The sequence below is a fragment of the Cryptomeria japonica genome, chromosome 7 (genome assembly GCF_030272615.1).
Source record: "Cryptomeria japonica chromosome 7, Sugi_1.0, whole genome shotgun sequence".
Lineage (NCBI taxonomy): Eukaryota > Viridiplantae > Streptophyta > Pinopsida > Cupressales > Cupressaceae > Cryptomeria > Cryptomeria japonica.
The window spans coordinates 761,393,246-761,465,334 of record NC_081411.1 but is presented as its reverse complement, the minus strand read 5'-3'; positions in this window follow the sequence as shown (position 1 = coordinate 761,465,334).

Genomic DNA, 72,089 nt, shown 5'->3' with positions numbered 1-72,089 from the left:
CATCATGACAGAATATAAAGGAACTCAGATCTTCATTGATTCATAATAATGTCAGTACAATGACAATGACCATACTAACTCCTTCTCCATGACCAAGGACTCGCTAATATATAAAGGTGACCGGTCAGTTACCCGGTGTCAACTATCGACAACTGACGGGTTAACTGCCGTCATTAACTCTAATTACATTAAATGTCTTATTGCTTAATTACCCGACAACATCATCCCCCCAAAAAAGAAATGTCGTCTCCGGACGACAGACAACAAAATGGGAATGATATGCCTACAACAGATAACAACTACACACAGACTACTGAGGGGGTAAGGGAGGCGTCCTTGATGGTGGAGGGGCTAGGGCTGCTACTGCCAACTGCTCCCGAAGCTGTACCACCTGGTCGGTCCGGTATCGGAGGTCTTGCTCAACCTGCAACTGCCGCTCCCGGGAACTCCTCACTCGAAACACTGCCTCCATCAATTCCTGATGCTTCGCCTCCAACTCGGCTGCCAGGGTAGCAACTCTCGATTCTGCTGAGGCTCTCTCATTTGACTGCACTGCCAACTCTGCCCTCACGGCACTCAATTCTCCTCTCACGGTGGCAAGGATCTCATCTGTACTCCTAGCATGGGTGCGCTGCTGCTCTAACTCTGTCTCCAATGCAGGGATGCGAGTGGCCAACTCCTTCTGAGCCCTATCCGCCCTGAGCTGAGTCTCTCGAAGCTCGAGATACCTATCTCGTACAGCCTGCTCAATCTGTCTGACCACAGACTGTGTCTGACTCCCTCCGGCCACCTCCTGGCTCTGCCACTCCGCTCGCATCTCTGGAAGATCAAGCGTCGGCCATCCATGCTGCTCAAAACACTGCTGAAATGCCACTACTACTCCAGACGTAGCAAACGCAAGGAGTCTCCGCAAAGTGAGCTGTCCGACAGACTCCTCTACTGTCGAGGCAACTAGTAACTGAACCTCCTCCTCCATCCTGGCTAAGAACTGCACCATGGCAGTAGGTCTCCCCTCTCCAATCCGTCCAACCTGATGCTGCTGCTGCGGTGATACCGCCCCCTCCTCCACTAGCGGTGTCTCTCTATCGCCCTGCTTTCTAGTGCCACTGTCCAAGTCGATAACCCCTGGAGGTGAAGGAATACAAGGGTAGGAAGGTGTGGGTGGTGCCTGCCTGCGTGGGGATGAAGGTAGAGCCGCATATCTGTCTAGCCATGAATCGACATCGTCACCCGCCGACCTCTCCTCGACCATCCTCTGGGCCTCCTGTGTCCTAGGTTCCGTCAGGATGATGGGCATGCGTACTGGTGCACTCGCTGGTGTCGTCATCTTGGCTGTGATTGGCGATGGCTGGATTGGACCCTCGCCATCAAGAGGATCTCGCTACTGGTGGAGGCCGAGGATGCATTTGACCAAACCCAGGTATGGGGATGGTAGAGATGGTACCCAATGTGACTCCAGATGATGCCAATGGTCCTCCCTCTCCTCCGACGGTCAGGAGTACTGGAGTAAATACCACCTGGCCGGTCCTGCCAGCTCCCCCTCCAGGAATTCCACGATGCCCCCTCGGTACACTTGCCAACGATACTATCTGAGTGGTGGGGGTCTCCTGCGGCGGTACTGGCTGCTTGGTCTGTGAAAACCTGAAGGTGCTATCTTCCTCTGAATCATCGGACCCCTCACTTTCCTCCTCACTAGTGCCATGTCGTCCTGAATCCGTGTCACTGGCCGACACCACTACGTGGACCTGTCTCCTCCTCTTCCTGCTAGTCTATCCCTCGGCGGTAGTCAAAATATCCAGCTCTGACCAATAAAATATAGCTGGCTTAAGGGAGTCGATGCTATCCTGCGGCTGCCATCCTCTACGGTGTGGTGGCACCTGTACCCGCACGGATCTAAAAATAATCTGATAGCGTGATGTGACATATAAAATACTTTATGTTTCAGCATCATATAGTCGTGGGCTCTGTCTGACAGTAGACTAGCCCAATCATACACCGTGCCCTTTCTGAGTCCTGCCATCAATGCGATCATAGGTATTGCCGCGTCCGACGCTCTGCTGGCGCCAGTCAACCTGCTCTGTACTACGTCAAGTAAACATTGCCAGATGCCAGATTTTAAAAATGTCTTCTTCAGACCTCTTCCCTTCGGATCCAGGATGCGACTCCATTCTTTTGTAGTCAAGTTGTCCCTACACATTTCTTTTAATAGCTGGGTTCTTCTTTCCTCAGACAACTTTGTTACCTTTTTGTCAATCTTTTTACCCTTGTCAGGAACGCCAAATACTCTCTCAAAATCATCAGAGTTAAATGAAACAATGATGTCAGTGTGCTGGAAATTGAATGACGATGTGCGAAGTTCAGGATCATATGTTTTAATCATTTGTCGTAGGCAGGGTTCGAATTCCTAATATTAAAAATGGGCATCTGAATAGCATCATGGACCCTAGCTCTTGCTAATTCAATTTTTACCTCAATATCTGACGGGCTCGTGGCATTTTCCCACCATTGCCTGCACACCGTTCCAGCCAAACCCTCGAATAGAATTGTATCTGTGGTGACTTGCGTAACTCTTCCCTTTCCTGCATCCTGTGCAATTGCTTTGCCCTTGTCTTGGTCGCCCATTGCTACAACAGGTTTCTTTTTGGCTTCCTTCTTGGTTTGCTCTTCTCTTTCTTGCAATTTCTTCCTCCAGTCTAGCTTTTTCAATCCCCTAGGTTCAGTCGCCATTAATCAAAATAAAATAAAAATTCCTTGTCTGGGGTTCGATTTGTAACTGTTTCGAGCCTTAACTGTCTTTCATTTTGTACGGATTTGCATTGCTAATGTGGTACGGCTGATTTGATTGTACAGCTATCACCCGACAATTTTCTAATTGGCAAGTAGCTGATTTGTCCATACGGACGTCTTTATAACCCGACAATTTTCTAACTTGGCAATTTCCTGAGTATTCATGCCATATAAAACACTTAATGACAAAAAAAAAAAAAACTTTAACTTTTTTCCTTTTTTAAATAAAAAACTCAATCCCGTACGTTCGTACAGTTTTTTTAAAACCTCAATTCCGCACGTCAGTACGGATTTAATTTTTTTTTTTTGATTTTTTAAAAAAAAAATTCAGTACCGTACGGCTGTACGAACCTACTGTACCGTTATTTCCGTACGACAACATTTTTATATTTTTTAATTTTCCGTTTTTTTTCCTATGGCACCGTACGGGGTCGTACAGACCTACCGTACAGTCATTTCCATATGATCGCACTTAGCTGTCCGCCTGGGCGGACCTCGTCTCTTGCCTTCGTTGGTGATAGATTTTCAACTTGGAGCCATTTACAGCATCAGGCACCTCCATCCCGTCCATCGTCCACAGCTTGATGGCTCCGTTCGCGCCAACTTCGCTAATCTTAAAGGGACCTAGCCATTTTACCCTGAACTTGCCTGGCTTAATTTCATTTCGACCATTAAACTTCAATACCAATTGCCTCGGGGTGAACTGCATCCTTCTTAAATGTTTGTCGTGCCAGGCTTTCCGTCGTTGCTGAGTTGTCTCCATTGCCCACTGTGCCATCGTCCGTCTTTCATCCAACTTATTCAGGGCGTATAGTCTGCCTAGTGGTTACCTTGTAAGTTGTTCGGTACGGCCAAAGTACCGACGGTAGACGCTCCTCCCAGTCTTCCTTCTCAACCCCGCAGGACTTATAAATTACTGACACCATGATTTTGTTGGTCGCCTCAGCCTGGTTGTTTGCCCGAGGATAGTACGGACTTGATAGAGAATGGAAAATTTTGAATTCGATTGTCAACAGCCGGATAATGTGGTTTACAAAGTGCCCTCCTCTATCACTTGTCAACTGTATAGGTATTCCGTACCGGGTGATAATTTGTTCATAAATGAATCTCGCCGTACTAACGGCGGAGTTGTCTGCCAAGGCCCTCGCTTCGACCCATTTGGTCAAGTATTCGGTCGCCACGACAATGTATCTACATCGTCGGGCCCGGCTTGGTTTCAACGGACCAATGAAGTCTAACCCCCATCTTTCGAACAGCTCTTGAGCATTTGACGGGTTGAGTGGCATAAAAATCCCTCTTTAACGGTCGTCTAGCGCGTTGACATGTATCACAACTTGTCACCCATTCTGTGGCGTCATTATGCACTGTCGGCCACCATAAGCCTGCTAGTAAGACTTTCCTTGCCGTCGTGTCCGGTCCCATGTGTCCTCCTGCGACCCCTTCATGTGCTTCTCTCAGGACTCCTGGGATTTCCTCTTCCAAGACGCATCGTCGTAGGATCTAGTCAGGTCCCATCTTGTAGAGAAGGCCATTTATAAGTTGGAACGTTCTGCTTCTTAGTACAAGTTTTCGTCTTTCGCCTGACGACATTTCCTTAGGAAATTTTGAAGTTGATAGGTATTCGCCCACACTCGTGTACCAGGCAGGAAGGATGGCAATGCGGAAGAGATGGGCGTCCGGAAAATCCTTGTTAACACCTTCGGCCGGCACTCCAGACTTGATCCGTGATAGCTGGTCGGCGATGACATGGCTCTTGCCAGGTCTGACAATGATGTTAAATTCTTGTAACAGCAACAGCCATTGACTAATCCGCCCCTGGATGATTGGCTTGTTCACCATGTACATCAACGCCTGGTGATCCACATAAAATGTGAATGGTGTCGCCAATAGGTAATGTCGAAATTTCTGGACGGAGTATACCATCTCGAGGGCTTCTCTCTCCGTCGTGCTGTAATTCTTCTCTGCTTTTGACAAGAGTCGGCTTGCAAAATACACTGGGTGGTCCAGCCCGTGGCTGCCAACTGGCGGTAGTGTGGCCCCTATGGCAAAGTTGGATGCGTCGACATGTACATGGAACTCTTTGTCCCAGTCTGGATATGTCAGGATTGGCGCACCTACCAACCGTGACTTTAACTCCTGGAAAGCCTCTTCTTGGGCCGTCCCCCAGATGTACGGCTCCCCCCTTCGTGTTAGCATATCAAGTGGGTATGATACTTGGGCAAAGTTCTTAATAAACTGCCTATAATACCCAATGTGTCCAAGAAATGACTTGACGCCAGTGACATCGTCGAGTGCCTCCATCTCCACAATGACCCGTACCTTGTCAGGGTTAGTCTTCAGTTCGGCCCTGCAGACGATGTGCCCTAGTAACTTGCCTTGAGGCACCATAAATCTGCATTTCTTGGGATTTAGGGCGAGGCGGGCTCGTCGGCATCTTTCCATGCATTCGCCAAGTGTGGCGAGATGTGCCTCTTCCGTGCTGTAAATGGACCAGTCGTCCAAGAATGCTTTGAAGTTTCCTACGGACATTTTGTCGAAAATATGGAGGATTACCCGTTGGAAGGTAGCTGGCGCGTTGCACAACCCGAATGGCATCCGGTTGTATGCATAGACGCCATCTTCTACGACAAAGGTGGTCTTCAATTTGTCCTCCTCTGCAATGGAAATTTGATTATATCCAGAGAATCCATCCATAAATGAATAAATTTCATGGCCCGCTACTTCCTCGAGGATGGTGTCTATGAATGGTATGGGAAATGGATCTTTAATTGTGACATCATTCAAACACCTGAAGTCTACACAGATTCTTATCTGATCGGCCTCCTTTTTCAAGGATATCACAATGGGTGATACCCACTCGCTGGTCTGGACCTTGAAGATGATTCCTACTTCGAGCATGCGGTCAATTTCGTCATTTACCCTAGCGGCATAATTTTTGTTCATCTTGTATGGCCGCTTCCGTATAGGCACGGCTCCGAGAACCAGAGGGATCCGGTGTACACAAAGTTCTTGTGGTACCCCTTTGAGGTCTTTATACGTCCAGGCGAACACATCCTTGTACTCTGTGAAAATTTTGAATGCCGCCGTCTTCAAGACCGGATTCCAGTTGTTGCCGACCAGAATATTTTTCTTTTCTGAAGTTTCTCCAAGATTTGTAATTTTAAGTGCGGATTCCTCGTACCTTATGGGCTTACTCTTGTCGAACTGGTGTGCTGGTGCGTCATCCACAGGGGCATCCCCTTCCTTGTATTGTCCGTACTCTGGCGGGAACTCGTTCTCGTCAGGTTCTTCTTCGATCTCCAACACATTGCACTCGTACAATAATTCATAGTCTTCCATTTGCCAATGGAAGAGTCCTCTCAAAGAATCCGTCTCGTCCTCAGAACAGGCTTGAATTCCTAAGATGCCTTCATCATTTGGTTCCCTGCCATCCTTCCCTTTGTCCGTACCGTCGTCCCCGTCGGACTCTGACTCTGATGCCAACTCTTCACTGACTAGTTGGGTTTTGAGGTCAATGATATATCTTTTGCCGGCCTTTTCCATGGACAAGGTGTTCTTTTTCCAATTGTGGTTTGCTTTTGCCGCCACCAGCCAGCCTCTGCCAAGGATGGCATCTTATCCCTTCTTCTTCAATGGGATGACCACAAAGTTCAAGACGAACGGTTGTGTTCCGATTGTTACTGGCTGCGCCATGAGTGTGCCAAGCGGCTTGATGTCGTGTTGGTCTGCTCCCAATAAATTAAAGGTGGACGGCCAGAGAGTAGGTTTGCCCAATTTTTTCCATGTTTCCTTTGGCAAGACATTTACTCCCGACCTGCCGTCGACAATGGTGTCGGTCAAGATGGTGCCTAGTATACCCATTTCCACCACTGTTGGGTGTCTACCATTGTTGATCGTCAGGGCTAATGGATCTGCCGCCGTCTCGCCAAGGTTGTCCCTTCCATGTGTTGGTCGGCCGACTGGGGTTATCAGTACGGATTGCAGAAGTGCTGTCCGCAAGTGTGGCATACTTTCCAGGAGATCCTTCATTTTGACGGGTATCTCGACCTGTAGTAGTTGGTTTATAATATTTGTTTCTGCTTCAGAGCGAGAAGTACCTGCAAGCCCGTGTGCGTCCTTGTTCTCGACATCTCCTTCTCCAGTTCCGCTCGTGCTTCCAGTGCCTTTCGTTTTTCCGTACAAGGATCTGGGTAAGTGGCCGCTTTCATCTTGGGTCTTGTTATGGGGAGCACATCCTCCGTTTCTACATTCAACAAATTAACTCCAGATTTCGGATAGTTGCCATCGTCATGGTCCCCCGGACCGCACCACTTGCAAAGTTTTTGTGGCACTTCCTCCGCCGTACAGTCCCTGGCAAAATGCCCCCATTGGTTGCAAGCCCGACATTGTATCATCGGCCGCCCTCCGTGCACCATAAATCCCCTTCGTCGGCTCTGCTTGTGCTTCCTTTGGTTGCCTTCATCTCTCTCATCATTTGCTCCATATCTTTCTGGAGAGCCCGTACCTTGCGATTAGACTCGTCATCATTGTTACTGCTTTTGTCAGAAGAGGAATCATCGTCTGACGAGGATTTATTTTTCTTTTTCTTGGACTTCTTCTGCTCGCTTTCTAAATCCATTGCCCTATTATAGGCGTCGATATATGAAGAGGGAGGTACGATCTTCATTTTCCGTCTAAGAGACGTCTTCAGACCTTCCACGAACCACTGTTTTTTCAGTCCATCTGCGGGCTGGTTCTCCATTTTTCCTAGCAGCTCTTTGAGCCGCCGGCTGTAGGTTCGAACCGTCTCGTTCTTCCTCTATTTCGTGCCGTAAATTTCGGCTACGATCTCATTATCGTCTCCTAGGAGACAAAACTCTGCTTGAAATTCCTTCTTCAAGTCAGGCCATGTGCTAATTTTAGCCTTCTCCGTATCGGATAAACAGTCGATGGCCACGCCCCTTAGGGTTGTGGGAAACTGTGTTACCCACTCGTCCTGATCGGTAACACCATTCGCTCCCCAAATTGTTTCACAAGTGCAATAGTGGTGGACAGGGTCTTCTTTCCCGTCCCCATGGAACTTTGGAAGTTTTTGTTTTTGTGCCATGCCTTGTCTTTTTACTACTGGTGGTTGTTGTCCTACTTCGGATGGGTTAGATCCTGTAAGAGGTGCTTGACTGTCGTGCCCCGGTGTCCCTCCGACACTCCTGGCAGCCCCGGTGTCTTCTCCCTCCCTTGCCTCCTCCCCACTCCGTGGAGTTTTCCTAGCCTCTGGTGTGCGTGACAAGTCCCTCGAGTCCCTCAACTGAGTTTTAGTACACACTCTATCCTGTAGCGGGTTTCTGCAAGTAACTCCTCCCGACTCCGTGGGTGGCCGTCGGCCTCACCGTCCCCTTCGGAGTGTTCCTCCTCCCTTCGCTTATACCTCCGTCGCCTTTCCGCTTGCTGTTCAAGGATCAAGGCACGTTGGGCTACTGCACATTCATCTATATACTCTTGCTTATTTTTGTCTTTATTTAATATATTGGGCATTAATTCCCGTACGACTTTATAAATAATGACGACATATAAAAGTAGAACACTTTTATTCATTCATCCTGTGGGATACAAGTCTATGTCAACAATATGACATAATTATTACAATGAGTGTTCTTTATTCCGCCCCGTACGGCTCAAGGTTCAAGTGTCCCGTCGCATGCCATCCTGTTGTGCTTCCCAACGACGGTTGTTTTCTTCATACTGTAGGAGGATCTGTTGGCGTCGTTCTTCGCAAGCAATTTCCTCCAGGCGAGCCCGCTGTGCGAGTGAAGCCTGTGCGAGCAATTGGGGGAGGTGGTTCATCAACTGATTCACCGCAGGGCTAACTTCCAGTGCGGTCCACACGGCACTTGTTGGAACTTCCGCCTTCGTGGCCTCTCTTCGGACGTAGGTTTTGGTGGCCACCTGAAGTAGGATTGAAAATTCCCTCGTTGTAGTATCTTCTCCGTCGTAGAGCTTTGTTAGTGCGTCGTCCGCCTTAGGGTTAATCTTGCTCGCAGGTAGGCCCATCACGTCCGTACGCCATTCGCTCCTTTTCCCGAGTTTGTCTAGGTAACGACGCCAAATGTTTTGCCAATAAAGTGTAATTCAATGCATTGTAGAAATAATAGACATGACAGAATACATCATGATAGAATATAAAGGAACTCAAATCTTCATTGATTCATAATAATGTCAGTACAATGACAATGACCATACTAACTCCGTCTCCATGACCAAGGACTCGCTAATATATAAAGGTGACTGGTCAGTTACCTGGTGTCAATTGTCGACAACCGACGGGTTAACTGCTGTCATTAACTCTAATTACATTAAATGTCTTATTGCTTAATTACCCGACAACAAGGTTTCTCCCAAAAGGAGGGAATTGATTATGAAGAAACATTTGCTCCAGTTGCTCGATATACCTCCGTTAGGGCTGTGATTGCTATTGCCGCATCAAAGGGATAGAAGATTCACCAAATGGATGTGAAGATCGCTTTTCTTAATGACATAATAGAAGAGGAAGTATACTTAGAGCAACCTAAAGGATTTGTGGTACATGGTGATGGTTCTCATGTTTGCAAACTAAAGAAGGCTCTATATGGTCTTAAACAGGCTCCTTGAGCCTGGTATGAAAGGATAGATAACTATCTCTTAGGATTAGGTTTCTCCAAGCATGATGCAGATCCGCACTTATACTTCAAGGTAATAAATGGCGACATGTTGATTCTTATCCTTTATGTTGATGACTTATTGATTACAGGAGAGGACCATCTCATTGCCAAATGTAAACAAGATCTAGCATCTGAATTTGACATGAAGGACTCTGGTCTTCTACACCATTTCCTTGGTTTAGAAGTATGGCAGCAGGCTGATGGTATCACTCTAAATCAAGGAAAGTACACTATTGATATTCTAAAAAGGTTCGAAATGATGGATTGTAAACCAATGTCTACACCCATGGAGACAAATCTACATAAGTTAAAAGAAGTAGCAGCAAACTCAGAATTAGCAGATTCCACTCTCTTCTGATAGATGATTGGGTCCTTAATGTACTTGGTCAACACTAGACCAGATATTTGTTATGCAACAAATGCACTCAGTCAGTTCATGTGTGAACCAAGGCAGTTACACTTAGTTGCAGCGAAACATATTCTGAGATACCTGCGTGGCACAATTGGATATGGATTAAGATATAATAATGTAGACCTAAATCTAAATGGATATACTGACTCTGATTGGGCTGGAAGTGTGGTTGATCATAAGAGTACTTTGGGGTGTTGTTTCAGCTTAGGATCAGCCATGATTTCCTGGATTAGCAGGAAGCAATCTTCAATGGCACAAAGTTCCACCGAAGCCGAGTAAATTGCTGCATCTATGGGAGCTCGAGAAGCTGTGTGGTTAAGAAAACTTCTTGTAGGATTGTTTTGACAATCTCTAGATCCCACGATCATCCACTGTGATAACCAGAGTTGTATAAAGCTTTCAGTGAATCCAGTATTCCATGACAGATCAAAGCACATTGAGATCCCTTACCATTATGTTAGAGACATGGTGGAGAGAAATGTTATCCAGTTGAGATATATTAGTACAGATGAACAAACAACAGACATTCTCACCAAGCCTCTCTCCAAAACAAAGGTGGAATACTTTAGAGGTAAGCTTGGTATGGTAGAACTTTAGAGGTAAGCTTGGTATGGTAGAAATATAATGTTATTTGAGATTGAGTCTCAACTATATAAATTTATTGTACTAATATATTTTAAAGATGTTTGATGCGTAAACTCTTTTTGGTCAAGTGTGACCTCATGAGCTCCTGTGAACATCTTGAAAGATGACGATCTTTCAATGATGTACATCTATTATTCAAGGTACTGTTGTAAGGTGACGACTTTATAACAGTTTAACCTTCCTATCATGATGGATATCATGTGACTTGGTATCCGTGGACATGTCATGATAGTTGATATCTCTTAAGTAATATTAAGATGTGGATAATCACAATGAGTTATATTACTGAGATATCCCATGGTGGATATTATGTGACTTAATATCCGTGGATATGCCATGAGTTGATATCCTTATGATAGGCATCATGTGACTTGATCCCAGTGCACATATCATAATGGATGTCATGAGTATGGTAAATATCATGTGACTTGATATTCCTGGACATGCCATTACTCCTGATATTACATTGAGGTGATATCTCTCTCACAATACATATGGATCTATTGTGTTTATTTCAGGACAGCAATCATCCTCCCTAGCTAAGAGGGAATGTTAATGATTTGTAGCTTTGGTCGGATTATTCTCATCGATGTATACTGTCATGATTATGACTATCACAATGCATGATTGAAATTCAGAATCATGTATATATATATATATATATATATATATATATATATATATGATCATTAATTATGCCATTCATGTTGTTGATATTAGTCATGTTATTGTTGATATTGATAATGCTGATTTACACTAATATTAATGTTGATACCACATTATAACATATATTGATTTTGTGAAGTATCGATATTTAATATCGAATCCTTTATACAAACTGATTATGTATGTCAACCGTGGTTTTTGCCTATATTATGAATCGATAGTGAATATCGATTAATAAGCATTCATTAGTGTATCACGTCGGTCTAACTAACATGTCTCACGTAGAGACATGTCTCTACGGGAGATATGTTCCTTCAGCATCGTATATCATGATCGACCCAAATTCTTGTGAGACACAGAAAACATAAGTGCCAAGCAAGATATATAGAATATACATAAGCTGAAATCATTCCAGAAAATATCAGCGAACATATATACAGTTCAAATCAATATTAGAATTGCATTATCTCTAAGCATTATTGAATTGACATTGAAAACAAGATAATAGCAGATCAATATATGTTCAGATTGAAATTACATATATTTGGAGAGCAGTGATTATAATTTTAAAAGTATACTATAAACCACTAAATCTGATCAACATTAACAGGACGAAGGTACCCTTGGCAGAATATACATGTCTTATCAATCTATGTCTTGGAGATGTTGTTCATGAGGTTATTAAGGTGGCTGGCTCATTGGGGACTTCAATGTAATTGAACGTCATTCATGCAAGCCTTGCTTAGTTTTAAAAATGGCCTTGCATGTATCCTCTAATGTACTGAGGTGCATAAATATTCATCCATGGGAAGACATTTCTTTGTTGGTGCTGTGTGGCCTACTAGAATGCACATTTGAGTATTTGTATTTCCTGATTTTAGGTGTGCAGTAGCTTCGTTATGCTCTCTGTCACTATAACTCCATCATCATTCTCATTTTTTTATAAACTTGTCAGTTTTCTGATTGCATTTAATGTGGATATGCTCATTCATTGCTCATTTATCGTTTCCATATCTATATATTTATATATATGTTTGCTTTCATTAACTTTTAAATACAGAAGAAATCTGAACTTAAATAGTTTTTTGATTACTGTCATATGGTGCCTGACATTTGTGTCTGGATGGCTAATGCCACTCCTTATAACTGGTAGTTGCCTGCTAGCCCTGACATCTGATTTGAAGATGCTAAAATGCAACTCAGTCTTCAGTATCTCCTGTTCATCTGATTCCAAAAAAGTATTTCTCCTTCAAAAATGCTGAAAGCTGCGTCAAGTGAGGATGCCTAAGCAATCTTGATCTCAAACCGGATTCCTTCAGTGCCTGGGACCTTAAAATGGTAGTTGTAGGGTTTCTGGATTTCAGAACTCTCTTGTTGCAGTTTGATGGAAGTGTTGCTTGTGTAGGTGGATTGTCAAGTTGCAGTTTACTCTTGAGCTTGAGAAAGGTCAAATCTCAGTAATACAAAAATCTAAATATATAAGGTAAATGGATAATATATGTTCTTGTATTAATAATCATAAAGCCTTATATGGTGAATGGAGGGATTTGAGGTCAAATATTACAATATAAGGAGTACAAAATTTTGAATTTGTAAGGTAAATGGAAAGATATGAGGTCAAGGGAACACAATTCTTTTTGGGGTTGAAGGTTGGAAGATCCTTGTGCAGCCAAGGGGGCAATAAACGTGAATTTTCTTGAAGGCAATAAAGACAGATATCAACACTACTGCCAATTTCTGGCACAATACCACCTTTTCTAAGCAATGTTTCTTTGAGTTTTGGGCATGGGGTTTCGGGGATGACAAACGAATCTCAGATTTTTGGGATAATGGGATGATGGCAAATTTATTAATGTATATAAATTAATATTTTAATCTTTAATTAACAAACAAATAAATAAAACCTAAAAATAGCTTAGATAGATTAAACGAAGTTGAGTTTTTTAAAAAGTGAAGATATAAATAATAAATATATCCACAAAAATATAAACATGAGCATACTATTCAATTATGATGTCAGCATATTTACTCGCACAGTTAAGTTTGAAGAGTCCAATATATTTCCTCTGGAAAGCATAGGCATATTCATTTGAATATTATCATAAATTCTTGATATTTAATAGTTACTAATATCAGTTTATGGCTATGTTACTCCAAGTTTCCGGGATGGGGGGACGGGTTTATGGGATGGATTTTTTTTTTGCCATATTTGGGGATGGAGGGGACAGCTATTTAAAAAATAGGGGAAATCTAAAATATATTCATATGATAGAAATGTAACATTGATAAATCTAAAATATAAAACATTCATCATAGACATTATACATAGCAATTGAGTTGAAACTTGAAATGAAAGTTCAAATGAGAGTTGAAATTCATAAATATAATTTCTTGAATCTGGAATCACTGTCAATGTGCATGTAATTACATGAATATGTAAATGCCCAAAGGCTGCAAGTTTCAACAAAATGAAAAATATCATACATCATATATGTCAAAGTCTCAAGGCTGGGTACAGGTTTTTTCTTTAGTCATTGACATAGGCAATCTTTGCATATATGATCTTGCCATCTTGCAGATATTTGCTTTATCATTGACTGAGCTTGGATGCTTAATAAGTCTGAGTCCAAATGAGTCGTGTGAATTCTTCCATGACCCTCTGAAGGGCAAAAAGTAAAGGAATTCCAATAAGATCTGTGGATCCTGTTGTGACATTTGGAATCAAAAGATTCTCTGACATATGAACTCTTTTTACAGAAATAAATATTAATCAGATTGATTGATCCTGTCATGATATTTGGAATCAAAAGATTCTATACCATATGAACTTGTAATACAGAAATAATTACTAGTTTCCAAATAGTTTTCTCTCAATTTGCTTCCTTCAACTCATTAATTTTGTCTTATTGGATAGCAGTTTCATATCAATAGATTAATCTAGTTTAATTATCTAGATTGTTCATCTCCAAGGTTATAACTGTCATCAGTATTTGTATGATTCACAGTGGTTCAGGTAAAATATAGAAAGTCCTGCAGCTGACACCATTTCCAAATGCCTCAGGTTGTTTTGCCCATTTAGGGTGAGCTGGAAGGTGCGGGGGCCACTCAACAATACATGAGTCCCTTTTTTTTCAAAGCTGGGCGAGTTTTTTTTTTTTTTTAAAGTTTAAATTGGGAGGGATGAATGACAGTCCTCAGGACGGTTGGGGGATGTCTGAGATGTCCCCAGGACGGCCAGCTGCCCCCCCCTGAACAGGAAACGTCCCCACAATTTTTTTGGGTTTGGAAACGGCAAAGAAACGTCCCCTGCTGTCCCCCCATCCCTGGACCAGTTTCCGGTTCCGAAACAGCTAGAATTTTGCCAGAAACATGTCCCTGGGTTTCACTGGTTTATGGTGATTAATATTGTTTACAGGTGTAAAACCAGGAATATCCCAATAAGGGACATCACATTTCCATGACATAGATCTCAGGTCAAGTTCATGTTACCAGTTTTTTAAATTGGGGAGATTCTTTACAGTATTAACTCTTGGATTATCCAATGTGTTAGCCCTGGATATTTTCCCTGATGAGCATTCTCAAATTCTGTATTGGTCCTCCCATAGTGTTTGATGATTACTATTGTTGGCTCCTCCAAGACGTCCTTGAACCTTGACACTTGAAAATTTCCTTTCCCCCTTTGGGTGGTTGTCAAATGTTTTTACTGCTTTGCAGGCTCTTCCCCCTTTGTACTTATAATTTTACTATTCTGGGGTTTACTTTTTTTATGTTAATTCCCATGCATATATGTTTTTCTAGTTTTTCGCGTTTGCTTTGTGTCTATGGCCTCTTTTGCCTAGTCCTTTTCTATTGGACATGCTGTATGTTTCAGTCCCTCTGATCTTTTTCCATTCATGTACGTTAAGTATATTTTCTTTCTTTCTTTTTTTTAGACTTACTGAGTTTATAGGCTTGTTGGGGCTTGCAAACCCTGTGGGCCAAACTTTCCTGCATAAAAATCCATCAAAATTAAATAAAAAAATTCTAAACCCTAGAAGTCCAAAAAACACAGTTAGGGTATAATCACCGCTCTAACTGCTCTATGACTTTGCAATTTGCATTTTTTAAAGGGTTGGAGTCTAGACTCTTATAGCTTGGATAAAAGAGAAAATTATGGAAAATAGGATGTGTCCTGAAGGTCCATGTGGCCTAAAGGAATTAATTTGGATTTGGTGGTGGGAGTTTTGCCCTTGTGTGATCTTGTGGGGGCTGGCATTGTAATGTACTCAACCAAAAATATTAGAATAGTTTCAGATGTTAAAATTAGATTCACAAATATTATGCCAATTTCATTGAAAACACCAAACTTGTAACATGCTGAAATGAAATAAAACATTTAAAACATCAACTTTGCAACTTTAAAACATAAGGAAAGAAACACTATATATATATATATATATATTTTTCCGAAACAATCAAATAACTGCAATGAAACTAGATCTTAACTGAAACTTGCATTAAACAATGATCTATGCTATAAGCAAGAATAATAGATACGAATGTACCTTTAATCATTTCAATTTAAATGAAAGGAAAGGGTTTAGAAAGTACATTTCTCCAAATGCTAACATTCTGAACTTTCATAACTTTATCAACAAACCAATGAGGAGGGAAAGTATCACCAGCACGCTTTTCCGCCCAACCACGAACTTTCTAGTCTCTCGTGCCATATCCGACTAGATTGGCCCGACCCTTCACAGGGAGGTAATAGGAAGCTGAACTCATGTCATCTGAGACTTGGTGTTAAGGACCTACACAAATTAGTCAGTCATATGCTATGGGTAACCCCCAACTAGTATGACACTTCTAACTAGAGGTGTATCTGGTTCTAGTGATCTGACGATAGGTTGCATTATGCAACACCACCTTGGCCAAGGTTTTAAAATTGCAAACACATTAAACGTGTTGTCAATAATCACCACCCTTCTCGGCATAGGTTTAGAAACAAGTAGGCTTAACTTATAATGGACCATATTTGTACTCTCATAGAGACTCTTGGCCATACAATGGTTTTACATTTTTTTTTGTGTTATCAGCACTATTTCTTGTCACAGGTTTTTTGATTAATCTTTCTCATAAATCATTGCATAAATTATCAGAGTATACAACTAAACCCCTAGTTTAGGAGAGGTAGATGGCCTAAGAGCCGCCAGCTGCCCATATGAGTTTTAAATTTGGAATGATCATCTTGTATGAAATGTCTTTGCTGTCATGGCAATGTTTGAATGTATTTTCTTGTAATAGAAATGCTAACTGCATTTTGGTTCTGCTGTTTGCTCTTTTATCCATTTCCTCTCCTAAACTAGGGTTTTAAATTTTCAACACGTGCTAGAGAAAGTAAATCTCAAACTGAATGATCAGCCTCACTGCTGTTATATTTTTTAGATTTGAATAATTCTAAGACAGCTCAAATTAAGAAGGTAATTTCTTCATAATACAGGTCTTATTGGAATGCAAACCCTCTAATCTGAGCGGTATTAATCTGCATATCCTTACAGCTACACTCATTCCCATTTTCAGGCTATAACTCTCTCTCTCACACACACACACACATATATATATATTGGGTATGATTATGTAATTATGAAAAATACATTATAGCTTAACTCTGCTGTTGGTTATTTTATTCCAACCATTTAAAACTAAAGGTTTGCCATACCGTGGAAGAACAGCCATGCTGTAAGTACACAACCATACTGTACTTACTCAGTATGTAAGACTTGTCTTCTGATAAATGTTACTCTCAGCTGTTTACTACAAACAAAGAGTTGTATATGTTTCTAACTATCAAGAATTCCTCATAATCGTACAATATTAGGCCGTGGGTTTTATAATTCACATCTGTCAATATTGCACTCACAGCCGTACTGTGATGCTACACAGCACATATAAGTTCCTTTGGCAGAAGAAAGAAAACATGGCCATACATTTCAAGGTTCTACACATACGTATTCATTTTCTAGTCCAGAAAATTCATTTCTCAGCCATTCAAAGTATGCACAGTGCACAGCCTTGCTGTGTATTATCATTTTGTGCAAATAAATATAATTCTTCATATAAGAAACTCAACTTGTTAACCGAAGGCAAAGTTGCATGGATACGGATATGGATACAAATACGGATATGGAAACGACCATTTTTCAAGACCCCCAATATGGATACGACTGGATACGTCACTCATAAAAAACACATACACATATATTTAACACAATTTTTAAAGTTATTCGAGGAGATTTTCATAACTTCAAAAGCAATATAGACACATAATTGCTACATAAATAATGATAATCTGATTTAACATCTTACAATATGCAAAAATAGTAGAGTTGCATTGGAAGATTGCCCAAAAATTGGGTCACTGAAATAGAAAAACATTTCATTTGTCTTTCTCATTTGGTGCAGGTTTTGTTTATACCAATTTTTTTTTAAAAAAATTTTTGAAATTAAATTTAGAAGATTTACGTCAATTTAAAAAAAAAAATCAAATCACATAGTATCTAGCATGGTTGGAAATCAAGGTTTTTTGGGCACGTGTGAGTACAGTAAACGACGTGTATCCAGACTATATTGGATATGTATTCGTTTCGGATACGGGGATATGCGTGCCTAGGAAGGGACAAAGGAGTTTCGGGCTACTCTAAAGGAAGGGTTTCTTTATCATTAACCCTTTTGAAAACTCTACAAATTACATCAAATCATAAGACAAATGCAGATTACAAAGAATAATGTTTCTTCCTTCACAAATTTATGGTGATTAAGGCAAGAACAAAGAACATAAATTATTCCTTTCAGCTGGAAATGAAGCACATGACCTGGTAATAGAGAGCATTGAGTTGCTGCACCTTCCCTTGCAGATTGAACACTGCCAAACAGGTTTCCACAAAGCCTAGCCGCCAGTAAGGAAGAAAAACACAGATCAAAATTCCCCAAGGAAGAATAATGCAGAGCTAAAAATTCTCCAAAATCCCCGTGAATAATGTATCGCCCTTGCCCAAAACAGAAAGACTATATGCTTCACAAAAATAATCAGGCGTTTCATTTCTTTTTTCGCCCTAAAGAAATCACGCCAAACACGTTTTCACAGCCCTCACAAAAATCCTCTTCCAAATCCTTGTCTTCCGGGAGAAGCAACTGTTAAATTTGTGCCCTAGTTCAGTAATCAGATTTGTAACATCTAATTATGCCCTAGTTTATTAATCAGATTTGTAAAATTTTAGTAAACCATAATCAAGTAAACTCAAGAATGAAACAAGGAAACAAGAGACAAACACAAATACCCTTTGAAAACCTCCAAGGAGGAAAAACCCAGCTTTAAAGACCCACAGGTCAGATTATATATTCTCTCTTAATTGCACAAATACAATACTTAGCTTGCTTCTCCAGATCTGATCCTTTTTGTATATCAGATCTGCCCTTCTAAATGCTTCAAGTCTGCACCCAAAAAAAAAAGCCCTATATCCTCTTGGACAAGTTCCCACAATTCTCTTTAGTAATTTCGCACCTTTAGTTGCAGAGCTAGTTCGCTGATTGCATGAATGATGTAGTGAGTTATTGTGTTTGCAATTTATCTTTATTTATATGGGTCTTTAACCCATATATCCTAGGCCGGCCTTAATCCTTTTGGCGCCAATTTACTTTATTGTGGCATGGGGCTTTTAGTGTAGCGTGGAGGATGGGGCCGGACTTGTCTTGGGGGCACGCTACCCCTTTAAGATAGGACCCAGTCCTAAATGGGTTCAGATGTTGCCTTAAGGCAATCCGAACCCATCTTCCCTAGTTATAAACAACACTCCCTCTTAACTAGGGAAGAAGAGAATACATAATTTGAACCTTTAGAGTTCCATCTAGCACACAAGCATAGAATTACATCTTCCACCTAGTACACAAGCATAGGATGGTTCTAGCACACAAGCATAGAAAGTGTAATACACAAGTGGGTCTTTACATAATTACAATTTTCCATCTAGCACACAAGCATAGATTGAATACTTTTCATTCTTGCACACAAGCAAAAAATGATCAAAGCACAGCAGATAGAGTCACTGAGATTGGAGCTCCCTCTCAATCAGGGTTTGGTAAGGATAAGGGTTTGGTAAGGATATCCGCAACCTGTTCATCTGTGCTAATATACTTTAGTCGAATGGCGCCTCTTTGCATCATATCCCGAATGAAGTGATAGTGCGTTTCCACATGTTTGGACCGGTCATGGAACACAGGATTTACTGACATCTTTATAAAGCTTTGATTATCACATGGTAGGACCACTAGCTTGACCAAACAATCCAACAAGGAGTTTGCGAAGCCACACTGCTTCTCTGGATGCAATAGATGCTGCAATGTACTCAGCTTCTGCAGTGCTTAATGCTACGGAAGATTGCTTTCTACATGCCCAAGAGATCACTGCAGAGCCCAAATTGAAGTAGATACCTGAAGTACTTTTCTTGTCCTTGACACTTCATGACCAATCTGAATCTGAATAGCCTTCCAAGAAGATTGAGGTATTAAATGAATACTTCAGCCCATAACCAATAGTGCCACGCAGGTATCTTAGAATGTGCTTGGCAGCCACCAGGTGAACAAGTTTAGGCAAGTTCATGACCTGACTGAGGGCATTCACAGCATAATAGATATCTGGCCTTGTATTGACTAGATACATCAAGGCTCCAATCAACTGCCTATACTCAGATGGATCTGCAAAATCAGAGTTAGCTGCAGAAACACTTAACTTCTTTAAGTTAGATTCCATAGGAGTATGCATGGTTTTACAATCCATCATTCTGAATCTTTTCAGAATATCAATAGTGTAATTTCCTTGACTTAGAAAAATTTCATTGGATTTTTGCCATACTTCTAACCCTAGGAAGTAATGCATTAGTCCTAAATCCTTCATTTCAAATTCTGAGGCTAATTCTTTCTTACATCTTATGATTAGTTTATTTTCACCAGTGAGAAATAAATCATCCACATACAAAACCAAAATAAGCATATCATCATTATAAATCTTTAAGTAAATGTTAGCATCAGCATCATTCTTACGAAATCCTAAGCTTAGTAAGTAGTTATCAATTCTTTCATACCAAGCACGAGGAGCCTGTTTGAGCCCATATAAGGCTTTCTTCAACCCGCAAATATGAGAATCTCTTTTATGGATTACATAACCTTCTGGTTGCTCAATATAGACTTCCTCCTCAATGATACCATTGAGGAAGGCTGTCTTAACGTCCATTTGATGCAGTTCCCAACCTTTGGCTGCAACAACAGCTATTATAGATCTAATAGAAGTATATCTAGCAACAAGAGCAAAAGTTTCTTCATAATCTATTCCTTCCTTTTGAGAAAAACCACGAGCTACAAACCTAGCTTTGTATTTTTCAATACTACCATCAACATTATGCTTAATTTTAAACAACCATTTAGAAGAAACAACAGACTTACCTTTGGGTCTGGGTACAATGTCCCAGACATCATTCTTGATGATAGACCCATACTCTTCATCCATGGCTGATTTCCAAGCATGACGGGACATAGCTTCTTCGACATTGTGAGGTTCAGACTCAATGATATTACATATTACAGAAATGTAGTTGGCGTGATTTTGGAATCTCTTGCTATCTCTAAAGGTTCCTCTGGGAGCAGCAAAACCTTCAGCATCTTGAATCGTGTTTCTAACCCAAAGTGGTCTCTTCTTGCAGACCACAATATCCTGTGGTATATCGGTAGAGTCCATGGGTTCTGTTGGGTAATTCTGAACTTCCTGATCCGGAAGGTCAGTGGACTCCTCCTGTATCTCAGGGTTAGCATCAACTATTGAATCTTGATTTTCAATCACCATATCATTATTGTCAGATAATCAACCTTTAGATCTTTTGAAAGCAATATCTTCTTCAAAAGTTACATCTCTACTTACTTCAACATACCTTTGACCTGAAATGTAGATCCTGAAGGCTTTGGAAGATACACTGTATCCCACTAAGATGCCTTTCTTTCCAGAGGGATCCAACTTTGTTCGTTTTTCTTTAGGCACATGAACATACACCGAGCTCCCGAATATCCTTAGGTGGGTGATGTCAGGTTTGATTTCTGTAAGGCTTCTTCAGGAGTTACATCCTTTAGAGCACGATGAGGACATCTATTCTGAATGTAAACTGTTGTTTTGGATGCTTCCGCCCATAGAAAACGTTGCAGGTCTTGATCATGAATCATGGCTCTTGCAGCTTCAACAATGGTCTTGTTCTTTCTTTCAGCAACTCCATTTTGCTGAGGATTGTAGGGAACACAGAACTCCCTCTTAATTCCTGCCTTAACACAAAAGTTATAGAAACTACCTGAGGTGTACTCACCTCCATTGTCAGACCTTAAACATTTAATTCGATTTCTTGTAGAGTTTTCAACTAAGGCTTTGAATTCTTTAAATCTGTTTAGGACTTCTTCAGACTCTTTAGATTTAAGAAAGTAAATCCATGTTTTCCTAGAGAAATCATCTATGAAGATAACATAATACAAGAAACCGCTAGGAGATGCTACAGACATAGGACCACATAAATCTGAATGAATAAGTTCTAACTTTTCTTTAGCCCTACTATCGCTTTTATGAAAAGGATTCTTTATATTCTTACCCATTGCACAACCTTTACAAGCATCATCATGAGATAAACTAAGTTTAGGCATACCTTTAACCATTTTACCGAGAGTGGGAAGAGCTTGAGAGTGTAGATGTCCAAGTTTTCTATGCCATAGCTCGCATGATTCAGGGGCCTCATGGATGAGAGCTTGAATTGGATTAGCTGCAAGCTTATATAAACTATCACATCTATTTCCAATAACACGAGCAGTTTTGAAACTAGATTTCTTAGACCAAGCAAGTACTTTCCCTTCAGAAAATGCTATTTGCAAACCCTTATCTTCTAAGGCAGAAATGGAAATATGATTTCTTTTAATACCAGGTACAAAAAGAATATCACAGAGTTGTAAGGAAATACCAGAATCTAGTTTTAAAGAGGTAGTACTAGAACCTTTTACCGAGTATCGAGCATCATCACCGATTACCACATGAAGGTTGGTGTCTTTTTCAATCAGATCTGGAAGATGCTCACGAAAACCTGAGATGTGTCTGGATGTAATGGACACCCCATAATGCCCAAAAACCATACCAATTGCTGCTAGGAATTTTATCAAACAGTTTGCATCCAACTCTATATTTCTCCGTTTAATGTTTTAAATTCCTTTATGGCTCCGGAAATGAAATGTTGGTTTGTTTTACATGGAATTGAAATCATAGAATATGGACAAGAATGAAACTACAATAATATGCAAACTGAAAATTGAACTACTGCTGATCAGATGTTATTTTCAGATTTTTAATAAAATCAAATACATGGCAGATTATCAACTCACTAATTATTCCAGCATTATTGACATAATACTCCAGCAATCATTTTCAATCTTGCTGCTACAGTGACATGAATAGTACCCGCGTGAATAGTAACCGCGTGAATAGTATTGCAGCAATATTAATTTGTCTTCAACAGGTCCAATATCTTCATAAAATCATCTCCTCAAAATGGCATAAGCATCGGACAAGTAGGGAAGAAGATATGAACAAACATTAAATCTGCCTGTAGCTGGAAATGCACCCAATCTGCTTGATAATGAAGCTGATAGCAATGGATTCCAAAGGCCAAACCCCAAAGGAATGACGTCTAGAATGTCACAAGAGAGGATAGACGTCCTCTAATGCCAAGAACGGATCTGCAATTCACACATACCAATTCTTCTCATAGTCAACATATCTAATGAAGCCACAAACGCTTTCTTTTATTCTTTTTCCAAGGGTCCCTCAACTCTCATGGGCAATGTGGGATAAAAGATGAGCAATATAAAACATATATTAAAATATTCACTTATGTCTCCCTTGGGTACAAATCCCCATAAAATAAATATTAGAGTAACACTTTAATATTTTACAATTAAATTAAATGTTACTTTAATAAAACTTCAGGCATTAAAATGTATTAGCAATCGGACTCCGAATAATGCAAGTGATAGCTCATTGGAAAGCTCTCACCGAGGAGTATCAAATCCAAACACCAAAACTGGCCTCCACTATGTCCTGTTGACTTACTAAAAATAGTAAGTATGTCTGAAACTGAGTAAATCAACTTCGTTTTGGCCCAAACTGGAAATGACTAGGCCAAAACACTCTAGGATCCCCTTAAACCATTCGTTAGCCCTCGGGACCATGTAGAACAAGGCTAACGCACACACACTTGGTCAACTGCTAAAGTGGGGACGTTACAGTCCGCCCCCCTTGAAATTGCTTGTCCTCAAGCAATCTCAGTCCAGCCTGTTGAATAACCTGCTCACTCTCCCATGTAGAATCCTCCTCCGGCAGGTCTCTCCATCTGACCAAATACTTCTTCACTATCTTGTTTTTAAGCTTCCTCTCTCTGGTGTCCAGAATAGCCTCAGGTACTAACACAAGCTTCCCCTCCTCATCCAAAGGGGGTAAATCTGCAGAAGGCACTACACTCTGACCAATGGCTTTCTTAAGCCTAGACACATGAAACACATTGTGCACCCGACTGCCCTTTGGAAGCTCAAGCTCATAGGCGACTTCGCCCACTCTGCGAATCACCCTGTAGGGACCATAAAATCTAGGCTTCAACTTTTCAGCTCCACTCTTCTTGAGCGATGACTGTCTATATGGTTGTAGCCTCAAGTAAACCATATCCCCTACCTCGAAACTGCGCTCTATTCGGTGCTGATCAGCGTACAATTTCTGTTGATTCTGGGCCTGCTGTATATTCTCTTTGAGCACTTTCAGGATGTCCTGACTATCCTGCAATAAGTTTTTGGCTTTGGGCACTCTGCTGTCCCCCAAAACTAAATCCATGAAGCTAGGTGCGTCATAACCATAGAGTGCCATGAAAGGAGTCATCCTGATGGACATATGATAAGTGGTGTTATAACAATACTCTCCCATATGCAACCATCTGACCCAAGCCTTTTGTTGTGTAGTTACATAGTTCCTCAAATATCCCTCCACCCATTTATTCACAATCTCTGTTTGCCCATCTGTCTGCGGATGATAACTAGTGCTAGGTGTAAGATCTGTACCACACAACCTAAACAACTCCTGCCAAAAAACACTCATAAACTTACTATCCCGATCACTGACAATGAATCTAGGCAACCCATGTAACCTGAATATCTCTCTAAAGAAAAGATCTGCCACCTGTGCTGCTGTGTAAATGGACGGAATAGCAAAGAAGTGAGCGAACTTCGTCAAGCGGTCCACCACCACATAGATGCAATCCCTTCCCTGCACTCGTGGTAAACCGGTGAAGAAGTCCATCGAAATACTTTCCCATTTCCTATCAGGAATGGGCAAGGGCTGTAATAAACCTGTAGGAAATGTGTGCTCTCCCTTATTCTGTTGACAAACCGCACACTCCCTGACATACCTCTGACCATCATCCTTGAGCCCTCTCCATGAGAACCGCTCTCAGATCTGCCTGTAGGTCTTGAAGATCTCGGGATGCCCAGTTGTGGGTGCATCATGAAATGCCTTCAGTATCACCTCTCTCAAATGTGATGACGGAATCAAATAAACCCTGTTCTGAACTCTGATCAATCCATCTATCACCTCATAGCGATCATCCTGTATAGTACCTGAAATCAATCCAGAAGCCCAAGCATCTCCGACATACTATGCTATAATCCGATCTCTCCAATCTCCTGAAATCTCTGCCAGAGCACACATAAGTGAGGTCTCCGAGATAAGGCATCAGCCACCACGTTTTTCTTACCCTTGACAAACTCTATGTCAAAGTCATAAGCCTGCAATTTAGTAACCCATTTTTGTTGCCGGTCATTAAGATCACGCTGGTTCATGAAGTATTTAATACTGTTGTGATCAGTTTTGATCACAAAACGCCTACCTACCAACTATGATCGGAATTTGGCCAATGCATGCATTATGGCCAACATCTCCCGGTCATAGACAGAATAACTCCTCTCAACTCCCCGGAGCTTCCTACTCTCGAATGCAATGGGATGCTTCTCCTGCATCAGTACTGCTCCAATCCCATCACCCGATGCATCACAATGAAGCTCAAAAGGCTTCGTGAAATCTGGTAGAGCTAGAACTAGACATGAAGACATTACCTGCTTGAAATGCTCAAAACACCTCTGTGCTGCCCCTGTCCACACGAAGGCCCCCTTCTTGGTGAGATCTGTCAAAGGCGCTGCCGTCTGTGAAAAACCCTTAACAAACCTTCTGTAAAATCCGCAAAGACCAAAGAATCCCTTAAGCTGTGTGAGGTTCGTAGGAGTAGGCCAATCAACTATAGCTCTAATCTTTTCAGGGTCTACTCGAACTCCATCTGCACTAATAATATGCCCAAGGTATAGTAATTCTGTCATACCAAACTCACACTTAGACTCCTTGGCATACAAAGACTCTCTCTCTAGGATAGATAATACCTCCTCCAAATGCTGTGAATGTTCCTCCCAGGTCTTACTGAAGACCAAGATGTCCTCAAAGAAGATCAAGACAAATCTCCTCAACTGCTCCCTGAATACCTGGTTCATACAACTCTGAAATGTAGCGGGTGCATTGGTTAGTCCAAATGGCATAACCATAAACTCAAAGTGGCCATAGTGACATCGGAAGGCAGTTTTCTCAATGTCCTCTGCCCTCATCCTGATCTGATGGTATCCAGACTGTAAGTCTATTTTGGTGAAAAAGCATGCTCCATGCAATTCATCAATCAACTCATCAATCCGAGGAATGGGATATCTGTTTTTTATTGTTTTCTTATTCAATGCCCTATAATCGATGCACGTGCGCATTGTCCCATCCTTCTTCTTTACCAGAACTACAGCTGAAGCAAAGGGGCTTTTGCTAGGCCTGATGTGCCCCATTTCCAACAACTCCTTAATTGCCTTCTCTATCTCATCTTTATGTTTCTTAGGATGACGATAGGGAGTGATCATCACTGGTTTGGCTCCCTCCTCGAGCTCAATAACATGCTCTGCACCCCTATCAGGAGGAACCCCGTGAGGAATATCACTGAATACCTTGGCATGTCTGTCAAGAATCTCCTGTATATCTGGTGGATGACTCTTCACCCGAGGCTCCAGTGAAGTTGGCATAACTAAGCACTCTGTTGCCCACTCTATGTCATTATGCCGAAAAAGTCTCTCCATTCTCCTCAAAGAGACTACCCTGCAACTCCCATCTGAAAGTCCCCTGAGAACAACAGTCCTACCCTCATGCTGAAACCTCATTTCCAACTTCGCTAGGTTGAAAGTGAGCTCAACCAGTGATGCCATCCATGTCATACCGAGGATGACGTCGTAATCTCCCATGTCCACAACATAGAAATCATCCTCCAACTCATAACCATCTCCAAATCTAATGTGAAGATTTGAAACCTTCTGAGTACATAATAGCTTTTGGCCATTAGCCACCATGACTCTAAAAGCATCATGCTCCTTTGTCTGTAAGCCTCTCCTGGCTACCAACTGTGTATCTATAAAGTTATGTGTAGCCCCAGTGTCAATGAGAGATATCACTTTCTGGCCCTGGATAGTACCCCTAACCTTAAATGTGATTGCCTTTTGGGCCCCTGTCAAGCGTGCCAACAATCTATCATCCTTAGGAATGCTGCTCTCCTCTATCGTGTTACCCTCATCTGAATCGGAGTGCTGATTCTCCCCCTCTGACTCTGACTCCTCTGCTGAAAAATACTCCATTTGATTTGCCTTAGCCTTGAGAGGGCATTTATGAGATAAGTCCCAAGGCTCTCTACACTGGAAGCACAGTTTCTTCTTTTGAAGTTCATTCAAGGTTTCACTGTCTAGTCCTTTTGATCCTTCTTTGGGTTTGTTATACTCTTTCTGAAATGGTTTTTTGTCTTTGTCCTTGCGGTAGGAAGAATCTGTTGAATGGTATTTTCCTTTGTATACCAAAGGGGCTAAATATTGTGCCTTTTTAGTTGCTTCTGCTAAGGTGAGTGGATCATGTCCCTTCACCCAACCACATAATGGATCAGCAAGCCCATCACAAAATAACACCACCAATCTCCTAGGAGAGATATCAATAACAAGTACAGACAAACATTGAAACTCGGCGATGTAAGCATCCACAGAACCTGACTGTTTTAACTGTGCTAGCTCCTTGAAATGTAACTCGGGATCCCTAGTGTCAAATCTCTCAATCAATCTTTTTGTGAATTCCTCATAGGATGTAATCTGATTATGCCCTAGAGTCACCATGCCATGATGCCACCATTCATGCGCAACGCCGTCCAAATGCATAGCCGCATACTTGATAGCCTCCTCCTCAGGCATAGGATTTAGCTGCAAGTATGTATCTACCTTCTACACCCAAACTCGTGCGGTGATCTTCCCTGAAGCATCATAATAAGGCAAGGAAAGTTTTCCAACTTTCTTTCTCAGCTCAAAATTCTGATTCCTCCCTCCTGCTCTAGGCATATGTCTCATCCTCAAGTCCATGTAATCTCTGAGGGAAATATCTGCCTGAAACTCGGGTCCACTGGCCTCCCAGTCTCTCCTGAACTGACCCTGTAACTCAGTAATCTGCGGTTCGTTCATTGGTTGAACCGGATCCCTAGGTGGGAAGGTGGGTAGAAAAGGTCTCGAGCTCGCTGTTTGAGCTGGGCGTGCAACGTGTCTAAAGTTATCCGCCTCATTCCCATTGTTGCCATGTCCATTATTACCATTAATGTTATTCTCAGGGCCAATGTTGTTGCCTCGGCCTCCATTATTATCATTGCCCCTATTGTTATCGTTTCCCCCATTGTTATTGTTTCCATTGTTGGCATCACCTGGATTAATATTGACGCCCATTTGTCTAGCCATAAGCTGCAACGTCATGTCCATTCGCCTATTCTGCTCCTGCTGCATACGTTGCCCTTGCTCTAACGTACCCAGTAACTGTCTGAACATTACCTCCCCCTGATCTGGACCGGTATTCCTATCATCTCGGTCACCCATACTGCTGTCCTGATCAAAGAATATCTCCTCTATGTTTGTATGACTGGATTCTATGTCCACCTGTACGGATGAACTAGACTACTCGCTCTGTGAGTTCAAATTTCTGTTTTGTCTTGCTTGGGTATGGCGGAAGTTATAAGGCCCTTGTTGCATGCTTAAACATACATGCTTAGCATGTTTTTTAATTCATTAATTTCTGATTTTAGTCTTTTGATATTTCGTCAAACACTTTTCCCTCTATCCGGCTGTTCCAAAGTCTCTGTAAGACCTCCATAGGATGGCAGGACTTATAGCTCTGATACCACTGTAATGGACACCCTGGAATGCCCAAAAACCATACCAATTGCTGCTAGGAATTTTATCAAACAGTTTGCATGCAACTCCTTATTTCTTCGTTTAATGTTTTAAATTCCCTTATGGCTCCGGAAATGAAATGTTGGTTTGTTTTACATGGAATTGAAATCACAAAATATGGACAAGAATGAAACTATAATAATATGCAAACTGAAAATTGAACTACTGCTGATTAGATGTTATTTTCAGATTTTTAATAAAATCAAATACATGGCAGATTATCAACTCGCTAATTATTCCAGCATTATTGACATAATACTTTAGCAATCATTTTCAATCTTGCTGCTACAGTGACATGAATAGTAACCGCGTGAATAGTATTGCAGCAATATTAATTTGTCTTCAACAGGTCCAATATCTTCATAAAATCATCTCCTGAAAATGGCATAAGCATCGGACAAGTAGGGAAGAAGATATGAACAAACATTAAATCTGCCTGTAGCTGGAAATGCACCCAATCTGCCTGATAATGAAGCTGATAGCAATGGATTCCAAAGGCCAAACCCCAGGGGAATGACGTCTAGAATGTCACAAGAGAGGATAGACGTCCTCTAATGCCAAGAACGGATCTGCAACTCACACATACCAATTCTTCTCATATTCAACATATCTAATGAAGCCACAAACGCTTTCTTTTATTCAAGGGTCCCTCAACTCTCATGGGCAATGTGGGATAAAAGATGAGCAATATAAAACATATATTAAAATATTCACTTATGTCTCCCTTGGGTACAAATCCCTATAAAATAAATATTAGAGTAACACTTTAATATTTTACAATTAAATTAAATGTTACTTTAATAAAACTTCAGGCATTAAAATGTATTAGCAATCGGACTCCGAATAATGCGAGTGATAGCTCATCGGAAAGCTCTCACTGAGGAGTATCAAATCCAAACACCAAAACTGGCCTCCACTATGTCCTGCTGACTTACTAAAAATAGTAAGTATGCCTAAAACTGAGTAAATCAACTTCGTTTTGGCCCAAACTGGAAATGACTAGGCCAAAACACTCTAGGATCCCCTTAAACCCTTCGTTAGCCCTCGGGACCATGTAGAACAAGGCTAACACACACACACTTGGTCAACTGCTAAAGTGGGGACATTACACTGGAGGCACCACTGTCAATTATCCAAGTATTACTGTCTGTAGGAACATTGCTGGATAGAGCAGAGATAAGAAGATAATCCTCACTTTGTTCGGCAACTTCATTTAAATTGACTTCCCTTTCCTTGGGATCATTTTGACAATCTCTGGCATAGTGACCATACTTATCGCATCTGAAGCACCGAATGTGAGAGGAATCTCTTGACTTCTTCCTTGGATCATAGGAGGAGGATCTAAAATCTTTGTTTCTCTTTTCTTTCTTCCAATGTCCACCTTTCCTAGATTTAGCTAAGAGAACATGATTATCATCTTTGTGAGAGTTCTTGAGTTTTTCTCTAACCTCAATTTGAGATTCCTCTTCAATGCAATCAGATTGAAGACGCTCAAAGTTAGGACGATCGGCTCTTCCACCAATGCTACAAATGAATGGTTCCCATTCATCAGGTAGACCATTTAATGCAATCATAACAAGATCTTTATCTGAAATTTGGCAATCAAGAGTACTTAGCGTGTCCTTTAGTTCATTGATCTTCATGAAGTAGGCTATGATTGAGTCTTCTTCTTTCATTTTCATGTGAAGAAGCTGCTGCCTTATAGCAAGAGCCCTGCTGAGGTTGTTGACTTCATACATCCCTTCCAAGTGTTTGATCATTTCCTTGGCAGACGCAAATTTTGATATGACAGTGACAAGATGATTCTTGACGGATTCAATTATGATCTTCCTAGCCTTGAGGGAGTCTTTCTTGAACTGCTTCAGCTCTTCAACATCTTTTGGAGGGGGCAGCCTTTCTTCTTCTACGAATTTCAGCAGATCATTCTCTTCAAGGATCAATAGAATATGGACTTTCCAAGCAGCAAAATCAAGGGCTCCATCAAGTCTATCTTCAGCCCTCAAACCTGACATTTTAATCTGAAAACAAATAGCAACTATATGCAATAAATGATTTACTAAAATCTGGAGTTAGTGACACCTTGGCTCTGATACCATGTTAAATTTGTGCCCTAGTTTAGTAATCAGATTTGTAACATTTAATTATGCCCTAGTTTATTAATCAGATTTGTAACATTTTAGTAAACCATAATCAAGTAAACTCAAGAATGAAACAAGGAAACAAGAGACAAACACAAATGCCCTCTGAAAACCTCCAAGGAGGAAAAACCCAGCATTAAAGACCCACAGGTCAGATTATATATTCTCTCTTAATTGCACAAATACAATACTTAGCTTGCTTCTCTAGATTTGATCCTTTTTGTATATCAGACTTGCCCTTCTAAATACTTCAAGTCTGCACCAAAAAAAAAGAGCCCTATATCCTCTTGGACAAGTTCGCACAATCCTCTTTAGTAATTTCGCACCTTTAGTTGCAGAGCTAGTTCGCTGATTGCATGAATGATGTAGTGAGTTATTGTGTTTGCAATTTATCTTTGTTTATATGGGTCTTTAACCCATATATCCTAGGTCGGCCTTAATCCTTTTGGCGCCAATTTACTTTATTGTGGCGTGGGGCTTTTAGTGTAGCGTGGAGGATGGGGCCGGACTTGTCTTGGGGGCACGCTACCCCTTTAAGATAGGACCCAGTCCTAAATGGGTTCAGATGTTGCCTTAAGGCAATCCGAACCCATCTTCCCTAGTTATAAACAACAACAACTGCTCACGCCAAATGGCCTTCCTGCCATTTGAAGCTTGTAAATCACATAATTCATTTTCCTTTTGTTGAATCCCTTAAAGAAATAAAAAAAATACATGGCGTGAAAAGTTTATTCGCACATATTACTCCATATTATGTTCGATGAGTTTTTGGGTTCTCCATTATTTCTAATTATATATATATATATCACCATCGATACATTTTGCCTTATACCAATATGAGCTTTAGTGGCTCAAACATTATTAAAGTTGGTCTAATTAAATATGAAAGCCTTCCCCCCTTTTCATACTTTAGCTTTATTAAAATTGCCAAAATAGAGTTGGCTTAAGTATGTTAAAAATGAACCTTACATTGCGAGAATATTAATATAATATATTCATATATTTATATATATGAATCTATATATCTTATGTATACATGTCTATGGGAGCACGTATACGGACGTATATACGTACTCTCATATATATATATATAGATATATATATACGTTATCAAACATGAGCCACTGCAAATTTTAATTTAATTATAAGAATAATAATAATAAATAAGTTAATAATAACAAATTAACGTGGAAACCAAACAAATGACTTATGGTCATGAAACCCTAAAACCTCTAAACAGACTACTAAAGGTTACTCGACGCGACAGGCTTACGGAAATAACATGGTCTATAGTGAGACGACCTGACTTAGGGTTAAGATTTCCAGATGGCATGAGTTTTCCCTCTCCTTACCTCTCGACCAGATGATACTTCCCCTCCCTTCTAGGAGGACGACGAACTCCTGCACACACTTGGCTAGTTCAACCAGTTAGATCAAAATCTTGTCATACTCTGACATTTCAAAATATCATAAACAAAAGTAAAACATCTTCATGTCATAATGTTAACTATCAAATCATCAAACTAACAATTATGAGTCATCAATTCATTGTTCTAAGCACAATTAACATCATTCAGTTATGCATAAACATCTAGGGCATCATCATTCAATTTAAAACATGAACATCTAGGGCACGTTCATTCAATTTAAAACATGATATATCTAGGGCACAATTAAACATCTCGCAAATATAGCATAAACAACTAGGGCACACATATAACATGGCGTAATCACAACCTATAAACAACTAGGGCACAAGTGGGATGTAACAAAACTAGTCAGCTAGGCTTGTATATAAAGGACATCAAATTGAATGAAACTTAATAGAGTATCACGGAAATGAATTTTCTAATTCGAATAGCATATGATCAGGTCTGAAATTTGATCTACAACAATAGCAAATGATATAGCTGTAAAGAAACCAGAAAATACTGAGAGGTGTTGGGGGGGTGGGTGAATCAGTATTTTAATATGATAAAGCAGCTTAAGACCTTAAAACAAAAAAAGTGAAAGCACAATGACAGAGACACAAGTTTTATCACGTGGAAAACCCTTTTAGGTTAAAAGCCACGGCTTGAAATAGCTATCATAAACAAAAATGGGCACCAACCCAGTTACATTCAAGGGCAACAACACTTCTAGAGCACCAACTCCTCACTACAGAAGCACCGACCTCTAACATGCGCTCTAACTTAATTTAACAAACATTGAAGCAAGAAAATTCTTCTGTGTTCTCAGCAACACTGCATATATCATTCAGTACACAGTACACAATGTATCAATCGCTCAGCTTTTTCTTAAACTCCTGTAGAATATCATATCATACTCCCAATATCGCACAGAATTTTTGCTTTCATCAAGAACAAAGCATTTCAAAGAATCCAAACAAAAGCATGTCGAAAAAAATTTCAATACACTTCTCCATTGCTGTGATATTCATAACAGCCTTACACCTATTCAAAGTCACACAGAAGCCAACCTAATCACATCTGACGAAAACCACTTATATAAAATTTAATGGCATCAGAAATTCTGAAAACGACTTGTCCTTTTTTAAGAAAACCGCCATTGTTTTTTCTGAGCACAATTCATCAACTCCCAACTTTCATAGAATCCACCTTTTAAAAAAAAATATATATACACCAATCTCCGAAGAATATTAAATCTTCATTCACTGACACACACAAAAATAACAGTATCATAAAAACGTATGCTTGCCTGTCTAACAAAATCACTCTGAAAGGAATATGAACATCCAAGTCGATTCATACTGCAATCATTTTAAAAAACGTTTTCTCATCATCCATCAACTTTCACTAAAATGCGAACTGAAAAAAAAAACGGCCATATCCTTTTCCATAAAACACAAACAGCCTGAAAGAATAAAGAAATGGTAGCTGCAGAAATCTTAATAACCACACACAGTCACATCATGCTATCAACAGCTCAATATACTTCAAACACCATGCTTATCGAATCTGCCACCAAACTCTCCAGATGACCACAAAGTTCGTGGAAAAGAAATACATAAATGATTGCAGAAAAAAAAACGTTAACACTTGGCGTTGTCACAGACCAAGAAACCTGCCCAATATTCTTCCAGAAAGAAAAAAAAATGCACTACTGGAAGATAATACTGTCCACTGTCCACATGTCACAAGAAACAAAATAATACGTTTTATATAGGGCACACCCTGCAGAATTCAGGAAAAACGTATTTGAACATTTTCCTCCTTAAAATCGCCATCTGTTCTCATGCATTTTAAAGAAAAAAAACAGTGCTGCCACTTCCATATGAAATACGTGGAAGCAAAAAGAAAACAAAATGGACTTCGCATATCAACAAAAATATCGTTTTCAGCAAAAGCATGATTTACGTATCTTTTTGCATTTCTGCCATGTAAGCACAGTTCGATATAAAATGCCTCTGTACACTTAGCATATGCTTAAATCGAAGGATTGAATCTGAATCTGCAGATGCTTGAATCTGAATCTGAATGCACACGAACAGACAATCACTGGCATATGAAGTGGCAGCCACCTGGAACACAATGACACTCAAGAAATTTCCACACACACACAACCAAAATCCAGTCTCTCCCTTTGTCAAAAAACAGTCCACTAGAAAACATCACTGACAAGTGACAACACATCAAGACAAAATACTTACAATAGCTTCATTTACCAAAATCTATACAAAACCCACCAAACTTTGGTAGACAGAGACCATTTGATTTTTTCCAAACACCACAAACCAACACTGCTTGATCTCCAAAATGAAAATACAGCTTAGTTGATCTGATACAAACATAATAACAGCAACATACAGTTGTAGAAAACTCACCAAAACTCAAAACTACCAGCAACCACACAACTATGCTGGAAAACATCACAAAACAACACCATTACTGAACTACACACTGAAAAGAGAGAAAGTATCAAAACTCCAAACTTTCTTTGGCTCAAATGCAATCTCTGAATGAGAATGATTTTTGTGAACAAAGGATTTCCGTTTTCTGATCACCAAATGCTCACGGGTTTTCATCCACAAGCCTTCAACTCCAACGGGGCTTTGTCCATTGAAGAAGTTTTCTGCAAATCTGCAAGTGTGTGAGAAAGAGATAATCAGCAACCACCTTCTAAACGACCAAAACATAAGATTTATATCCATCAAGAAAGATTTAGGCACTCAAAATCCAACTCCACAATAGGAAACCTGACCATTGAGTTGCCTCAAAATTCTCTCTATTTGTAATGGTTGATTCTTTTTTGAAACTTCTTGCTACTTGACCCCAAAAGACAAATTCCAATGCTAAAAAGGAGCCTCATAAATATAAATTTTAACATTTATTTGTCCTTGTGATATGGAAATGTATGGACAATAATAAATATTAAATTAGTCATTCCTCATATGCTCCCTTGATTAACTCAGAGAAAAATAAATGGGTTATTAATTGCCAAAAATCCATTTTCAAACAAAAGGGGTCATGACAGCCCTCCCATATCCCTGCGCTCTGGTTTTAAAAAAGCAAAAACAAAAATCGTTTTGGGCTGCATTGGATGGAAAAACAACATTTTCTCTTATTTTAATGAAATTTGTAGAATTTTTATTTGCTGAATTTTTCTCAATGAAGCCTTGAGTAATTGAATTACATTTATACTTTTGGTTTGCTAATTCAATGAGAATCTCAAGTTATGCTACTATGGCTGTGACTGCATCATAGACCTATTTGAAATTGAGATATAGGTACAAAATCCCATGTAGAGATAGTGACTGTGATTCTATGATACTATGTCAAGTGATATAGGTTCTTCTCTACCATTGCTCAAAATTTCATGTGAGTTTCGTACACCAAAAACACTAGAGAATTTTTAAATAGAAGTTATAAGCTATGATATTGGTTTTTAGATCTTGGATGACAAATTTGTTTTGGGGGTTGTGTTTTTCTATACAAAGAACATGTAAAAATCACTCTCTCATACACACATTTGCAGCTTAAAAGCAGGAAATAAGTTTAGAATACCACATAACATCATATAATCAACAAAACCACAATAAAATTGAATGCCATTTAAAGCATAAGTGATAAAATATTCATTGTTTATACTTCAAGTTCAACATTAAAATAATTAAAGCAATTTCAACTATCAGTTTTCAGTATCATACGTGTTTTCTTTATCATCAACATCATCAACATTACTGCCATTATGTTGGTTGAAAATTTTGTACACTCGTGAAAGAAAACAAAATTGTGGCTTCAACCACAGTGTGTGAGTATGAAACTCTCCTAATTAAGGGAAGGCTCCCCCTATCTATCTAAAACTGAAATGAAAACAAGATGGGACAGCAGTCTTCCTTCTTTCTTCAAGGAAGCCTATATCCTTTTCTCTCCTTAGAAAAGTGATAGCAAGAAAATGTATAATAATGGTAACAACTTCAAATGAAAACGAGAGAAACAAAATGAAGTTTCCTGAAAGCTCAAAGACTTCCGTCACTTCCTTCGGGACGGGACAGCAATATCAAGCTCAAAGACTTGACTATTGGAAGTCCTATCTACCCTTTGCTATACTAAATTTTACAACAAATAAAAGACAACAGCTCAAAGACTGGAATAATCTATTCTTTCAACACAAAGACAAGAACTAATGCAAGCTCAAAGACTTGCTGATATTTCTTATCAAACAATAATTTTTCCAGTCTTTGAGCTGTTGTCTTTTATTCATTGTAAAATTTAGTATAGCAAAGGGTAGATAGGACTTCCAATAGTCAAGTCTTTGAGCTTGATATTGCTGTCCCGTCCCGAAGGAAGTGACGGAAGTCTTTGAGCTTTCAAGAAAATTCATTTCCTTTCTCTCGTTTTCATTTGAAGTTGTTACCATTATTATACATTTTCTTGCTATCACTTTTCTAAGGAGAGAAAAGGATATAGGCTTCCTTGAAGAAAGAAGGAAGACTGCTGTCCCATCCTGTTTTTATTTCAGTTTTAGATAGATAGGGGGAGCCTTCCCTTAATTAGGAGAGTTTCATACTCACACTGTGGTTGAAGCCACAATTTTGTTTGCTTTCACGAGTGTACAAAATTTTCAACCAACAATTTTTGGCAACTCTGCTGGGGACACGGACACATCCGAAAACCTCAAGCTTTCGTTTGAAAACTAATGTCTTGCCGGTTTTTTAAAAAAGGAAATAACTTTTCTTGGGTTTCTGCTAGGATACGATACGCATTCAAAAGCCTCACGCTTTGTTTGAAGTATACCGGTATGCTATTCATTGTAATTCCTGTTTTTGTAATTTCTCAAACTTTTACCAAGGATATGTTAAATGGCTGCTCAAGGTCCTTGGGGGAATGCTTTTGGTCCATTGAATTTGACTCCGCCTTTGCATGCTCTTCCTGATGGTTCGAGAAAGAACTTTCCCAAGTTCTTTGGAGATGGACAGCAACACCCTGATGAACACATTGTTGCTTTCTACATTGCATGTGGTGTTCATGGTGTTGAACACGAAGATGTTTCAGTAAGACTATTTGTGGATACTCTCCAAGGTGTTGCAGTTGATTGGTTTTATAACCTTTTTGTTGGTTCAATTATATCTTGGGCCACACTTAAAGACAAGTTTGAAGAGAGGTTCAAGCCTGTAGAAGATGTGCATGCATTGTTAGTTCAGTTGGCTCAAATGAAAAAAGAGTCACATAAACCCATGCGGGATTTTGTGGCTAAATTCAATAAGTTGTGTAACAAAATTTCAGTTGTTGCTCAGCCTACCACTGCAAATTTGAAGTGCATCTTCATCAATGCTTAAGTACTAGAAGTATGTTTCTTGTTGAGAAGGGAAGTTCCGAAAGACCTTGCAGCAACGCAAGCCTTGGCAATTGATATTGAAGATGATCTTATCCTTGTTGGTAAGATAAAGATAGAATCAAATGGGTCCAAAGAAATCTCTTCATTGGGATCATGGGCTATCAAGAGAACAGATCCCGTGGTGCAGAAGTTGGCTAATGAGCTGATTGCCCTCAAAAGGCAAATAGCTCAAGGTGTATTCTCTTCCCCTTATGAAGACATTCCAAGGAGGCCATACCCAAATATTTCTCCTAGTTATGTAGCTGAAAATCAAGATAAGCTTCCTTCATCACTAGAAGGGTTTTCTCTTGAGGCACCACCAAAAAATGCAATGGTGGAGGATTCTGAATTTGAACAAAGTGATCTTGCTGGTCTCTTCCAAGAAGATGAGGAAGTAGACGTAGTTGGCGACTCTCAAATATGGTTTATGCAGACTGTGCCGGATACCATGGACAATGCACAACAAGAGGTTGAAGGCCACCTTTGCAAGGTGCTGATGAAGGAGGAAAATCACGTCATAGGATGTAAAAAAGAGATTTATGAACATAAAGACAATTCTATTTTGAAGTTTGGAAAGTTTGATGAGAGTTGTCATGAAGCAAATTTCAGCTCTCCTATTCAAAAGAGTAAAGAAGATATTGAAGAGGATACATTTTGGGATGAGATGGAACTATTTTGTTCAAGCTTTGATGTCAAACCAGTATCCTATAAGTTAAAAGATCATGAGCAGCTTGAGAAAGATGAAAATCAAGAGTCTATTTTCCAAGATGGAGGTTTTGATATTTGTTCAAGTCCTCAAGAAAGTTCTATAAAAGAGTCTTGTTCGAGTCTTCTTGATGATTCTCTCAAATCTGAAGTTTGTAAACATCATACTGAAGAATGCAATGCAGTCATGGTTTCATTTGAATCACATGAAGATCTCTCTGTCCAGCATAAGGTTATGGTTGAAGAAGCAGCTGATAAAGATGTAATCAGCAAGAAGAATTATGTTTTTGTCCCATCAAGAGGATGTCCAATCAGACATCTTTCTTGGTTGGAAGCCAATGGGAGGACAAAGGTTTCACTTGTTCCTGAGCCGGTAGATACACTTGTTGAAGAGTCCAAACATGCATTTTCAGCTAAGCAAGAGCAGTCTGGCATCAAAAATCTACTTTGGAGCAGTAGTACATATGATTCATTTCAAGAGGAAGGTGAATTTGTTCATCTTTTCCAAGGACTGTTGCATCAAGTTCTGGTGCAATCGATTGTTCTTCAATTGGTTGTGGCTGCTCATGATCATGCAAGGTACTATAAGTTGTTGAAAAAAGGCAATTATTTTGTTGAGCCAGTGAATGGTTTCATTTGAAAAGTTTTCATTGTGGCTAGTTTAGGATAGGTAGGTTTCTATTTTCAATAAGTGCAGTTGCACAAGTTAGCATCTTATTTAGTTGCTTTGCGTTAGTCATATCATCCTTTTGGTCGTCTGCATCTTTTACTTTTGGTCTTTTGTCTTTTTGTTTTGGTTTTTGCTTTGATTGACTCTGTGGCCCAATGGATAAGAGGAAGGCACTTAGAGTTTTGGATTCTTTTCTTTCACAATCTTGAAGGATAAATGAAAGAATTCCCTAGTCAGAGCCACCAGTTGTCATCATTTTTGTTTTAAAAAATGAAAGACCATTAAATGAAATTTGTGTGAAAAAATGAAAATTTTTACTCTATGACATGCTTCTCGAGGTAGAATTTCGACTAATCCTTGGACTGGCTTAATCCTCAGTCCATCCTCGAACTACGTTTCGAATTTCATCGAATTCTGGGTTCATTTGCTATGTCTTTCCTTCAATCGGGTTTTAAAATCCCGACTGCAGGTGGAGAATTTTCTTCAAATTGCAAGTTTTAATGATGTCCATTGTTTTGGTCTTTGTAGGGGAATTTTTGGCTTATTACATGTGCACTTTTATTAAAAGACGAATGCTCATAATTTGTTTTAAATTTCCCTTTGTTGTTTTTATTATTTTTATTGTTTTTGGTCTTGTTTAGTTAAAATAGGGATTTTTTGGCTAAATTACAAGTAAACTTGTAGTTCTCTCCAAAAACCCCTACTTTAATGGTTTTTACATGTAATAGGGATTTTAAACCCCTATTACATATGTGAAAGTAAGTTATAACTTGTTGTAGGGGTTTTATTTCCCCTTTACAAATAAGTAAAACTTGCATCTCTCTCCAAAATCCCGATTTTGCCTTGAAAGTGAAAAAGTGACAATTTAAAACTTGCACTTTGTCTCCAAAAACCCAATTTTGCTCATAAAGTGCATTTTTGACATTTTAAACTTGCTATTTGGCCAAAAAATCCCGATTTTGCCTAACATGTCGAAAAAGTGAATTTTTAAACTTGTTATATCCTCCAAAAAACCTGATTTTCATTGTTTCATGCATTTTAAACTTGCTATTTGTTCCAAAAAACCCGAATTGCAAGGAAAAACGCTTTTTTTGAGGATTTTTAACAAATTTTTGTGGAGAATTTGTTGGACGAGGAAGGTGTTTAGGATTCCTTCCTATTTCCATGCATTTTTAGACACCTTTCATGCCACATAGAGGTTAAGATTGCTGGTTTTCAGCTTTATAATAGCAGCCACGTTTTTTCAAAAAACCACGTTTTTTTGCCATTTGGAATGCCACGAATCAGCAATGTTATGAATCGTTTTGGCTTGGTATGTTGAGGCGTTGAGGTTAGAAAGAGTCTTGGCCATTTTCCATGCCATTTCTCATGCATTTGCTGCCATGTTTTTCAGTTTTGGGCATTTTTTCAAAAACGTGGCTAGGGTTTTGGAATGTGGTTAATTTCTTTTTAAGAGTTCTCCTTCCTTCTTTCAAAGATTGATCATCTTTTTGAAGAAGGCATTTTCAGTTTGGAGCAAGGTAAGATTTCTTTTCTTCTTGTTTTCAAATATGTTTGTTCTTCCCCAAAAATCAGATTTTGTGAGAGAGATTTTCCCCTTGATAAGCAATTTTAGAATTGCATTGTTCTTCCCCATTTTCCCTCTTTATTTGTATTCGGGATTTTAAATCCCGATTACAAGTTGGATGAAAATAATTGTTCTTCCCTTACGGATAAAAGATTTAACCATCTTTTGTTGAAATTCCAAGTTGCAAAGATGAGAAATACCCATCCTTTCAAAATCGGGTTTTTAGAACCGGATTACATGTTGAAAGTTCTTCCCATTTTGTTGAAGATGATCTTCCTAAAATCTTTTCATATTCTTTTCCATCATCCGTACATACCATTTCATCCACTCATTTCACACCTTCATTCATTTTTCCCCATTTAAAGTCTACCTGCAGTCAGCCATCCAGAACCCGAAATTGGTCCAAAATGCACTCAAAAAACACTGGAAAATGAGTTCTAAAGGTCCAATTACAAGTGCAAACTTGTGTTTACCCATTACACATATGAAGTTGCATGTTTGTTCCCCACAATTGCAAGTTAATGCTCTTGTTTTCCCCACACATGTAATGCAACTTCCAAAACCCGAAATTCACTTGTGAGCCCATTTTCGCATCAATTTATCTCTTCCCTTGTCAATTCGGTTTTCACACACGATCTACTAAATCAATGGATTAAGGCATGGGCTTTATTTTGCAAGCAAATCTCAAGAATGGAGGATGATACAAAAAAGAGATACAACAACAATTCATGATTGCGAGCATAGAATGCTTTCAAGACAAAGATGGTCATGACATAAAAAGATGAAGGCCGACCTTTCCCTCTTGAAAAGCCAGTACTACCCCAAGCAAGAAGACAAGGATGCAAGTTCCTGTTCCGGTTCAAGATGTCTTTACCAATCCAGAATACTTCAACTTCTAGCATCCTGAAGCGACATGAAGATCATCACAGACAAAGGATGATGCAGTTAGAGTCGTGTCTTTAGACACATGGAATAATTTTAGTTATGCATTTGTAATTTTGTTTTGACAAGTTACATGTAAAAGTATTTTTTGTAAAATGCAAGTTACACATTACTTGCACTTTTGTAATTACATGTAAGGCACCTACAAGTTGTGTCCGATTAGGACTGTAGTTGGAATAAGTCTTAGTTAGTTAATGAAGTCTTAGTTAGTTATTGAACAAGTCTTGGTGGTTGAGAGAATCTCTCAAGTTAGTTAAGATCCTTCCACCTTTTTCTCAAGGCTTCTCTTCTATAAATACTGGAGGGGTCTATTGTAATATTTATCTTTTGGAAAGCAAGCAAAAACTTTGCCAAATTTACAGCAAGAAGTTTTTGAGCTTATGTATGTGAATTGAAAGTTTTGAAGAATAATAAAGAAGGATTACTCAAGTTTTGAGTCTTTGAGCTACATGTTTGAGTTTGAATCTTTTTATTTCTTCCGTGCAAAGTGTTTCTAAAGGAGCTTAGTCTAATTTGATTTGAAGTCTTTGAGTTGCAAGTAGAGAAGATTAATTAAAATAGGAAAATCTCTAGAAGAAGCAACAAGTCTTTGAGCTTGCGTCTATTCTTGAGGAAAAATTATTGTTTGATAAGAAATATCAGCTAGTCTTTGAGCTTGCATTAGTTCTTGTTTTTGTGTTGAAAGAATAGATTATTCCAGTCTTTGAGCTGTTGTCTTTTATTCGTTGTAAAATTTAGTATAGCAAAGGGTAGATAGGACTTCCAATAGTCAAGTCTTTGAGCTTGATATTGCTGTCCCATCCCGAAGGAAGTGACGAGAGTCTTTGAGCTTTCAGGAAACTTTATTTCCTTTCTCTCGTTTTCATTTGAAGTTGTTACCATTATTATACATTTTCTTGCTATCACTTTTCTAAGGAGAGAAAAGGATATAGGCTTCCTTGAAGAAAGAAGGAATACTGTTGTCCCATCCTGTTTTTATTTCAGTTTTAGATAGATAGGGGGAGCCTTCCCTTAATTAGGAGAGTTTCATACTCACACACTGTGGTTGAAGCCACAATTTTGTTTGCTTTGACGAGTGTACAAAATTTTCAACCAACACATTAGATGATGGAGAAACATTTGAATAACTACAAGCAGTGTCAGTGCCACTTGCACCAAAAGTGTGCTTGCTATTTGTCTCCTCAAATACAAAATGTTGGAAAGTGAAATCATCCAAGTTAGTGTGCTCTTATTCAATACCTCACAACCTTGTGTCCCTTCCTTGTAGCCATGTCGTTTGTGTGAAAGGAGGAGGTGCAAGTTGGAGTGCACACATATTAAGTTCTTTAACTTATTCGAGTGCAATCGGTTATGCTTTACTAAGTGGATGAAGTATGTGCTGTAATTCTTTTCAGATGTAGATGAACTAGCATCATATTAAATTATATAAATGAAACTTAAAAGATTTGAAATTATTTTTATCAAACCCGTGATAAAGCTTTGATCATAAGGGGTTATAGGTGTTGGAATTGTATGCCATGGAAACACCACCAACCTTGAGAATCCTTTTTGCTCTTATCACTAAGAACTTCAATGCATGGATCTTTGGAGTGTATAGAATCAATGAATTCACTTAGCGACTACATCTTGCAAATTAGAGTAAGGGAAGAGTTTATGAAATGCTTCCCCGTACCCTTCAATGACTTCACAACCTCTATGTTCCTTGGGGATGCACCCCCAACATTTTTTTTTTGCGTGTTTCCAGACATTTTGATGATGCAAGGGTGCTTAAGAAACATCCTCGAGCCATATATGATTTTTGAAAAAATGCCCTAGTTGTTCTACAAACATCTCCAAGATAGGGAACACCATGGGGATGGTTAGACATCCTTGAGATGGTTGGGGATGTCTTAGACGTTCCTCAACTATCTTGGGGATGGCTAGCTGTCCTTTTAGCATATCAACCAATTTAAAAAAAGTCCAAAATGAATAAATGATCATTTTAATCTTCTTTTTTGAAAACCTAATTAATAGAATTAATAATTCAATTTTGTTTGTGGCTCTAAGAAACCACAACTTTGATTATCCTTAATTATTTTATAATTAAGATTGGCTTTTAGACATTTCTTCTGTTTAGTATATAAAATAGTAATAGCTTTATATCTACATGGATAATCCTCCTCTCCACCCAAAGCTGCCAAATCAACAATTCCATGCTTTTTAATGATACAATTAAATTAAGCTTCATAGGTGTCCACTTTTTCAGCATCTTATAAATATAGTAAGTTAAAGCATGTTAGACTAGTATGAAATAACCATTAGTCAATATCTCTAATGGGATTGATATGTAGTTAATTTTAAAACTTGGAAAAGTGGTATTTTATCTTTAGTATATATGCTAGATGTTTCCATACTTGATTTTGTTAGTGTCAAGAGGAGCTGAGGACAGAAAATAGAATTCCATTTTAGTGAATTGCAAGTAGTTAGGGGGGGTAATCCACCATAGAATAGGATTGTACGAGAATCCTAAAGGTGCAAATTGTCTTACACAAGGTTGTTAGGCTCGCATATTAATAGTAGAGGTAGGCAACTATTTGGAGCTTTATATATTCTAAAGGGTTTGCATTATGAGCTTCATGTGGTAATAGGCAGCAAAACAGTAAAATTCATATCTTTTTAATTCAAATTAAACAATAAACAATTAAGTGCTCTACCACTGAGCTACTGGCCCCTCTTGGACCAGTCCATCGTCGGTCCGGGTGTGGCTTATTTCCAACACCAACAAAAATAAACAAAAGTAAACAATCAGGTAGGACGAACAATCTTGTCATGTATGTAGAAGTGATATTGTTGGCCTTTTACATTCATTGGACTAGGGTGATTATATTTGATTAGGTGTAATGCCTAGGTCACTAGGATTAGTGTTTATCCCCTTGATATAGAAACTTTCTAGAGACAAGCTCTGAAATGAAACATACTAATAAGCATGGGATACCATTTAAGCTTTGAACTTTGAATCAGGGAATATAAAGCATTGCAACTGTGGAATATGATTTGATAAGCATTCTCAAATATTGAACCACCCCTAGAAAATTCCTTGCCTCAATCACAATGAAAGTCTTGGATCACTTCAAAATGGCTTCCACCGATACTAAATTCCTAACAATAGCTGGATTGCTGTCTGATAAATTTTGATCTCAGCTACTTCATAGACTTAGCTAATGTTTGATCTCAGACTTAGACAACTATTTGGTGTATTTGGTGACTGCCCTTTTAAAAAGTTAACTGAATATTTGCCTATGTATTCAGCAATATGAATATAAACAACTAAAATCTATTTTCTACAATTCATGGGTTAAACTTTATTTTATATACTTTCTATATCTCTGTGCTATGGAAATGCCCTTAAATTTTAAAAAAAGTTATTTTGTGTCTATTTTTCTACAATTTTTTATGATTTTTTAAAATCCAATTTTTTACCCATTTTTTCAAAAAATTCTATACTTTTGATTTGCCAATTTTTTTCCCAATTGATTTTTGCTGCTATGATATAAAGCATTGCAATTGTGGAATATGATTTGGTAAGCTTTCTAAAATATTAAATTAACCCTACAAAACTCCTTGCCTCGATCACAATGAAAATCTTGGATCATAATGGCTTCAACTTTTACTAAATTTCGAACAGTAGCTGGATTGTTGTCTGTTAAGTTTTGATTTTAGTTACATCATAGACTTAGCTAATATTTGATCTCAGACTTAGACAACTATTTGGTCTATTTGGTGACTGCAGTCTTAAAAAGTTAACTGAATATTTGCCTATGTAATCAGCAATATGAAATATAAATAACAAAAAATATTTTCTACAATTCATGGGTTAAAATCTAATTTATTTTTCTTTCTATATCTTTGTGCTATGGAAATGCCCTTAAGTTTTTTTAAAAAGTAGTTTTTGTCTCTTTTTCTACAAGTTTTTATTGTTTTTTAAAATCTGATTTTTTTTTGTGTTTTTTTGCCGATTTTTTCCCGATTTTTCCCTCAAACTATTTTCCACTAAATTGTGTCTTTGGATTTATTTACATGGAAATCATTACTACGAGCCTAAGGCAAATGATAGTAGTGTGGAATATTGAGAAAAAAATATATCATCTCTTAACCAGTCCATGTTAATGTCCTTAACATCAAACATAGCAACATACCAAAGAACATGTCTCTAGTTTAATGTCCTTAACATCTACTAGAAATATGTCCACTCAAGGTAACTTACTTATGGTTTGCCTTAGCAACCTGATGAGATTTGGTGAATCTTTGATTGTGAACCATGTCTTGGCAGCCAGCACTTAGTTTTGTGCTAGAAATCAATAAAAAAACTTGATTAAATAGCAATTTTGATCGTTTCGGTTCACATGTTGGTGGACAATAAATGTGTTTCCTAGGCAATTTTTTCATGATTTAAACCCTTAATAATTAGTGCTGAATTACATATAGTACTTGAAAAATTAGTTATAAAAAGATGCATAACCGTATAAAGAATTACTAAACACATTGCAATGAGTTGCATTGAACTTTGAACATTAAGTTATAAGTAGAAAGATTGTGTTGGAGTATCTTAAAAGGATATAACCCTAAAGACAAAAAAAGATCTAGTTACTCCTATCATTTCAGCTCAAGGTATGGAAATAATAGCACAAATCTATTTCAATTTTTTCATCACGAAAACATCTTTAAATGTGTAATTACCACCCTAGATGATCTTTTACTTTTGTAACAAGCATAAGAACCATGCAAATTGAAACGATGTTATCTATGCTATTTAAAATTTTAAGTACTGATAACGATTATAAGCTGATACAAATGCGGGTACGGGGCAGCACATTGAAAAGAAACTTTCTAGATTGCCCAAATTGCATGAAACTAGCACCCAATAGAAAACAATAAAGGAAAAGACCTCAAAAAAAGTGCTGAAATGATCACAATAGGTAGGGAACACACATTTAAATTACTGTATACAACAATGCAGGTCTGAGACAACTGAAAAATATTTTGCAGGTCTGCAACATCACTATTGTAGTTCCAAACAACCCCTTAAAGCCTCCTACAAGTCACTATATGCAACCATGTTCACCCCTATCTACCGCTACAACTGGTAAATTAAATATAGAAAATAATAATGTACATGACAGTGCATATCAGACCCGGCAGTAAAATATATCTTTATTCGCACATGCAATTATTACAGAGAAGAAGAAGACCAGAGATGGTCGGCCAAGGATTACAATAGACCCGACTATACCGTACTACTTCCTTGGCGGTACACGACATATTTAAAGGCTTTGACGGTTGCCGAGAGGTACACAACCGTCAGCCAATCGACACATAACTACCTGAGAGTGACAACCCTCTTAATACAATCAATTAATACACTTTCGGGTAACCAAAATTATCAAACATAGCAATATGCATTTTATGCCAACTACATTATCCTCCCCAAAAGAAAAAGTCGTCTTCCAGACGACAAGTAAACATCAAGTAATATCTAGAAAGACTAATGACAAGAGTGTAGGCCAAGACTTGTACTGGACAACCCCAACATGTAGTGTACCTGCCAAATCAAAAGGAGGTTTTGGGGCAACACCCCCAATGGGGTCAAGGGGCAGCGCTCCTTGCTCGTGTTGTATCTGCAGTGCCCTTCCTGAGTTTTGTTCGTCAGATGGAATTCCCATCCCTCCATGGGGCTCCGTATCACCAGACGAAAGTTCAACTCTGCTAGGACCGTCAGATAGTTCCATTGTGCCAACTCTGCCAGGACTGCCAAATGGCAGTTCCATTCCGCCAACTCCGACAGGACCGCCAGATTGCAGTTCCATTCTGCCAACTCTACCAGATGGCAGGTCCACTCCGCCATGTCCAGGACCGCCAACTCCGCCACGATCGCCAGATGGTAGGTCCACTCTACCATGTCCAGGACCGCCAACTCCGCCACGACCTCCAGATGGCAAGTCCACTCCGCCAACTCCGCTAGGACCGCCATGTCCGCTAGGTGATGGTAGCATCCCCTTTTCCCTTGATAGTGGCATCTCCTCCAAGACCGCCAACTCCGCCGCGACCGCCAGATGGCAGGTCCACTCCGCCATGTCCAGGACTGCCAACTCTGCCATGACCGCTAGATGGCAGGTCCACTCTGCCATGTCCAGGACCACCAACTCCGCTAGGACCGCCATGTCCGCTAGGTGATGGTAGCATCCCCTCTTCCCTTGACAGTGGCATCTCCTCCATCTGACCAACAAAGCTCTCGTGAATACTAGGAGTTTCCTTACTTCTGTATGGCCAGTACAAATGCCTCCATCTGTCACCATATGAGATCTCCTCAGCCGCAAATTCTGTACGGATTCTTCCAAATTTACCCTCCAACTCTATACGGATTTCTGGCAATTCTGTACGGATCTCTTCAAACTTCACTGCCAACTCTGTACGGACAATTCCAAACTTCGTACGGATTTCTTCATTGTTCATACGGATTTCTCCTATATGTCCGTACGGATTTTCCTGTGTCTGGCCGTACAGATTTCCCTGTGTCTGGCCGTACGGATTTCCCTTGAATCGTGTGCAAATTTTGGTACGAATTTTCTTGCTTTTCATTGTATGGATTCCTTCTGCCCTTTGTACGGTTTGTTTCACCCTCCGTACGGATTTCTCTTCCTTGTGTATGAATGTCTTCCGTACGGTCTTTTAATCTCCTCCTTGCGTTGACCTGTGTGGTTCCGTATGGTTGTCCTCCCCCTTTGCTCAATTTTGCCTCCATCAAAATGTTTTCTTCCTTGCGTACAGGTCACTTTCCCCTTGCCGTACAGATGTGTACAAACTTTTTCTGCCTTTTGCTGCTCGTATGGATTGGGGAGATGTGTACAGTGCTCCTTCTCTGGACCAGCTTCGGTTTTTCCCCGTTTCTTGTCTGTAGACTCAACAATACCAAACAACATTAAAAATTTGCAAGTCATTTTGCAAGTCCCCTCCAAGGTCAAGGGATGTTTGGGAGTCTTGGGGGCGTCCCAGTGTCCCATTATGGTGTTTCTCAGCATGAAATGTCTTCAAGATGTTCCCTATTAGGGTAAATGCCCTTGAAACAGTGGCGGATGAGTGCTGGTGGTGGAGGGATGTCGGGGGGACGTTCCCTTGGTGTTTCCGAGTCTCAGGGATGTCTGTCTCTAAAATGTGTGGTTTTTGTGAGGGGACATGTCCCCATAGAACATTGAAAATTTCCCTATTTTTATATAGTTGCCCCCTTCAATGGCCTAAAATTATCCACTTTGAAAATGTGCCCCCTCCCTCCCCCATTCCTTGCCATCCCCCTCTTGGAAGCTTGGTTGAACATAACATAATCACTATATGAGGCAATCCTTGGCATAAAAAAATATTAGCACTAAATGCAAAGACAAGATGCAGTAGGTTGGTCATTTTGTTACATCTCTTTTTAAAAATTTTGTGTACTTGTTTGTAGAAAGTTTTTTAAGGATCTTGCTGTTTCTCATTTATTAAGCTGATCCCATCATATATCTCTCCCAAGCAAGGCTTCTCCATATTGGTATAATGAACAAGAATCATACTCAAAATAATCTAAGGAGATATTACACATGATCCCACCAACAATCATCTAGGATTATTAGTTTAATATTTGCTGCCCTTTTATTGTTACTTTGCCTCCACATGGACCAAGTTTGTTTAATTACCATGCTACAAAGTGTTTCTTTGACTTTCAAAAGTTGTTTCAAGATGATTGTGTTAGAGGCAAAATGGGTCTCAACAACCTATTAAAAAATATAATTAAAATAATTTAAAACAAATTGCAAAGAAGAATACATAATCAAATTAAAACTTAAGTTTTAAAAAATAAATTTCTAAGTAACTAAAGTGAAACTGAAATATAAAATTTTACATTGTTTCATGTACCTTAAACAACTTAAATTTTGAAAATAATATAAATATGCCTTGCAACATGTGGTGGTTGGTGATGATCATTTAGATCTCTTCTCTTCAACTTTTATGAATTCTGTAGAGCTAAATATAGTTGCTGCTGTAGTAAAGTTAACAAAATGGCATCTTGCTTCCTGTCATAACAATTGTAATATATTTGGCATGCAGCTTTTTGATCCAACCGATTTTGTTGCCAGTCTTTTGTAGCATAAAATTGAGGGAGTGAACGATATAGGGTGTCCGAAAGATGTGTGAATAACATTTCTCAACCAACAAACTAGCAAATTTACAATTCTTTGTGTTGCTTATTATGACTTGAATAACATTATGATGTCTTACTTCCTCAATAGTTGTGATGAGGTTGTTAGAAATAAATTGCTTATCCTTCACCTTCCCTGACAATCCACAAATTTAAAAAACATTGCCTCTTTAGGGGACATTGCAATGAATGACATTGACAAAGTGTCAATTTTTAGCATCTTTCCATCCATTGAAAACAAATGATACACTTGTCTCAGCCCATGAATATCTTATGGGCTTCAATGAATCTTCTACAATTTGGATTGCTTTCCCAATAAGGTGCCACACACCTCGTAACTCAATCTCTTGTACCCTTTTGGAGCCTCATTAACAATCTACAAATTAAAAAAACATTGCCTCTTTAGGGGACACTACAATGACATTGATGAAGTGTCAATTTTTAGCATCTTTTCATCCGTTGAAAACAAATGACACACTTGAATCTCTTATGGGCTTCAATGGATCTTCTACAATTTGGATTGCTTTTCCAATAAGGTGCCACACATCTCATAATCCAATCCCTTGTACCCTGTTGGAGCCTCGTTAATTTTCTCGCCATTTTTTGCCAATATGGTGAGCGAACAACATTGAATCCCAACCCATTTTCATAAATACATCTTTCTATGTGTTGATTGGCAATGTTTCAAAAATAATTTTGAAATGCCATTTGCAAAGGTTCCTTCAATCTCTTAATTGTAAGTGGTTGTTCTTTTAGGGTGGTAAAAAATGGGTTGCTCTCTACCACAACATGACATAGGGGGCTTCATTCTTTGAGATCTTTTGATTTACTCTATGGCCTGCCATTTCATTTGCTTGCTCCTGCTCATTAATGTGTTATCACTTGCTTCAATAGTTATTTTACACTAGGTTTTCTATGGCAAGCTTCAATAGCTCTTTTACACTTGTATTTGCTCTCCCTACACTTGTCACCTTATTTGCCATCTATGATTGAGATCCCTTTGAATTCATTCCAATAATCAACCCTTGCTGAGGTTGGTGGGGAAGTCACAATAGGGTGTCCGGAGCGTCCTTCCCCTCTAAGCCCAAGGGTGGGGCACACCTTGCACCCCTTTGGCCTCATGGGACTATCAGTCATCACCATGAGGTGGTGTACTTAGAAGAGGACCTCATAACAGTTTGTCCCTCCTTGTACACCTTTTCTAACCTTCTCATGGTTGATTGCAGCAAGTTGACAAACAGATTGGAAATCTAGTCATTTCACATTGCTGCTTATATCAATATATTAGAGATCAAATACATCATTATCCATAGTCATACATATTACAGTCTATATTAATATGCAAAGATTCTGCATAAGGACATTATCAGGCTTCATACATTAAGCATACAATATTAAGCACATCTCCATGCATACCGCGAATGGGTAACAATGCCTCTGTCTGCAATCTCAAGGATTTCTGGTCTGATTTAGATGCCCGATTGCAGATATATTAAGAGACAAACTGCTCCTGTTTATACAGATGCTTGTTTTTTATTCTTTTTCCTTCATCCCCTTCCTCCAATGGGAGACTCTCCTGATCCTCTCATATCCCTTAAGGGACACATAGGGGTGTGACTTTACCAAGGGTCTTCTTATTCTTGAAAGGAGATGCCTCTTCAAACTTACCGCTGCCTTAAACAATACTCAGTCGGCCTTAAATATTATTATTTGAATATTGATAAATCCTTAGCCTAGCCAGCCATTGTATGATATTCACTTTCTGCCAATAATTATATATTTTTCCTACGCTTAGTCAGTCCTAACCTTATTATTATTTCTATTTCTAATAGTAGTCGGCCTTAGTTGCCTAGGTTTTGGCTGTTTGGTGTAATTGTACTTTATTAGTTAGTGTAGCAATCCTTAATCATTCTCAATTTATTCGCTGTGGTTGATTTGCATACGGATCGCTGGTATATATGCCTTGATACAATTTTAGGAAAGCAGAAAATGCTAAAGTCTTATTAATAAGACCATTTTCTTGGGTGTTGACATCTTCCTTATGGTGGGGGCATGACAGTTTGTCTAAGATGAACTACACTCTGTCATGTGCTCCTTGCCAGAATTTGTAAGCATATCAGGTCTGATCATGTATCTGGTTTGAATTGGACCTGGATTCAGCAACAAAACCCATGGTTTTGACAACATAGATTTTTTTCAGCTCAAATCTACTTTTATACTTGCTTATTAATATATACTTGTGCATGTAATCAAAGTGGCTTGTAAATGATAAGTTTTTTGACATATTCCCATACTAGGGATGTCTTAGAAATGTCTCCATGTCGTCCCTGTCAAATCAAAAGGCCTAACATCCCAAAACCATGGGTACTGTGTGAGGTCAATCGACCATCCCTGCATCAAGAAGGTCTAATTATAAAGAATAGTATCCCATTATGAACTATTTTTTTTTTTTTTTGTGGCCCCCCACACCACACACAACCCTAAATGACTAAGAGAAGCCTCCCTCCTCCATTCCAAATCATTTTTATATACCAAAAAAAAACTTGCAATTGAGTTGGAACAAAAATAAAAACATTTTGAGCAAGGTTTAAAGGTGTAGTTGGAGATAACAAAACTGTTGGAATATTTTTCATTGATGTCAAAGGCTGAATTGAGTTGTGTTTTGAATGTTGGTTGAGCTATCTTCTTGTCTATCTGGTTGAGCAGCTTGAGCTGCTTGCTTGCCTTCTTTAGGTGCTTGTATGCCTGCTGGAGCTGCTTAGTTGCTTGGTTGAGCAGTGTTTGTGCCTGCTTCAGTTGTCTGTGTGCCTGCTTGTCTAACTCAGCCGCTTACTTGTCTCTACTTGTGCCAAATCAGACCTTGTACCAAGTCATTGTTTGAATATTCTATGGGGCCCACTTTATAATTTGGTCGAATCTTATTTTAGTTTGGATATGAAAAATATGTTGCCTATTTCAGGAGGTGATTTTATTTTGGCTACGGTTTTGAAAACGAATCGTGGCGGCAGCCAAGGTGTGGCAATTAATGTGAAGGCCGTGAGTTTGTAGTGCGTTGAGGTGTTGTAATTTCCTCTAGCATGTATTGGTTGAAAATTCTGGAAGTGCCATTTTGTTCGCTGAGAGTCAGTATTTGACTCGTGGAAATTGATACTTGATAGTAAAAAACAGAATCATTTTTTTAGATTGGGAAGATGAATGAGGCCATGTCTGACTAAACTTGGAATGTGGGGCAACAGTGGTATGAAGCGCTGGAGAGTGCTCTTTTAAAAATTTCTAAAAAAGTGGATGAGAGTGCTATTATTCTTCTTGATACGTTATGGGGAATGCGATTCTACCATTATCGGGAGCTGCTTAATTTTTTTTTTCTTTCTTCTGATATACATGCTTTTAAAAACAAATCGGGCCTACAAGAAAATAATGATTATCTTTATTGTTCTCAGTCGACATATCGTGTGGTGCCTTCGTGGTGAATGAAGATCAAGTGCTTTATTTTGTTTGTTGAAGAGCAAGATATGGGATTTGAAATATTTTAGGGAATATTCTGAAGATTCTGACAGATTTGTTAATTTCATGGCTTTTGAGCAAGCTGCAAATCTTTGTTAGAGTGTCGCGGGAGTATGTTTTTGGCCCAGGGTGTGGGACTACGTTGATTTTTTTTGGCTAGTGGGTCTTCTCAGTGAGTGAAACATATGCATTGAAAAACATAGCGAAGTCAGGGGAATCATGGTGGTGAGATTATGTTTACTGATGATGGGACGTTTTTTTTTGAGAGCTAACTCTTCGTAAATCCTGTGTGGTAATTTTTTTTTGAAGATCCGAGTGTAAGATGATTTAACGGAGGTGTGCGACTTATTTTGTGGGATACGTGAGTCTTAAAAAATAAAAATCTTGGGTAGTGTGGGTTGAAAGTTTTGTTAAGCCATTTTGGGGAAGTGCGTTTCTACATGAGACATGTTGACTGGTTGCTGGTGCATATACTCCATAGTTTTGGAGTGAATTATATGTATTAGACTGTGAATAAGCTTTTTGTTGAACACGGATTTGAAGGTGCAGGTGTCAGAATATTAGTCTTATGCAATCTATTCTTATTGTGGTTTGAAGACTATCCAAAAGAGGAAAGAGAAGCAGTGAGTTCAAATCTTTAGTTTTTTGTTTATCCTATCAGAGGTTGGTGCATTATCAATTCAAAGTTGGTGCTCCTACAGAGGTTGGTGCCTCTGCTGCGAAGAGTTGGTGCTCTTAGGAAGTGGATGGTTGCAGTGAGTTGTAGCTCACTCATGTAATTTGGGTTGTAGCCCTTTTGTTTTGGAATAAATAGAATTCATTGATGCTGTGTTTTTTTTACTCGAAAGGGTTTTCCACAAGAAATCACTGTGTTCATGTTTTCTGGTTGCTTCTTTTATGTTTCATTTGGCTCAATTCTGAATTTTGTTTTTAAAAGTCTCAAATACTGATTCACCCCTCTCTCTTAGTATTTGCTGTGTGCTTCTCACAAACTAGGGTAGCATTAGTGAGCTATGATTTGTGGTCTCCTTAAGTTTGTGGTTTACAATGAACTCCCCCTGAACCATGGTTCTCCTTCCAAACTTAATGTGAGAGAGCAAAAATAGTAGCAAAGGTAAGTTATTCTTTTCTTTGCCTTTTTGTTTTTGATTTTTTTTTCCTATTTTCAATTTGCACTTGCATTCTTTTTTCACAAAATATGTTTAGTACTAGTAGTAGTGATAGTTATGAACATGTAAAATCTCTAACTAGGACTGATTGTAAACCAATGCGTAAGTCCAGATTGTGCAGAAAAGTATTGTTTTAATTTAACTGATTGATTCTTGTAGTGCCAATGTATTTCATTCAATAGTATATTTCATGTATTCAAAAATTAACCTTCACGGTTACATAGCATTATTCTAATAGTCATTTCCACATTTAATAATGTATGATAAAAACTCAGCGTTGCACCTGTAGTTGCAGAAATGCGGCGGAACTGTTAACGTGAGCACCTTGGTGGTCGGATCGAAGATCACCTGCGAGGCTCCATTCCGATACTTCCTCTCGCACTAATAGTTCTCTGCGTTTCCATCCTAGTCGCCGAAGGTAATCTGCACAACATACCCGAACGGAGACATATCCCGATATCGGGACTCTTGGTCACGGTTTTGGTCAGTGGCGTCTTCGCTGTGTTAAATAGAACACCCACTCTGCAACGGAAGCTTTCCCGTCTGGAGGTTATGCCCGCACACGAGCTCTAGTTGATTGTGTCCTCTTCCCTGCATTAGCATATACACCCGCACTGTGTCGAAGATCAAACCTGATTGTTTTCGGAATAACACCACATGCGAACATAGAATATATACATATATGTATTCTGGAACTCACGCCGATGAAATACTCTGCGTCATTCACCAATATAGCTCCAATCCACTGCTTACGTAGTCCCGAGTCCACAATAGGCCAGTATTACTGGCGAAAGGGAAATTATATTAACTCAGATCCTGATACTTAGGGTTATATTTCTTCTTCCAAAAATCAAGTCCATCTCCCCCTGTGTGCCAAACTTATTTAAATAATATGGGTGGTAGGATTCCCGTAGAAAACCCGTAGAAAACCAATTTCCCGCATAATACAAAGTAATCAATAGTTAACTTTAAATTAAGCTTTATTGGAAAACACTTAACTATTATTATAATATATTAGTTAATATGAGAACTAATATAAAATAAGAAAAGTTAATTTATTTCATAATTAATACTAATTAGTATTAATTTGACAGGACATCACAGTCTCCCCTGCCTCGTTTTGCTTGCCCTCAAGCAACTCCAGAATTCTTTCATTCTCCCAAGTGGCATCATCTTGAGGCAGATTTTTCCATTTGATGAGATATTCTCTGATGGTTCTGTTTCGTAGTGGCCTGTCTCGTGTATCTAGGATGACCTCTGGGATCATTTCAAGCTTTCCTTCCTCATTTAACGGAGGTAAATCTTCAGAGACGGACACCTGCTGCCCCAACGCTTTCTTGAGGCAAGATACATGAAATACGTTGTGTATCTTGCTATCTACTGGTAAATCCAATTCATAGGCTACTGCTCCAACTTTCCGAAGTACCTGATAAGGACCATAAAATCGAGGTTTCAACTTTTCAAACCCACTACATTTGAGGGATGATTGTCGATAAGGTTGTAACCTGAGAAATACCAAATCCCCCACGTCGAAATGGCGTTCAACGCGTTTTTTATCCGCATAGAATTTTTGTTGATTCTGAGCACATTGCAAATTCTCCTTAAGTGCCAACAAAATGTCTTGGTTTTCTTGAAGCCAATCACGAGATTTTGGTACATTACTCTGCTCAAAAACAAGGTCCAGAAAAGAGATAACATCATAGCCATATAAGGCTTTGAAAGGAGACATACCAATTGACATATGAAAGGTAGTATTATAGCAATATTCACCCAGATATAACCACCGATCCCAAGCCTTCTGATGACCAGCTACATAGTTACGAAGGTATCCTTCGATCCATTTGTTCACTATTTCTGTCAGTCCATCGGTTTGTGGATGATAGCTGGTGCTATGGTTCAACTCTGTACCTGTCAACTTGAAAAGCTCCCCCCAAAATATGCTCAAAAATCTGCTATCCCTATCATTGATTATAGTTTTTGGTAAGCCATGTAACCGGAAAACCTCTTTGAAGAATATCTCTGCAACTTGAACTGCTGTAAATTCTGTAGTGATAGGAAAAAAGTGTGCAAATTTAGTTAGTCTATCAACCACAACAAATATACAATCTTTACCTTGGGATTTCGGTAAACCTATGATGAAATCCATGGATATACTTTCCCATTTCTGATTTGGAATAGGTAGTGGCTGTAATAACCCGGCGAGATACGTTTGTTCCACTTTATTGTGCTGGCAGGTGGTGCATTCCTTGACATAGCGTAGGACATCGTTTTTTAAACCTTTCCAAGTGAACCTTTCTCTTACCTGACGATACGTTTTGAGGTATCCAGGATGCCCTGCTAGAGGAATGTCATGCATAGATTGAAGGATTTTTTCTTTTAACTTCGACCCTGGAATTATATAAATCCCGTCCTTGTAATAAATAACATCATTAATAATTTTATATTTGTCATCCTGTATATTACCATCCAGCAAATTACATGCAAAAGAATCCTTTGAATACTCGACCAACAATAAAGATTTCCAATCAGCTGTTACAACAGATAAAGCATTGATTTCAGGCCTTCTGGATAAAGCATCAACAACCACATTATTTTTACCTTTTATATATTCAATCTCAAAATCATAAGCTTGAATTTTACTGATCCACTTGTGTTGCCTGTCATTTAAATTTTTTTGACCCAAGAAACATCTCAAACTATTATGGTCAGTTTTCACGACAAATCTGCTACCAACCAAATACTGTCTAAATTTTATCAAAGCATGCATGATTGCCAACATTTCTTTATCATAGATGGAATATAATTTCTCGAGTTTATTAAGTTTCCTGCTTTCATAAACTATAGGGTGTTTGTTTTGCATTAAAACTGCCCCTATTCCATCACCCGAAGCATCACATTCTAACACAAGGCTGATTAAAATCTGGAAGAGCAAGTACTGGACAAGAACTCATTACCTCTTTAAGCTTTTCAAATACCTGTTGAGCTTCCTCAGTCCATCTGAATGCCCCCTTTTTGGTAAGATCTGTCAAGGGTGCCCCAAGCTGTGAAAAACCTTTGACAAACCTTCTGTAATAACTGCATAACCCAAAGAACCCCCTTAGCTCCGTAAGGTTCCGAGGTGGTGGCCAATCCAAAATGGCTTTTATCTTTTCTTGATGAACCTGTACCCCTGTTGCACAGATCATGTGCCCTAGATACAAAATTTCAGTCATTCCAAATTCACATTTAGACGCCTTTGCATACAGTGATTGTGATTCCATAATACCCAGGACTACATCAATATGTATCAAATGCTCTTCCCAAGTTTTGCTATAAATCAGTATATCATCAAAAAAAGCTAACAAAATTTTTCTTAACTGTTTGTTAAAAATATGATTCATACAGGACTGAAATGTTGCCGGAGCATTTGTTAGACCAAATGGCATTACCATGAATTCATAATGACCATAATGACAACCGGAAAGCAGTTTTATGAATGTCTTGTTCTCTTAACTTAATCTGATGATACCTTGATCTCAAATCAATTTTAGAAAAATAAATAGCACCATGCAATTCGTCTAACAATTCATCAATTCGAGGAATTGGATACCTGTTTTTGATTGTTTTTTTGTTAAGAGCTCTGTAATCAATATACATTCGAAGTGTTCCATCCTTCTTTTTGACCAACACTACAGATGAAGGAAAAGGGCTAGAACTAGGTTTGATATGTCCCATATCTAATAACTCCTTAATTGCTTTTTCTATTTCATCCCTGAATGTTTTAGGGTGTCTATAAGGAGTAGTAATCACTGGTTTAGCACCTTCTTCTAATTCAATAGTATGTTCAAAACCTCTATTAGGTGGGACTCCTGGAGGAATATCACTAAAAACCATATGATGTGAATCTAATACCGTTAACAAATCATTTCCATAAGATTTGGATTCAAAGCCTGATACCTTGTTGGTGATTAAACATTGTGCTGACCATGCCACATCTCCATGCCTGAAAATAGCTTCCATTCTTTTCGCACTGACGATCCTGGGCCCACTATTAGACATACCATGAAGGACTACTTTCTTATCATCAATTTTAAAAGAGAATTCCATTCTTTTAAAGCTCTGTGTATATTCATCTAATGTTTCCATCCACTGTATGCCTAGAATAACATTAGTGTCAGCCAGATCAATCACATAGAAATCATCAGTAATAGTGTAATTGGCAAGAGTAATATTCAGTTTAGGAACTTTATGAGTGCTAGACAAATTAGTTCCACCTGCTACTCTAACATCAAATCCCTCATGTTTTACTGTTTGTAAACCCCGTTTTTCTACGAGCTACTCTAACATCAAATCCCTCATGGATGCTATTACTCCTCCTTGTTTGGTACCTATTTCTGTCTCAGTGTTCGGAGGTGTTCGTTCTATGTTAGGATTAACATTCTCTTCATCCTCACTATCAGACATAACCTCAATATAATGAATTTTCCCCTTCCCTAAACATCTATGTCCAGGCTGCCATGCTTCCCTACAACTGAAACATAGTTTTTTCCTTCTGAGCTCTTTTCTTTCCTCTTTATCCAACCTGTTTTTTAGGGAAATCATCTTTGTTGAAAGGTTGTTTGTCTTTTTCTGGTTTGGGAGGTGGTCCTTTGTTAAAAGATTTTCCTTTTGAAGATGGTTCCAATTCTCTTGCCCTTTTGACAGCTGTTTGTAAAATAGGGGGATTTAAGGATTTAACCCACCCTTTGAGGGAATCAGACAATCCATCTATAAATATCACAATCTTATGTCTTTCTGAGATTTCAGTCACTAAGACAGCCAATTTTTCAAATTGAGAAATATATTGTTCAACAGTTCCAGTTTGCTTAAGCTGAGTCAATTCCTTAAGATGTAATTCAGGATCTTTAGAAACAAATCTATCAATAAGTTTCTCAGTAAACTCAACATAAGTGCCTATCAAATTATGGCCCAAAGTTATTTGTCCATGATGCCACCATTCATGTGCTACACCGTCAAGATGTAATGCAGCATATTTAATTGCTTCTTCTTCCATCATAGGGTTTAATTGGAAATATGTATCTAGTTTTTGCACCCAAGCCCGAGCAGTTGTCTTACCTGAGCCATCAAAATAAGGAATGGACATCTTTCTAATTTTTCTTTGTAATTCACTGTTGTTTCCTCGCTATCCTTTTGGCCTATGTTTCATTCTGACATCTAAATATTCTCTAAATGTCATTGATGATCTGAATTCTTCGCCAAAACCTAACCAGTCTTGTTGTATTTCTCCCTGAATTTCTCTTATTGTAGGTTCATTTTCAGGTGGCTAGTTTCTAGCAGTAAATGTAGGCATAAATGGTCTTGCTATTCCTGTTCTTTCTGGCTGATTATTAACTAACTGTTCATCTCTACCCCCATTGTTTCCCCCATTATGCTGATTATTTTGTCTTCCATTATTTTGGTGATGATTAATATTATTAGCCATAAACTAGGTCATCAAATTAGTCATTCTGTTAACGTTATCTTGCATATCTTGCTGACTTCTGATTAATGCAGCCAACAGATCCCTATTGTTATCTGGCTCTCCCATGTTGGTTTCAAAGATAATTTCTTCGTCAGTTTCTGTGTGGCTATCCTCAATTTCAAATGGAATGGATGTACTACTCTATGCTAAAGGAGAGTTTGTAAATCTGTTTTGACGGGGCCCTAGTACTTCGGAAATTATAATTTCCTTGGTGCATATTCAGCTGTGCATTAAATTTTTCTGAAAATACCCTACAGGCTGGCAGGATCTAAAGCTCTGATACCACTGTAAAATCCCTAACTAGGACTGATTGTAAACCAATGCGTATGTCAGATTGTGCAGAAAAGTATTGTTTTAATTTAACTGATTGATTCTTGTAGTGCCAATGTATTTCATTCAATAGTATATTTCATGTATTCAAAAATTAACCTTCACGGTTACATAGCATTATTCTAATAGTCATTTCCACATTTAATAATGTATGATAAAAACTCGATGGTGCACTTGTAGTTGCAGAAATGTGGCGGAAGTGTTAACGTCAGCACCTTGGTAGTCGGATCGAAGATCACCTGCAAGGCTCCATTCCGATACTTCCTCTCGCACTAACAGTTCTCTGCGTTTCCATCCTAGTAGTTGAAGGTAATTTGCGCAACATACCCGAACGGAGACATATCCCGATATCGGGACTCTTGGTCACGGTTTTGGTCAGTGGTGTCTTCGCTGTGTTAAATAGAACACCCACTCTGCAATGGAAGCTTTCCCGTCTGGAGGTTATGCCCGCACACAAGCTCTAGTTGATTGTGTCCTCTTCCCTGCGTTAGCATATACACCCGCATTGCGTCGAAGATCAAACCTGACTGTTTTCGGAATAACACCACACGCGAACATAGAATATATACATATATGTATTCTGGAACTCATGCCGATGAAATACTCTGCGTCATTCACCAATACAGCTCCAATCCATTGCTTACACAGTCCCGAGTCCACAATAGGCCAGTATTACTGGCGAAAGGGAAATTATATTAACTCAGATCCTAATACTCAGGGTTATATTTCTTCTTCCAAAAATCAAGTCCATCTCACCCTGCGTGCCAGACTTCTTTAAATAATATGGGTGGTAGGATTCCCATAGAAAACCCGTAGAAAACCAATTTCCTGCATAATACAAAGTAATCAATAGTTAACTTTAAATTAAGCTTTATTGGAAAACACTTAACTATTATTATAATATATTAGTTAATATGAGAACTAATGTAAAATAAGGAAAGTTAATTTATTTCATAATTAATACTAATTAGTATTAATTTGACGGGACATCACAGAACATGAAATGGAAGAAAAAAATGTTGAGAGTTTTAACCTTAGTTGAGGGTTCACCAAGGTGTGGGAGTGCTTTGGGTGAAGCCAAGCAACCACTTAACCCATTTGAGTGTCCTTCCGCTATCTTGAAAACTTATGCAAAGGGCCCTTTCAATTGCATAAAACCTCTTCTCCAATTTGTGACAGCTGTAGACAAAGACGAGAAAAATTGGGGGAAGGAGTCGAGTGTGATTGTGTCATTTTTCCAACAAAAAATTTAGAGGGAGCTACATTGGGGTATATTGTTATCTCTTGAGCATTATAGGTTAGGGAGTCAAGCTTTGTTTGGATATAAAGAAGAATAGGAAGGTAGAGGTTAAATCATTGCATATGTAGGTAGAAGCAAGGTCTAAGGGTGTGTTGGGGCTAGTACAATCTTCACAATCAGCTATGCTTGTGCCATTCATGGTTGTTAGGGATAGTGGTTATGTTTCCACAAGAGGAAAGAGAAAGACTAGTGGTAGCAAGAAGTTGGGGATGGTTGTTGGTGTGTTCAATACGCAAGCACAAGATGTGATAAAATCTTCCATTGCCAAATTTCTATGCCCATGCCACCTATTTCATATGATACATTCTCTTTACTTCAAACAAATATTCAAAGATATAGTTTTTGTTGGTCACTCATTTAGTCCCTAAAGAACATAAGCTACGCACTACCCCCCTTAATAAAGAATATTTTAAGGTTAATTTGGTGATGGAAGAGAGGAGGAAGATTTGGATGACAGTTTGCTTTATTATCATGGATGGGTGGACTGATATTGGACAACAACCATCATCAACATCGTAGTGCCATGTAGTTGACTCTTATTTTCTTAGAGTTGTTGGTTACTTAGAGAAGTGCAAGTACGTGGATTTCCAATTTTAAAATTTGACAGAGGCCATAAAGGAGGTTGGGGCCTCAAATGTTGTACAAGTGGTCATTGATTCAACATGTGTGTAAACTAGTTGAGATTGTGGAAGATGCTTACAAGCACATATATTGGACTCCATGTTGTGTTCATGTGTTGAACAACACATTGACTAACATAAGGAAGATAGATTGGGTGAAGTAAGTGGTCGTAGAAGCTACAAATGATTAAATGTGTTGCAAATGTGATGTTGATGGTTGTCATTGACGCCAACATATTCTTTTGGGATTGGTTCTTAAGTTGGTGATATGGAAGATGTGTTCCCAGAATGTTTGGTGCTTCGAAAGATGTGTCACAGTTAATGTCCAGTCGTGTTTGTTTGTGTTGATACTGATCCAAATTTCTCTATTTATTGGATATGGTATTGATCGATTGTATTCATGAGTATCTTGGTTTCATTCTTATTTTTGCGAAGTTGGGTAGTTCTAATTTGGGTCCGATTCGATCCGGAATTGAAGAATATGTGTAACGACATGTGTAGTGTATGAGTCATGGTTTGGGTCCAGTATTTGTAATGGATGTAACGTGTTGATTTGACCTGATGAAGTGCATTGTGGTATGGTCTACTTCTCATTCCTTCCCACCATCAAAATGTTTAGTGTGTACCTATTTCAAATATCTGTTTGGCCGACTTAGAAGATTATGTTATTCGGAGAAGTATAAGAGGATAAATATGAGTAATGAGATATAGAAGATGTGCGAGACTGAAAAGGACAAATCCGATTGATGTTGATATGTGAAGTGTGTTGTCGCTAAGTGGCATCGGAAGCGGTTCCGACATTGTAGATTATGTTACAGTGGTGGATTTTTTTTTCTTTCTTCTTCCATCGACAGTGAGCCTTTCTGGGCAGTGAGCCACCTTTGTAAAAATCACCTTAATCGGTGTTATATATTGACAACTAACATTCTTCGTGGTTTTTCCCTTCTTGGGTTTTCCACTTCATATCTGGTGGTCATTGTGTGATCTGTTTTGTGTATGTTCTTTCATGTTATATCTATTTTAATTAATTTTGTTGGTTATTCTGGTTGTGTGAAAGAATTAAAAAATGGGTTTAGTTGTCAACTGATTCACCCCCCCTCTTAGTTGTTCGAATATTTAACAATTGGTATTAGAGCTTTGGTTCCTTGGAAAGTAGCTTAACCACTTGAGGTAGATCCTGATCCGATGGCACATAAACTAACCATTCCTATCTTTGAAGGATCTGACTATGGCTTGTGGAAAGTGAAAATGAGAGGTTACCTAATCTCCTTGGCCTACAACACTTGGAAAGCAGTTGAAACTAAGTATGTACAACCGGCAAATAGTCCCACCACTTCGGATGAAATTCAAGCCTATGAAGAAAATGAAAAGGCGAGGTATGCTATCTTTAGTGCTTTATCAAAGACTGGATTAACAAAGGTTATTTCATTGAATACTCCTTATGAGGTTTGGGAAAAGTTGAAGGATATCTATGAAGGAAATGATAGAGTTAAATTATCAAAGAAGCTGACAGTTAAGCATAGATATGAGAACTTGAAAATGGAAGGAGAAGATATAACAAGCTATTTTCAGAAGGTTGACAGTGCAGTAAATGAAATTAGAGAACTTGGCGGCACCTTGATAGACGAAGACATAATTGAGAAGATTCTGATGTCTCTATCGGAAAGCTACAACAATAAGATCTTTGCTATTGAAGAAACCTATGATCCGAAGAAGTTTACTAGGGAACAACTAAATGGCACTTTGTTTGCATTTGAGATAAGGAAGTTTGGAAAAGACAAAGCGAAATTTGAAACTACCATTAAAGCCTCTGAGGAAGGTCCGGAAGATGAAAGCAAAATTTGTAAGGAGATTGAAGAAAGGTACCGACAAATATAAAGGTATATTACCTCTTAAATGTTTTAGATGTAGAAAGATTGGTCATATAGCTACTAGGGAACAACTATATGGCACTTTGTTTGCATTTGAGATAAGGAAGTTTGGAAAAGACAAAGCGAAATCTGAAACTACCTTTAAAGCCTCTGAGGAAGGTCCGGAAGATGAAAGCAAACTTTGTAAGGAGATTGAAGAAAGGTACCGACAAATATAAAGGTATGTTACCTCTTAAATGTTTTAGATGTGGAAAGATTGGTCATATAGCTACTAGATGTTTGAAAAAAGGATCAAGACAAAAATTTAGGGAAAATAAAGGGAAGTTTAATAAGAAAGCTTATTATGTTAAAGATGATGATGGTATTTCAGATGATGAATCAGACTATGAAGATGGTGACTGTTTGTTTTTGGTAGAAAATGATGTACCTAAGATTGATGTTTCTAAGACTGTTGCTACTGCCTTACATGCTAGAAGAGATAGAAATGAATGGTTGATTGATAGTAGTTGCTCAAATCATTTGATTGGTGATAAGAGTTAGTTCATAAAACTTGAAAGTATGATGGAGGTTCTGTTAGGTTCGGAGATGATCACACAACACAAATTGTAGGAATTGGCTCTATTACTTTTGATGGAAAGCATAATACTGACAATGTTTACTATGTGAAGGGTTTGTATCATAATCTCTTGAGTGTTGGGCAAATGTGCGAAAATGGGTACGATATTGTTTTTCAGGATGATGGATGTGAGATCCGGAAGGGATCCGAAATTGTTATAGCAGCAGGGAAAAGGACTGGTGGAAACATGTATCAATTAGGAGCTACAAGACATTATCTGCTATCTTAGTTCAATGATAGTTGGCTCTGGCATCGGAGGATGTGTCAATCAACTTTGATAATTTGGTTAAGATCAGTTCATCAATTGTAGTGAGAGATTTGCCGAGGCTGACCAAACTGGATAACAATATTTGCAAAGAATGTCAAGTAGGAAAGAAGACGGAAGGAACATTTAGAGGAAAGGAACAATTGTCCACTGGATTGTTGGACTTGGTGCACACAGACTTATGCGGTTCTACCAGAATGAGGAGTATACAAGGTGAGAGGTATTTCATGTTGTTAATTGATGATTATTCTAGAATGTTATGGGTTGCATTTTTAAGAGAGAAGTTAGAAGCATTAGAAAAATTCAAGATATTCAAGGCAAGAGTTGAAAATGAAGTTGATAGAAAGATTAAGTGTTTGAGGTCTGACAGAGGAGAGTTTATTTTTGATGAGTTTAACAAATTCTGTGAGGAACATGGTATTAGAAGGCAATTATCTGCCCTGAGGACACCACAACAGAATGGTGTAGTGGAAAGAATGAATAGAACTATACAAGAGACATCCAAGACAAGAGACATCCAAGACAATGATCAAAGGAGCAGAACTACCGGAAGTTTCTTGGAGGAGAGAAGCAATTCACACAACAGTCTACACTCTTTAACATAATTCTATATCGGAAAAGATATAGAAAGACATCATATGAACTATGGCATGGTAGAATTCCGATAGTGAAGTATTTCATGGTATTTGGAAGCAAATGTTATGTTTGGAAAGATGAGGATAATCTTGGAAAATTTGACAACAGAGCGGATAAAGGCATATTCCTAGGATATTCTACAAAGAGCTAGGCATACCAGTGTTACAACAAAAGACTGAACAAGATTGTTGAAAGTGCAAATGTGAAGGTTGATGAAGACATTTCTAAAGAGACTGACAAATTGGTAGGATATGAATCTGATGAGTCTGCTGACAGAAAAAGGGAAGAAGAAACCAGAGAAGAAGATAAAGAAAAAGAAACTCAAGATGCTCTGACATCTTCATCTAAAACTCCAAGGTATATACAGAAGAATCACCCAGTAGATCAGATTATTGGAGATAAGAACAACGAAATTATCACAAGAAGCAAAGCAGCTCAAGAACAAGTTCTGTTATGTTTACTGTCCGAGATTGAACCAAAAACAATAGAAGAAGCTTGCAATGATTAGAGTTGGATAAAGGCAATAAGAGAAGAGCTAGATCAGATTGAGAAAAATTAGACATGGGATCTAGTTCTCAGACCAAAAGACAAGAATGTAATTGGAACAAAATGGGTATTTTAGAACAAGTTGGATGAGGATGGAAAAGTCGTGAAAAATAAAGCAAGGTTGGTTTGCAAAGGTTACATACAAGTTGAAAGCATTGACTTTGAGGAGACATATGCTCCTATTGCTCGGATGGAGGCAATCAAGATGTTTCTCTCTTTTGCAGCTTTGGAGGACTTCAAGGTTTATTAGATGGATGTAAAGTCGACATTTTTTAATGGAGAACTGAAAGAAGTTTAGATTGAACAATCGGAAGGATTTAAGTTGAGAGATGATTTGAATATTGTTTGTAGATTGAAGAAGGCTCTGTATGAATTAAAACAAGCTCCTAGAGCTTGGTATGGAAGGCTAGATAAGTATTTGATTGATCAAGGTTTTTCAGAAGGGATCTATTGATAGTAATATTTATTTCAAAACTGACTTAGGCAAAATCTTAATTGTTGTAGTTTATGTTGATGACATAATATTTGGAGGTAATGAAGACATGTGCAAAAAGTTTGCTAATGAGATGTCCATGATCGATGAGTTGAATTTCCTTCTTGGTTTGCAAGTAAGTCGGAATAGTAAAGGAATTTTCATTTCTTAGTCTAAATACATTAAGGAATTGTTGAAGAAGTTTGGTTTGGAAAATTCTAAATCGGTGTGTACACCTATGACCACCGGATGCAAGTTAACAAAAGATGATAAATCCCCTAAAGCCGATGCAAGTCAATACAGATCAATGATTGGAGGATTGTTATATTTGACTGCTACCAGACTAGATATCATGCATGTGGTTTTTTTGGCGGCTAGATTTCAGCAAGAACCGAAAGAATCACATGTTGTGGCAGTAAAAAGAATTTTTTGGATATTTAAAAGGAACATAAGAGTTTGGTTTGTGGTATCCCAAAAATTTAGATTTCACTCTGACAACTTATATAGATTTAGATTGGGCCAAAAGTGTTGATGATAGGGAAAGTACAAGTGGTGGAGCATTCTTTCTTGGCTCCCGGTTAGTTGCTTGGTTGAGTAAGAAGCAGGATTTTGCGTCTCTATCTACAACTAAAGCATAATATATTGCAACATCTTCATGTTGCACTCAGATACTGTGGATGAAGTAGACTTTGAAGGATATTCTAGTGTATTGCTTAGTGAACCCATCTCAATTATGTGTGATAACACTAGTGAAATAAACATTTATAAGGATTTGGTACAACATTTTAAAACAAAGCATATATCTAGTCGATATCACTTCTTGAGGGAAAAGGTGTTGGATAATGAAGTAAAACTTGAGTATGTACCTACAAAAGAGCAGATTGCAGATATCTTCACAAAGGCATTGTGTAAAGATACTTTTGAGTATCTCCTACAAAAGTTGGGGGTATCACCCCTTCCTAATTTGAACTGATGTACATTTGGATGTTCATTGGTATAGTGAACTGTTTGAATATTCTTATCTTGACTAATGCTTGGGTGCTTCCTCTTAGGGGGAGTAGAGTAAGTTTCATAGGGGGAGTTATGCCCTACTTTGTCCTTGATGTCAAAGGGGGAGAGATGCAGAGATGTGCAGAGACGTTGATAGATACAAAAGGAGTTGTGTTTGTTGTTGATGTTGCTATCAATGACAAAGGGGGAGATTGTTGCAAATGTGATGTTGATGGTTGTCATTGATGTCAACATATTGTTTTTGGATTGGTTCTTAAGTTGGTGATCCGGAAGATGCGTTCCCAGAATGATTGGTGCTCCAGAAGATGTGTCACAGTTAATGTTCAGTGCTGTTTGTTCGTGTTGATGGTGATCTGGATTTCTCTATTTAGCAGATATGGTATTGATTGATCGTATTCATGAGTACCTTGGTTTCATTCTTATTTTTGCCAAGTTGGGTAGTGTTATTTTGAATCTGGTTCGATCCAGAATTGAAGAATGTGTAACAACATTTGTGTAGCGTATGAGTCATGATTTGGGTCCGGTATTTGTAATGGATGTAATGTGTTGATCTGACCGATGAAGTGCATTGTGGTATGGTCTACTTCTCATTCCTTCCTACCATCAGAATGTTTAGTGTTGATCTATTTCGAATCTCTGTTTGGTCGACTTAGAAGATTATGTTATTCGGGTACAGTATAAGTAAGAGGATGAATATGAGTAATGAGATATGGAAGATGTGCGAGATTGAAAAGGATAAATCCGATTGATGTTGATATGTGAAGTGTGTTGTTGCTGAGCAACACCAGAAGCGGTTCCGACATTGCAGATAATGTTATAGTGGAGGATTTTCTTTTCTTTCTTCTTCCTTCGACAATGAGCCTTTCTGGGTAGTGAGCCTTTTGGCAGTGAGCCACCTTTTGTAAAAATCACCTTAAGTGGTGTTATATATTGAGAACTAACATTCTCTGTGGTTTTTCTCTTCTTGGGTTTTCCACGTCATATCTGGTGTTCATTGTGTGATCTGTTTTGTGTATGTGCTTTCATGTTATAGCTATTTTAATTAATTCTGCTGGTTATTCTGGTTGTGTGAAAGAAGTAGAAAACGGGTTTAGTTGTCAAGTGATTCACCCCCCCTCTTAGTTGCCCAGATATTTAACAAAATGTTCATTTGCAACCACCATGCTTCGATCTTTTGAGGACTTTCCTGAAAAAGGATTTCCTCAAGGCTATGGAGAGCAGATATGTTAGTTATTTCATTTTGTTAAAGAGGATGCTTGAGGTGCATGAGGCTCTATAGTTGATGATGGTTAGTTGTAAATGAAGAAACAATATTAAAGGAAAAGATGTCAAAAAATAATCTTTGATGACGATTGGTGGTATATTGTGAGGTAATAGAATTCTATTTTTTAATTAAATTATTAATGCTTGTAACTTAATCTTATTCATTTTTGTATTAGCATCCACTCTGTCATTTGAGTCCTATTCTTGTTTAAAATTTCACTTGTAGATATGTTTGTTTCTTCATCTCCCCTATTGTACATTTCATTAATTATGTTGATACAAACTCTTATAGTCTTCGAGAGATTTATGAGACATTTGACAACATGCTTGGGCAAATAAAGCAAGCAATTTGTGATAGAGATCTTATTAGAATAATTAATTCTTTTCGCCAGTTACCTTTTCAGTGGTTTTATTAATGGTCATTTAGTTTGTCATTTAGAGTTTTAGTTCGTCATCTTAGTTGTTGACTTATTTAGCTTTTTGCTTTTTAGTTCATTGTCATGTCACCTCCTTGATTGTTATATCTACATATATCCCAAATGAAACAATTATGGTTTAATATAATAATTATCAAGAAATGATTATTTGAAATTTATTTATTTATATTATCATTCAACTAATAATTATGATTGATAATATTCCAAAAAATTGTATAAGCCTCAACAAAGGTAATCCATGTGAAATCCACATACACTCAACAAATCTATTGCAAGTATCATATCCAAATATCTTCAATATCGTTAGCATAGAGGGGAATAATACGAGACATTTATTGTGTGAAAGATATCGATTTGAGATAAACTTATAATGGACGACCATACAAGTCATCAAGGGAGTATGGAGACATCGATACTCCAAGAACATAATCAAATATCGTTCCTTACCAAATCGACAATATTCTGAATACCAATTCTGCAACTAGTCATCAGCTATGACGGTGATCGATATCAATTAGTAAGAAGGCTAAGTGGACAGCAATTAACAATATTGTCAATAATATAAATCGATAATGACATAATGTATGATTAGCGAGTGTGGGAACACACAGAAGTATTAGTTGATAGAAAGCACTAACAATTACGAAGGATTAGTCATTAATACTAACAAGTTAACATATAATTAGTTCGACAATTTACTTATGAAAGAGGCACGACTGAAGTAAAGTAGCAACGGTTAACCATCAATAATATTAAGCACAAACCGATGATAAGGATTAGGCAACGATAATTATGGTGAAGAGCCACGATCTCTTGTGAAGAGGTATGAAGGAGAGAAAGGTATGACTTTCAAGACGTAACCATTTGAGGGCAGTGGATACATAAGGGCATTGAAATCATAAAGGAGGGGGGAGGGAGAAAGGTATTATCTGCAGCACCGATCAGAGCAGATCAAAACTGTTATTAAGTAACCAGCAGTAACATCCTTGTTCTGGGTGGTATGCTTAATATATGTAGCCCGATAATGTTGTAGGCAGAATTTAATAATAATAATATTAACACAAGTCTACAACAATATGTATAATAGTAATACTAATATAAAGGCATTCCTACTTAATTTCACATAATGTGGCAGACCAGATCTGACGCATGTCAGATTTGTTTGCCATCACAACCATTAGGTAGAATAAAGGATCAATGCTTTGGTAAATGGCAGTGCTAGTCATTTATATTATAGGAAATATAATTGATATATATATATATATTTATTTATTTTCAGATAGTATTAAACCATATGTTTTACTGCAGAGTAGTTCTTTATAAAATATTATATATATATATATATATATATAGAATTAGTAATTTAAATGAACATAGTTAATAAATATTTTAATATGTATATTAAAATAATGAATATTTTAATATATATATTAATGAATATTAATAATAAATATTTTAATGCATATATTAATGAATATTTTAATACATATGTTGATGAATATAAGTAATGAACATTTTAATACATATGTTAATGAATGGTTCTTAGATGTTAATTAATACATATCAATGAATAGTTAGGAATATATGTTAATAAATAAATGTGAATTTTGGGCTAATGGATATTTTCTGAACATATGTTAGGGAATACATGTTAAATTAGGAATATGTAAATATGGATTATGGAGTGAAAAATAGTAATAAATTGTAAAATGTAATATAAATGGATTACATGATGGAGGCTATAGGGAGGAAACTCCCTTAGTCTAATGGAGGGATTATGATAATCCCTGGTAGGCAGTATATATACTGAATATCTATATGCATATATATGGCTTGGTTGACTAAGTTCATCCAAGAAGAGACGGATCTGGTCGGTCCCCTCTGACGACTTGGATGATGGGATGCATCATCTAAGGCAGGGAATTGACATATGGTCTTCCTTGGATGGCTTGGGTGTAAGAGGTTACATCCAAGACAAGAATCGAATTAACCTTCGATTTCCTGGATGGCTTGGGTGTAAGAGGTTACATCCAAGACAAGAATCGAATTAACCTTTGATTTCCTGGATGGCTTGGGTGTAAGAAATTACATCCAAGACAGGAATCGAATTCACCTTCGATTTCCTGGATGGCTTGGAACCAAGATGGGTTCCAAGAAGGCGAGCTTCACAACCACCTAAGGACATATCTCCGTATGGCATTCATATCCTTTTTATTAGATAAGAATTGTGATTAGTGTTAATTAAGTATTTTAAGGTTAAATTGCAAGTTAAATTAGTTATATATGTATATTTGTTGTATTTCTAACAATCTGTTTTGCAGGATAGTGATCCCTAACTAGTAGGGACATTACATTCGTTAAGTGAAACTATTGCTTCTTTTATAAGAACACATAGTTTTCTTTTTAGATTTTAGCTTTTAGCTTTATTTAGCACTTTAAGTGTTTTAGCTTCATGTTGAAGCTTTAGATTAACGGTTTGTTCCTTTTAGAACACCGTCTTGTAATTCCTTTATATACTTGTATATTTGTTATTCAAGTTAATTCAATATCATTCAATTATTTTTCATGGTATCAGAGTGGGTCGATGGGGTTATATAAGATTTGACGAATTTTTTATTAAAAATTCGAGGCTTCTACTTGGAATGTTTTTCTAGGAATTTTTTAATCATTTTTTTAATAAAAAAATTGGTAGTCTACAATTTTTCGTGGGCTTTTTTGAAGCTATAATTTGAAGTTTGTTTTTTAAAAATTTGTGGGCGTTTTTTTCTTTTTTCTTTTGGTTCGTGGGCACCATTTGTCCAGAATTGTGGGTGATTTATCAAGTTGTCTGGGGGCTCTTTTTTCTGGCTCGAGCAACCTCGGTTTTTGGCCTGTGGCATGCAACC